Raw genomic sequence first — 71,632 nt, 5'->3', positions numbered from 1 at the left:
ACTCCCCTGTCTCACTCCAATCTCTCCCCTCGCCCCCCCCCCCCCACCCCCCCCAACGTTCAGCTATCAACTTACTCCGCAACAACCTAGACTGGGGGATCTAACCCGCCGACAAGGGAGGTGCCGTGGTAGTCTGGCACGTCGATCTCTACAAAGCTGAGGCCATGCGCCAACTCTCGGACACCTGCTCCTACCTACCCCTGGACCATGACCCCACTGACGAGCACCAGGCCACTATCTCTAACATCATCAACTCCCACGCCCTGACCCCCCGAGCCTCCAACCTCATCGTTCCACAACCCCGCATGGCCCGATTTTACCTTCTCCCCAAAATCCACAAACCTGACTGTCCCGGTAGACCCATTGTCTCTGCCTATTCGTGCCCTACCGAACTCATCTCCACATACCTTGACTCCATCCTACCCCCCTTGGTTAAATCCCTCCCCACCTATGTTCAAGACACCTCAGACACTCTCCGTCATCTCCGGGCATTCCATTCTCTAGGCCCTCACCCCCTCATCTTCACCATGGACGTCCAGTCACCACACCTCCATCCCCCACCAGGATAGTCTCAAAGCCCTCTGGTTCTTCCTCGACCAGAGAAGCAACCTATACCCGGCCACTGACACTCTCCTCCGCTTAGTGGAGTTGTTCCTTAACCTCAATAACTTCTCGTTTGACTCCTCCCGTTTCCTCCAAATACAAGGCGTAGCTATGGGCACATGCATGGGCCCCAGCTACGCATGCCTCTTTGTCGGTTACGTCGAGCAATCCTTGTTCGAGGCGTACCAGGGCCCCATCCCCGACCTCTACCTCTGTTACATCAACGACTGCTTTGGTGCCACCTCCTGCACCCACACACAACTGACTGACTTCATCCACTTCGCCACTAACTTCCATCCGGCACTCAAATACACCTGGACCATTTCCAACACTTCCCTACCATTTCTTGACCTCACTATCTCCATCGCAGGTGATAGACTTCTGATCGAGATCCACTATAAACCCACTGACTCCCATGGCTATCTACTCTTCTTCCCACCCTGCTTCCTGTAAGGACTCCATCCCCTACTCCCAATTCCTCCGTCTATGCCGCATCTGCTCCCAGGATGAGGTGTTTCACAATAGGGCATTGGAAATGTCCTTATTCTTCAAGGAACGGGGTTCCCCTCCCCTACTATAGATGAGGCTCTCACCAGGGTCTCTTCCATACCCCGTAACACTGCTCTTTCTCCCCATCCACCCACTCGTAACAAGGGCAGAGTCCCCCTAGTCCACACCTTTCACCCCACTAGCCGTCACATACAACAAATAATCCTCCGTCATTTTCGCCACCTCCAACATGACTCCACCACTCGCCACATCTTCCCATCTCCCCCCCTTCGCAATTCCCTGGTCAATTATTCCCTTCCCTCCTGCACCACCCAAAGTCCACAGGCTGAGCAGGGTGGAGATTCACGCTGGCGGCCCTCGGCAAAGGGATCCCAGGGCTCCACGTGTTTAAATCAGCACAGCCCGAGGCTGGGAGCTCCGCAAACCACAGCTCCATGATGTTGAAGCAACAGGCACAAAACTCGTGAGCTTCAAACGGTGATCCAGGTAACGCATCACCTGCTTCGCAGTGAATCCAATATGTATTTTAAAACCAACTGTTTAATGACAACATACAGTAGGATCTAAAAGTGTCACACTGTCACTGTCAGGTAGTCATGGTCCTCTAGTCGTGGGGGTGGGGATTGGGAGGGGGGAGGGGTGCTCACAAGTGAAGTAGTTTAGGGCCTCTCTTCATTTAATCCGGCCCTGTTTACAGAGAGGGGAGGTTGGGAGCCAGAGAGAGGGAGATGTTTATAATGTGTTTTAACACTGCTCCAGACGGTGAATTTATATTATTGACCCCAGACGTGTAGTTTATGTGGAGATTGACCTCAGCTCTCTCTCTCTCCCCCAGATTTACCGGGTTTATTTATTTCGCTGATTCCGCTGCTGATTTATTTATTTATTTATTTATAACCTGTTATTGACCTGAGTGAATAAAAGGGTGAGTCTGGTGTATTTATAAGGAATTTGCACCCAGTTTTATTCCACACACACACACGTGTACTTTACTGTAGATGATGTGGTCATTGACCTCATGTTGACCCCACAGATCCCGCTCAATCCGCTGCAGCTGCTGCCCATTTACATTATTTACCTCAGCTCCGTCCGCAGCGACGTCACCAACTGCCGCTTCTCCGCCGCCATCTTCATGCGGTCGACTGGGAGAGTCGGCCTGGGGAGGGCGGCCTTCTTGGTGAGGGCAGGTGAGGTCAGCGCCGCTGATTGGTCTGCAGCCGGCGGCCATCTTGTTGAGGGATTAACGGCAGCCACCTTGGTGAGGGGTTGACGGCGGACGTCTAAATATGGGGTTGACGGCGTCCATCTTGGTGAGGGTTTACAGTGCAAAATTATTATATAGTTCAAGAGATTGCTCCCTCCAGCCACTTAGGAAAAAGCATGGAGTCAGGGGAATGTCGTTTTACGCATGTTAGCTCTCCACCAGACTTGCAACGCTTCTCGAAAGATAAATGACACAGTCTTTTGATAAATAACAGTCTTTTAATTAATAGATGCGGGCCGGGGCAGGGGAGACAAGCTCAGCCTTCCAAGCCTCAATCCAAGCTCAGCCTTCCTCCCGCGCATACTAGCCCAAACGGGCCAAGTGCCACCGCCTTCCTCCCCGAACAACAACCGAGGGGAAAAACACAGACGAAACCTCTTTCAACCCCCCGAATCTCTCAGGGAATGCCCCTGTCCTGTCTTTGAAATCAAGCCATGTCGATGACGGGTCAGCTCGGACCTTGCATCCCATCCCAAGAATGGACATAGCATTCTTGACAGGGCCAAGGAGAGCTTGTAATAGGAACACTTCTCCATCCGTTTTCTCGCCGTTCTACTGGCACTTTGGAAGGGAATGGACAGGTGACGTGTCGGGTCTGGAACCTTCTTTGGACTGATGGGAATCGGGGGAGAAAGCTGGAAAAAAGAGATGGGGGTGGGACAGACTCCAGGACTTGATTAGGAGGGGGTAGTTTCCTTAATTTGCAGAATTCAATGTTCATGTCATTGGGCTGTAGGCTATGAGGTGCTGTTCCTCCAGTTTGCGTGTCACCTCACTCTGGCAATGGAGGAGGCCCAGGACAGAAACATCAGTGTGGGAGTAGGAAGGGGAGTTAAAATGGTTGGCAACCGGGAGATCCAGCAGGCCTTGGCGGACTGAGCGCACGTGCAGGGTGAAATGCACGCATAGTCCAGATACAATAGACATTAGACAAGAGACAATAGGTGCAGGAGTAGGCCATTCAGCCCTTCAAACCAGCACCACCATTCAATGTAATCATGGCTGATCATCCACAATTAGTTCCTGCCTTCTCCCCATATCCCCGACTCCGCTATCTTTAAGAGCCCTATTTAGCTCTCTCTTGAAAGTATCCAGAGAACCAGCCTCTAAGACGCCCTTAAGGTCACAAATGGCGGATACCCATCTAGAAGATCAGCTGAAACTGCGTACCTCCATGTTGCAACCAAATATATTGAAATGCTTGCCCACAAAAAGCAGTCACAACAAAGTCATTAAAAGGTTAGCTAACTTTAGAATTAACAATTTTTTTCATTTTCTTGAAGTTAGTACATAGTTAGATTTTTACAAAATAAAGTACATTTTGAACTATATCTAATTGCAGTTTTATGGATGCGGCCTTATTAGATTACAGCTAACTTAATACCGCAATCAGCGGTATACAGCAGATGCCGGTTTACAAAGAGAGACACACTCTCCTGGAGTAACATGCACCTCTGGAGAGCATGGACAGGCAACATTCTAGGTCAGGACCCTTCTTCAGACTGCTTGGTGTGGGGGGTGGAGAAAGTTGGAAAGGAAAGTGGTCGCCTTAGATTCCCTTCCCTCTACAGATGCGGCCTGACCCACTGAGTTCCTCCACCGCTTTAGAGGGAATGGACAGACAATGTTTTGAGTCAGGACCCTTCTTCAGACTGAGTTGAGTGGGTGGGGGGAGGAAGCTGGAAAAGAGAGATGGGGGCTGGACAAAGCCTGGCAAGTGATAGGTGGACACAAAATGCTGGAGTAACTCAGCGGGACAGGCAGCATCTCTAGAGAAGGAATGTGAGCGTTTCAGGTTGAGACCCTTCTTCAGAAGTGATAGGTGGATATAGGTGAGGGAGACTCACGAAACTGCAGATGCTGGAATCTTGCATGGAACACAATTTAGTTAGATGCACAGAATCTCTTGCCCAGAGTGGGGGAATCAAGGACCAGAGGACATGGGTTCAAGGTGAAGGGGAAAAGATCTAAAAGGAAACTGAGGGGTAACTTTTTCACACAGAGGATGGTGGGAGTATGGAACAAAGTGTAAGAGGAGGTAGTTGAGGCTGGTACTATCCCAAGAAATAGTAGGACAGTTGCATGGATAGGACAAGTTTGGAGGGATATGGACCAAACACAATCAGGTGGGACTAGTGTAGCTGGGACATGTTGGTCAGTGTGGGCAAGTTGGGCCGAAGGGCCTGGTTCCACACTATATCACTCTATGACTAACACAAAGTGCTGGAGTAACTCAGCGGATCAGGCAGCATGTGTGTAGAACATGGATAGGTGACATTCACAGAGTGCTGGAGTAACTCAGCAGGACAGGCAGCATCTCTGGAGACAAGGAATGGGTGACGTTTCGGGTCGACACTGAAGATGGGTCTCAACCCTGAAATGTTACCCATTCCTTCCAGCATTTTGTGCTTACCTAAACAGCGCCTATCTATCCACGTGGCAGGCTGGAGGAGCGGCCAAAGGCCTTGCCGCAGAGCGGGCAGGTGAAGGGATGCTGGCCAGTGTGGACTCGTCGGTGCTCCAGCAGGGGGTCAAGCCGGGTGAAACCCTTGCTACACTCAGCGCACACAAAGGGTCTCTCTCCGGTGTGTAGCCGCTCGTGCTCCTGCAGCTTCCATGCTCTCTTGTCACAGTGGGAGCAGCTGGTCGCCGGCGTGGGTCCGCCGGTGCTGCCGCAAACCCCGCGAGCTGTCAAACTCCTCACTACAGTACGGGCAGTCGTAGGGCTGGCCACTGGTGTGCACACGCTGGGGAGATAGGGCCTGGGAGGCCATGGCAAAGAGCTCTCCACACACCGGGCTGGGGACGGGATGGGCGCCGTTGTGCACCCGCTGGTGGGACAGCAGGTTGCTGGAGCTGGTGAAGCCCTTGCCGCACTGTGCGCAGGTGTAGGGGCGCTCACCGGTGTGGGTGCGCTGGTGCAACAGCAGGGTGCTGGAGCGGGCGAAGCTCTTGCCACAGTGGGCGCAGGTGTAGGGGCGCTCACCGGTGTGGGTGCGCTGGTGATCCAGCAGGTGCCTGTACCGGGTGAAGCAGTTGCCGCACTGGGTGCAGGTAAAGGGCCGCTCGCCGGTGTGGGTTCGCTGGTGGGACCGCAGGATGCTGGACTGGGTGAAGCCCTTGCCGCACTGGGTGCAGGTGTAGGGGCGCTCGCCGGTGTGGGTGCGCTGGTGCAACAGCAGCTTGGAGGAGCAGGAGAAGCCCTTGTTGCACTGGGCGCAGGTGTAGGGGCGCTCGCCACTGTGGGTGCGCTGGTGCTCCAGCAGCTTTGAGGAGTGAGTGAAGCCCTTGCCGCACTGGGTACAGGTGTAGGGACGCTCGCCAGTGTGTGTGCGCAGGTGGGACAGCAGGTTGCTGGAGCGGGTGAAGCCCTTGCCGCACTGTGCGCAGGTGTAGGGGCGCTCGCCGGTGTGGGTGCGCTGGTGCTTCAGCAGGATGCTGGAGCGGGTGAAGCCCTTGCCACAGTGGGCGCAGGTGTAGGGGCGCTCACCGGTGTGGGTGCGCTGGTGATCCAGCAGGTGCCTGGACCGGGTGAAGCAGTTGCCGCACTGGGTGCAGGTAAAGGGCCGCTCGCCGGTGTGGGTTCGCTGGTGGGACCGCAGGTTGCTGGGCTGGGTGAAGCCCTTGCCGCACTGGGCGCAGGTGTAGGGGCACTCGCCAGTGTGGGTGCGCTGGTGGGCCAGCAGCGTGCCGGGGCGGGTGAAACCCTTGCCACAGTGGGCGCAGGTGTAGGGGCGCTCACCGGTGTGGGTACGCTGGTGATCCAGCAGGTGCCTGGACCGGGTGAAGCAGTTGCCGCACTGGGTACAGGTAAAGGGCCGCTCGCCGGTGTGGGTTCGCTGGTGGGACCGCAGGATGCTGGACTGGGTGAAGCCCTTGCCGCACTGGGCGCAGGTGTAGGGGCGCTCGCCGGTGTGGGTGCGCTGGTGCAACAGCAACTTGGTGGAACAGGAGAAGCTCTTGCTGCACTGGGCACAGGTGTAGGGGCGCTCACTAGTGTGTGTGCGCTGGTGGGACAGCAGGTGACTGGACCGGGTGAAGCCCTTGCCGCACTGGGTGCAGGTAAAGGGCCGCTCGCCGGTGTGGGTTCGCTGGTGGGACCGCAGGATGCTGGACTGGGTGAAGCCCTTGCCGCACTGGGCGCAGGTGTAGGGCCGCTCGCCGGTGTGGGTGCGCTGGTGCAACAGCAACTTGGTGGAGCTGGAGAAGCTCTTGGTGCACTGGGCACAGGTGTAGGGGCGCTCGCCACTGTGGGTGCGCTGGTGCTCCAGCAGCTTGGAGGAGTGAGTGAAGCCCTTGCCGCACTGGGTACAGGTGTAGAGGCGCTCCCTGGCGTGCAGGCGCCCATGCCTCTTCAGGTCCGGCGACGACTTGAAGCATTTGCCGCAGTCGGAGCAGGTGAAGGGCCCCTCACTGCTGTGCACCGGCCGGTGATCCTGCAGCCCCGACAACTGGGCAAAGTTCTTGCCGCAGGTGGAGCAGCCATAGCGCTTCTTGCCCGTGTGCACCCGCTGGTGGATCTTCAGCACATCCGCCGTCTTGAAGCTCTTTCCGCACTCCGAGCAGTTGAAGGGGTGTTCTCCCGTGTGCTCCCGCCTATGGATCTCAAGATGGCTCGGGCACTGCCAGGCCTTGCCACACACGTCGCACTCATAACGCTTCTCCTTGTTGTGCCCCGTCATGTGGTCCTCCATCGAAGCTCAGCCCCATGAAGCTCAGCCCACACACCGAGCAGATGGGGGGGGGGGGGGGCTCACCCTCATGGCCGTCCTCAATGGCCGCTCACGTCCCCGTCCCTCTGTCCACAGCAACGGCTCCTAAACCCTGCAGGAGGGGAACACAGAGGTTCAACAAGCTGGCAAACAGGACATTACTAGCACATATTGGGTGCGTTTATGGCGGAGGAAACCATTATATAATTATGCGTGGCACAGTGGCGCAGAATCACTGCCAGAGACCCGGGCTCAACCCTGACTATTGGGGCTGTCCGTGTGGAGTTTGCACGTTCTCCCCTTGACCGGCGTGGGTTTTGACTCTGGGTGCTCCGGTTTCCTCCAACATTTCAAAGACGTTCAGGGTTGTAGATTAATCGGCCTCCGCTAAATTGTTAAATTGTCCCTAATGTGCGTAGGATAGTGCTAGTGTACGGGGTGATCGCTGGTCGCGCGGACTCCGCGGGCCGAAAGACCTGTTTCCGCGCTGCATCTCTAAACTAAACTAAACCAAAGAAGGGTCTCGACCCAAAATGTCACCCATTCATTCTCTCCACAGATGCTGCCTGACCCGCTGAGTTACTCCAGCACTTTGTGTCTATCTTCTCCACAGATGCTGCCTGACCCACTGAATTACTGCAGCACTCTCTCTCTCTCTCTCTCTCTCTATGTCTGCCTCTCTCTCTCATTCTCAATCAATTCAATTTAAAAACTTTATTGGCATAAAATACATCGTTATATTCCCAAATTATAAAACATGACATATATATTTAAAATATAAAGTACAAGTATACAATGCATAGATAGATATGTCCCTGTACATAAACTCGCAATAGACCTATAGCCCTTTATTGATTGCTGCACCTTCTTGCAGCTGTAAGCAGTACAACAGAATAGCAAGTTTAGCAATTCAATATTAATTTCTTAGTGTCAGTTAATGTCAATTAGTGTGTGGGTGCATAGGTGCATATTGGTCATTCACCGTCTCTCAGGTTATGGCATGCTGTTACATATTGTGCACCAAGATGTGCCGTATTTCCTTCACCAATTCTTAGTTTTGATGCATTTTAGGAGGTAGTGCACCTCTGTTTCAACGTCATCTGTCAAACAGTGGCCACATATTCTATTTTCTTTTGGTTGCCAGAATCTCTTCTGTCTTCCTTTTTCAACTTCCATAGTGGTCACTTAACCTGTATTTGGTGAGGGTCTGTCTCTGCTTTATGTCTCTAACAGTTGAGAGATAGTCTGCCAATTTATAATCCCTTTTTAGGGCACGGTAACATTCTAATCTGCTTTGGCTTTTGGTTTCTTTATCCCAATGTTCCAATTACGTTTCTTTACATTGTTTGATAATTTGGTTCACTCTAACTGGTGATTGGGGATCAGTATTGATCTGAGGCTGGTCAAGATTTAACTGGTTAGGGTTTAACTAAATAGGGGTAGTTAGTCTCAGTACCAACTGAAAGGGAACTCTTTTCTGGTCTCCCCTCTTGTGTTTTAAGGGCTTTAAACTGGAGGGTATCTGGGGGGACTATATTTAAGGTGATTCCAAAAATGTAATGCTCTTTTCTGGATATTTATTATCAGTGGGAATCTGCCTAATTCCGCCCTACATGTGTTTGTTGGTGTTTTCCTTTGGATACGCAGGATGTTCTGACAAAATTCCGCATGCAGGGCCTCCGTTGTATGTTTTTCCCATTTACTATAACTATGGTGACTGAGCGGACCCCATACTTCACTACCATAAAGTGCAATAGGCTGGATTACACTGTCAAATATTTTAAACCAGATTTTAATTGGAATCTGGTTGTTGTAGAATCTTCTTTTTATTAGAGTAGATTAGAAATACAAGTACAGGTACAACAAAATGCAGTTTAGCACCTAATCAGAGTGCAAAGTAGTAAAATGCTGATTAAAACCAATTATATACAAATGAGGATATATTGATCTAGTACATAGGTAAATAAATATATACAGATAAAACATGATGGCGGCGCGACTCGTTGCAGCGGCTCCTACAGCCTGTCTGTCTTTTTTTATTTTTTTGTCTAGTTAAATGTAGTGTTTGGTGTTTTTTAAATACTGTTTTTTAAATGTGTATATGTGGGGGGCGGGGGAAACCGTTTAAAATCTCTTCCCTGTCCGGGAGACCCGACCTTTTCCCTGTCGGGTCTCCTTTGTCATTGGGGCCTAGTACCGTGGAGCGGCCTCCAACCTGAACGACCCGGGGGCTCGGGAGACTGCCGATCTGCGGACTACTCACCATCGTGGGGCTGGCCGGCCTCGGAACGTGGGGAGCGGTGGTGACTCGCTGCTGCGACTCGACTCCTGGGGCTCGGAGGCTCCAGCAACGCAGCCGCAGGTCCGGTGGACTGGGACATCGGGAGCTCGCGGGTCCGGGTGGAGAGAGAGACCGCTTCCCGGAGCTCCCACAACGCGACTTCTCCAGCCCGTGTCGCGGGGTTTGGAACGACCCGGAGCGGGGAAGTACATCACCCGGCACGGCTTCATGGCCGTGGGACATTCCAGCGCCCGCCGGGGGCTCCAACTTCGAGACTTCTAGACCGGGAGCGGGGCCGTAAATCGCCCGGCACGGCCTAAAATGGCCGTGGGACTTATCATCACCCGCCTGGGGCTTGGACATCGGGAGAGACATGGAGAGCAGGGGAGAGAAAATACTTTTGCCTTCCATCACAGTGGGTTCACTGTGATGGATGTTTGTGTGAACTTAATTGTGTGTATGTCTGTAGGACATTGTTTTTGTTTGTATGGCTGTGGAAACAAAATTTCGTTTGAGTCTCACTGGGGCTCAAATGACAATAAATTGTATTGTATTGTATTGTATTGTAAAAGATAGCTAGCGCCGGAGCTTGTATACATTGCATACAGAGCTCTTTGAGCTTTCTCTTTTAGTTCATTCACTGCCATATTGAATCTCCCTGATGCTGCAACAGTTAAACCAAGGTAAGTATAGCTCATAATGTGTTCGATTACAATACCATTGAGAGTAAATTTGTATTTATCTTCCTGACATCTGGGTCTTTTATGAAAAATCATGATGTTGGTTTTCTTTAGATTTACTGCCAGGGCCCAATTTTGGCTGTACTCATCAAGTAGGTCCAACTGTTGCTGCAGTCCCTGTTCTGTGGGGGACAGCAGAAGCAAGTCATCCGCATAAAATAGGGATTTTACCTCTCCGTCCAGAAGTCGGAGGCCCGGCGCTGTGCTTTGGTCCAACTTTACTGCCAAATCGTTGATATATACATTAAGCAGTGTCGGGCTCAGATTGCAGCCTTGCCGGACGCCTCTTCTTTGGGTGAAGAGATCAGTGCGTTTGTCCCCAATTTTAACACCACATTTATTATTCAGGTACATTGATTTGATAAGGTCATATACCTTTCCTCCTATACCACAACAGAGGAATTTGTAATGGAGCCCTTCATGCCAAATAGAGTCAAATGCTTTCAAAAAATTCAATAAAACAGGCAAATATTTTCCCATTTTTTGCTTGGTGTACGGGTTTTTCAATGAGAGTGTGGAGGGTATAAATGTGGTCAGTGGTACGGTGTTTTGGGAGGTAGCCAATTCTCTGTCTCTGTCTCTCCCTCTCTGTAACTGTCACTCTTTCTCCCTCTCTCCATATCTCTGTCTCTCCCTCTCTCTGTCTCTCTCCCTCTGTCTCTCCTTCTGTCTCTCTCTCCATCTCTCACTCTCTGTCTCTCTCTCTCCGTCTCTCAATCTGTCACTCTCTCTCTCTGTCTCTCTCTCTGTCTCTCTCTCTGTCTCTCTCTCCAACTCTCACTCTCTGTCTCTCTCTCTCCTCTCTCTCTCTCTCTCTCAGTCTCTCTGTCTCTCTCTGTCTCTCTCTCTGCCTCCCTCTGTCTCTCTCTTTCTCTGTCTCTCTGCCTCTCTTTGTCGCTCCCTCTTAATAATAATAATAATATATTTTATTGTCATTGCACGTCAGTGCAAGAAGATTTAGTATGCCATATGTCTCTTTCTCTGTCTCTCAGTCTGTCTCTCGCTCTGTCTCTGACTGTCTGTCTCTCTCTGTCTCCCACTGTCTCTCTTTCTCTCCCTCACTCTGTCTCTCTCTCTCTGCCTGTCTCTCTCTGTCTCTCTCTCTGCCTGTCTCTCTGTCTCTCTGTCTCTCTTTCTCTGTCTCCCTCTGTCCCTCTCGGTCTGTCTCTCTTTGTCTCTGTCTGTCACTGTCTCTGTGTCCGTCTCTGTCTGTCTGTTCCCTATCTGTCGCTCTTTCTCTGTCTCTGTCTCTATCTCTGTCCCTCTCTTTCTTTCTCTCTCTCTCTCTATCTCTCCTCCTCTCTCTCTCTCTATCTCTCTCTCTGTCTCTGTCTCTCTCTCTGTGTCTGTCTCTTTCTGTCTCTGTCTCTTTCTGTCTCTCCCTCTCTCTCTCTCTCTGTCTTTCTGTCTCTCTCTCTCTGTCACTTTGCGTCTGTGTCTGTCTCTCTCCGCCTCTCTGTCTCCGTCTGTCTCCCTCCCTGTCTCTCCCTCTTTCTCTCTCTCTCTCTCTCTCTGCCTCTCTCTGTCTATGTCTCTGTCTCTGTCCCTCTCTGTCTGTCCCCCTCTGTCTCTGTCCCTCTCTCTGTTTCTCTGTCTATCTCTCTCGCTCTCTCTATCTCACTCTCTCCCTCTCTCTCTCTGCCTCTCTCTCCCTCTCCCTTTCTCTCTCTGCCCCTCTCCCTCTATCTCTGTCTCTGTGTCTCTCTCTGTCTGTCTCTGTCTCTCTGTCCCTCACTATCACTGTTCCTCTGCCTCTCTCTCCCCGTCTGTCTCTGTCTCCGACTCTCTCTCCCTGTCTCCCCCTCTCTGTCTCTCCATCTCTGTCTCTCCCTCTCTGTCTCTCCGTTTCTGTCTCTCCGTCTCTGTCCCCGTCTCTGTCCCTGTCTCTCTCTGTCTCCCTCTATCTCTCACTGTCTGTCTCTGTCTGTCTCTCTCCATCTGTCTCTCTCTCTCTCTCCCTCTCTGTCTATGTCTATCTTTGTCTGTCTGTCTGTCTCTGTCCCTCTCGCCCTTTTCTCTCTATCTCTCTCGCTGTCACTGTATCTCTCTCTATCTCTCTCTATCTCTCTCTCTGCATCTGTATCTCTCTCTCACTGTCTCTCTCTCAATGTCTCTCTCCCTCTCTGACTGTCTCCCTCTCTCTCCCTCTCTGTCTCTCTCTATGTCTGTCTCTCTCCCTGACTGTCCCTCTGTCTCTCTCTCTGTCTCTCTCTGTCTCTGCATCCCTGTCTCTGCCACTCTCCCTCTTTCTCTGTCGCTGTGTCTGTCGCTGTGTCTGTCTCTCTGTCCCTCTCCATCACTGTCCCTCCATGGCTGTCCAAAGGGGGGGGACTTCCCCCCACTCCACCCCCGCTGGGCCCACTTCGCTCCCGCTGGGCCCAGGCCGCCCCCGCTGGGCTTAACGCCACCGCCGCTGACCCCCGCTGGGCCAACGCTACCCCCGCTGGGCCCACGCCACCCCCGCTGGGCCCACGTCACCCCCGCTGGGCCCAAGCCACCCCCGTTGGGCCCAAGCCACCCCCACTGGGCCCAAGCCACCCCCGTTGGGCCTACGCCCCGGCTGGGCCAAGCCCCATGGGCCAAGCCTCCCCCTGGCCCAAGCCATCCCCGGGCCACGACCAACCCGCGGGCCACCCACACCCCGCTGACCCCCTCTGGCCCAGCCACCCACCACCCCCCCGCTGGGCCACCAACCCCTGGACCCCACTTGGCCCATGCCACCCCCGCTGACCCCCACTTGCCCATGCCTCACCCCCTGGCCCACGCCACCCCCGTGCCCACACCACCCCACTGGGCCCAAGACACCGCCGCTGGGCCCACCACCCATGCTTGTCCCCCCATACCCACTGACCCCCACTGGTGCCCACACACCTCCCTGGCCCACGACCCCCCACCCCCCTGGTGCCCTAGCCAACCCCATTGGGCCCACGTCACCCCCACTGGGCCTACGCCACCTTCATCTTTGTCCCCCCCTCCCCGCCAGAAAGAGGGGGGGATGTGGGAGCGGGAGAGAGGGGGGGAAGGGAGGGGAGAGAGAGATGGGGGAGGGAAGAGGTAAAGGGGGGTTATCTTTAGTGAGATTACAAAATTAAGGTAGGTTTTAGAGCTATTATATTTTCTCTTCCATATGAATAATTGTAAACAATATCAAATAATATCAAACAATTGGAACGGCTTTCTTTTCCTTGATAATCATACTGAAAAATATGAATTCCATAGTTTGTGACATAAATATACATTTTAATGGGATCATTATATACAGATGTAACATTTCCATTTCGAGATCGGGGGGGGGGGCAAATATGCGTCAAGCCGATAGCCTAATCGTTAAAGAGTTAAAAGATAGCTCTTATATGGATGAGCAGGGAATGGAGGGTTATGGTATGAGTGCAGGCAGGTGGGACTAAGGGAAAATAATTGTTCGGCACGGACTTGTAGGGCCGAGATGGCCTGTTTCCGTGCTGTAATTGTTATATGGTTATATGGTTATAGCCTAATCGATAAAGAGCTCAGAAGAGGAATCGGAGCTGCCAAGGAAAGGTACTCTGAGCAGTTGAGGAGTAGTTCTCAGCTAGTGACTCTTCTTCAGTTTGGAAGGGCATGCAAGAAATCACCAGCTATAAGAGGAAAGCCCCCCGCTCTTTGGACAATCGTCAGCTGACGAACAACCTGAATGAGTTTTACTGCAGGTTTGAAAATCAGAAATGTAACCCTGGTACAGCCTCCCCAACAAACACAGCCAGACCTCAGTCTGCAAAGAATGGACCCTGCACCCTCTCCTTCCCATTCACCACCTCACACCTACTTAAGGCAAGAGTCCAGTATGTAACTAGTAGAGTGGATAAGGGAGAACCAGTGGATGTGTTATATCTGGACTTTCAGAAGGCTTTCGACAAGGTCCCACATAAGAGATTAGTATACAAACTTAAAGCACATGGTATTGGGGGTTCAGTATTGATGTGGATAGAGAACTGGCTGGCAGACAGGAAGCAAAAAATGCAACGAGACCTGGGTGTCATGGTACACCAGTCATTGAAAGTAGGCATGCAGGTGCAGCAGGCAGTGAAGAAAGCAAATGGTATGTTAGCTTTCATAGCAAAAGGATTTGAGTATAGGGGCTGGGAGGTTCTACTGCAGTTGTACAGGGTCTTGGTGAGACCACACCTGGAGTATTGTGTACAATTTTGGTCTCCAAATCTGAGGAAGGACATTATTGCCATAGAGGGAGTGCAGAGAAGGTTCACCAGACTGATTCCTGGAATGTCAGGACTTTCATATGAAGAAAGACTGGATAGACTCGGCTTATACTTGCTAGAATTTAGGAAATTGAGGGGGGATCTTATAGAAACTTACAAAATTCTTAAAGGGTTGGACAGGCTAGATGCAGGAAGATTGTTCCCGATGTTGGGGAAGTCCAGGACAAGGAATCACAGCTTAAGGATAAGGGGGAAATCCTTTAAGACCGAGATGAGAAAAACATTTTTCACACAGAGAGTGGTGAATGTTTGGAACTCTCTGCCACAGAGGGTAGTTGAGGCCAGTTCATTGGCTATATTTAAGAGTGAGTTAGATGTGGCCCTTGTGGCTAAAGGGATGAGGGGGTATGGAGAGAAGGCAGGTACGGGATACTGAGTTGGATGATCAGCCATGATCATATTGAATGGCGGTGCAGGCTCGAAGAGCCGAATGGCCTACTCCTGCACCTATTTTCTATGTATTATGTATCTATAGAGACAGACAGAGAGAGAGAGGGAGAAAGAGAGACAGATAGAGGGCAGGCCCATACGAAGCTTTCTAAAAAGGGGGGTGGCATGACAGGATTACAAAACCTTTAATGTGAAATAGTGTGCGCGCTGCGCACATCATGAGCGCGAAGCGTGCAGTCCCTCGATGCCAGGGTCAAGGGTCCAGGGCCCACTTAAGGGCCCTGGAAGCTCTGGGGTTTTAGATGCTCTCTGATGCTTTCTGAGCCTTATTTTGGAGCATTTTTGACCATATTTATGACCAATATTTCAGAAATTAACAGGAATCTGAGAGGTAGCTTTTTCACACACAGCTGGGTGTATGGAACGATGTGCCAGAGGAAGTAGTTAAGGCTGGGACTATCCTAATGTTTAAGAGACATTTGGACACGTACATGGATAGGGCAGATTTAGATGGATATGGGCCAAACGCGTGTGAGTGGGACTAGTTTAGATGGGACATGTTGGTCGGTGTGGGCAAGTTGGGCTGAAGGACCTGTTTCCACACTGCATCATTCTATGACTAAAAAGTTAAGAAGAAAAATGAATGTAGATAAGTAGAGCAGATTTGAAAGAGGAGTGAAATGTAAAGGCAGAGATAGGTTTATGGGTGGAAAGGAACATAGGAAAGGAGTGGGGAGAGTGGGCTTGGGCAGATGGGTGAAGGGAAAATAGTCACAAAGTGCTGGAGTAACTCAGCGGGTCAGGCAGCATCTGCGGAGAATATGAATAGGCGACGTTTCACACAGTGCTGGAGTAACTCAGCGGATCAGGCAGTATCTCTGGAGAACATGGATAGATGACATGTCACAGAGTGCTGGAGTAACTCAGTGAGTCAGGCAGCATCTCTGGAGATTATATGTCGGGTCAAGACCGTTTTTCAGTAATATTCATGATGTGACATGCATAGACATTCCTGAATGTTACCCAAACCATCGTGAGCTACTTTGTTACGGTGCTTGCCTTCTCCTATAATGTCTCTGCTGCCTTGGGTGATGCAGGACAGGACACGAGCTTAGGGACACGGTGTGAAGCTGTTGCAGTCTGTCCTAGCCTGGTAAAAACCTGGATGGAGTGGATGTGGAGAGGATGTTTCCACTATAGGACCAGTGGCCACAGCCTCGGAATTAAAGACATTCCTTTAGGAAGGAGATGAGCAGGAATTTCTTAAGTCAGAGGGTGGGGAACTGTGGAATTCATTGCCACAAGCAGCTGGGGAGGTCAAGTGAATGGACACTTTTCAGGCGGAGATTGATAGATTCTTGATTGATACGGGTGTCAGAGGTAATGGGGAGAAGGCAGGAGAATGTGTTTGAGAGGGAAAGATAGAGTCATGGAGTGATACAGTGTGGAAACAGGCCCTTCGGCCCAGCATGTCCCATCTGCACTAGTCCCACCTGCCCACGTTTGATCCATATCTCTCCGAACCTGTCCTATCCATGTACCTGTCTAACTGTTTCTTAAATGTTGCGATAGTCCCCGCCTCAACTACCTCCTCTGGCAGCTTGTTCCATACACCTACCACCCTTTGTGTAAAAAACATACCCCCCTCAGATTCCTATTAAATCTTTTGCCGTTCACCTTAAACTTATGTCCTCTGCTCCTCGATTCAATTACTCTGGGCAAAAGACTCAACCATATCTATTCAAATCATGATTTTATACACCTCTATTAGATCATCCCTCATCCTCCTGTGCTCCATGAACTAGAGTCCCAGCCTACTCAACCTCTCCCTATAGCTCTGGCCCTCCAGTGCTGGCAACATCCTCGTAAATCTTCACTGTACCCTTTCCAGTTTGATTACATATTTCCTATAACATGGAGCCAGAGCTGAACACAATACTCTGAATGCGGCCTCATCACCTTCTTATGCAACTGCAACATGAACTCCCAATCTCCATACTCAACCTGACCCGCTGAGTTACTCCAGCACTCTGTGAAACGTCACAGAACAGGGCAAGATTAGCAATTTTGCTGATGATACAAAGGCGGGTGGTTTTGCATATAGTGAAGATGGTTGTGAAAGATTACAGCAGGATCTGGATCAATTAGCCAGGTGGGCAGAGGAATGGTTGATGGTTGCATGGTTCCTTGAAGGTCGTGTTGCAGGTATATCAGGTGGTCAAAACGTATTTTGGCACTTTGGCCTTCATCAGTCTTGAGGAATTGTTTCACCCGACGCCAGTGTTCCATCTTCACGGCAAGAGGGCCCTGAAAATCATCGGACTGGCTGCAAGGCCACAAATGGGCCCCGACCTCGGGTGTTTCAGAGGAAGAGGACTTAACTTTCTGTTGCCTTTCCCCACAGTGGACATTTTTGATTCTGTTGTGGGGGGATGTTTGTGTTGAACTCTATAATGTGTTGTGTCCATTTTCTTTCTTTATTTATTTTTAACCTTTTTCTATGGTTTGTATGTAAATTTATTATTTAATTTACGTAAAGCACTTTGGTGTCAATGCAAGTTGACTTAAAATGTGCTATATAAATAAAGCAATAATAATAATAATAATAATAATAATAATAATCAATCAGAGTATTGAGTATAGAAGTTGTGAGGTCATGTTGCAGTTGTATAAGACGTTGGTGAGACGTTGGTTTAGAATATTGTGTTCAGTTCTGGGAACCATGTTATAGGAAAGATGTCAAATTGAAAAGAATACAGAGATCCCTATCCTGGATCTGTCCAATCAGGGTTGTGTCGTCCGCAAACTTGAGAAACTTGACAGAGGTGTCTGTGGAGGTGCAGTCATTGATGTGGCGAGAGTAGAGGAGAGGGGAGAGTACGCATCTTGCGGTGCTCCTATGCTGAGCGTTTGCGGTTCCGAGATATGCTTTCCCGCCTCACATGCTGCTTCCTGTCAGTCACAAAGCTGGTGATCCAGAGGGGTTCAGGCACAGTCAACTCAGAAAGTTTGGAGCATAGTAGCTCTGGCACAATGGTGTTGAATGCAGAGCTAAAATAAACAAACAAAATCCTTGCATAGGTCCCCTGTCGGTCTAGGTGCTGGAGGATGAAGTGTAGGCCCAGATTGACTGCAGCATCCACTGTTCTATTGGCCCAATATACAAAATGCAGAGGGTCCAGCAGAGGGATTGTGATATTTTTCAGCTTGGCACGCACAAGCCTTTCAACGGTCTCCATGACTACAGAGGTCAGTACGACAAGTCTGTAGTCATTAAGAGCAGCAATCCTTACCTTTTTGGGTACAGGGACAATAGTGGAGACTTTGAAGCAGGCAGGGACAGTGCATCTTTGCAGGTACTGGTTAAAAATGAGTAATAGGGTGTGAAGTGTTGGTTGGGGTGGGAAAGGGACCACTCTTTTCAGAGAAACATAGAAACATAGAAAATAGGTGCAGGAGAAGGCCATTCGGCCCTTCAAGCCTGCACCGCCATTCGATATGATCATGGCTGATCATCCAACTCAGTATCCCATCCCTGCCTTCTCTCCATACCCCCTGATCCCTTTAGCCACAAGGGCCACATCTAACTCCCTCTTAAATATAGCCAATTAACTGGCCTCAACTACCTTCTGTGGCAGAGAATTCCACAGATTCACCACTCTCTGTGTAAAAAAATGATTTTCTCATCTCGATCCTAAAAGACTTCCCTCTTATCCTTAAACTGTGACCCCTAGTTCTGGACTTCCCCAACATTGGGAATATTGTTCCTGCATCTAGCCTGTCCAACCCCTTAAGAATTTTGTAAGTTTCTATAAGATCCCCCCTCAATCTTCTGAATTCCAGCGTGTACAAGCCGAGTCTATCCAGTCTTTCTTCATATGAAAGTCCTGCCATCCCAGGAATCAGTCTGGTGAACCTTCTCTGCACTCCCTCTATGGCAATAATGTCCTTCCTCAGATTTGGAGACCAAAATTGTACGCAATGCTCCAGGTGTGGTCTCACCAAGACCCTGTACACATGCAGTAGAACCTCCCAGCTCCTCTACTCAAATCATTTTGCTATGAATGCTAACATACCATTTGCTTTCTTCACTGCCTGCTGCACCTGCATTCCTACTTTCAATGACTGGTGTACCATGACACCCAGGTCTCGTTGCATCTCCCCTTTTCCTAATCGGCCACCATTCAGATAATAGTCTATTTTCCTGTTTTTGCCACCAAAGTGGATAACCTCACATTTATCCACATTATACTGCATCTGCCAAACATTTGCCCACTCACCCAGCCTATCCAAGTCACCTTGCAGTCTCCTAGCATCCTCCTCACAGCTAACACTGCCCCCCAGCTTAGTGTCATCCGCAAACTTGGAGATGTTGCCTTCAATTCCCTCATCCAGATCATTAATATATATTGTAAATAGCTGGGGTCCCAGCACTGAGCCTTGCGGTACCCCACTCGTCACTGCCTGCCATTGTGAAAAGGACCCGTTTACTCCTATTCTTTGCTTCCTGTTTGCCAGTCAGTTCTCTATCCACATCAATACTGAACCCCCAATACCATGTGCTTTAAGTTTGTATACTAATCTCTTATGTGGGACCTTGTCGAAAGCCTTCTGAAAGTCCAGATACAACACATCCACTGGTTCTCCCTTATCCACTCTACTGGTTACATCCTCGAAAAATTCTATAAGATTTGTCAGACATGATTTACCTTTCGTAAATCCATGCTGACTTTGTCCAATGATTTCACCACTTTCCGAATGGGCTGCTATCCCATCTTTAATAACTGACTCTAGCAGTTTCTCCACTACTGTTGTTAGACTAACTGGTCTGTAATTCCCCGTTTTCTCTCTCCCTCCCTTCTTTAAAAGTGGGGTTACGTTAGCTACCCTCCAATCCTCGGGAACTACTCCAGAATCTAAAAAGTTTTGAAAAATTATCACTAATGTATCCACTATTTCTGGAGCTACTTCCTTAAGTACTCTGGGATGAAGCCTATCTGGCCCTGGGGATTTATCGGCCTTTAATCCATTCAATTTACCCAACACCACTTCCCGACTAACCTGGATTTCACTCAGTTCCTCCATCTCCTTTGTCCCCTGCTATTTCCGGCAGATTATTTATGTCTTCCTTAGTGAAGACGGAACCAAAGTAGTCATTCAATTGGTCCGCCATATCCTTGTTCTCCATGATTAATTCACCTGTTTCTGACTGCAAAGGACCTACATTTGTTTTAACTAATCTCTTTCTCTTCACATATCTATAAAAACTTTTGCAGTCAGTTTTTATGTTCCCTGCCAGTTTCCTTTCATAATCTATGCTCCCTTTCCTAATTAAGCCCTTTATCCTCCTCTGTTGGTCTCTGAATTTCTCCCAGTCCTCTGGTATGCTGCTTTTTCTGGCTAATTTGTACACTTCATCTTTTGCTTTGATACTATCCCTGATTTTCCTTGTTATCCACAGATGCACTACTTTCCCTGATTTATTATTTTGCCAAACTGGGAAGAACAATTTTTGTAGTTCATCCAGGCAGTCTATAAATGCCTTCCATTGCATATCCACCGTCAACCCTTTTAGAATTAATTGCCAGTCAATCTTGGCCAATTCACGTCTCATACCCTCAAAGTTACCATTCTTTAAGTTCAGAACCCTTGTTTCTGAATTAACAATGTCACTCTCCATCCTAATGAAGAACTCAACCATATTATGGTCACTCTTGCCCAAGGGGGCACTCACAACAAGACTGCTAACTAACCCTTCCTCATTACTCAATACCCAGTCTAGAATAGCCTGCTCTCTCGTTGGTTCCTCTACATGTTGGTTTAGAAAACTATCCCGCATACATTCCAAGAAATCCTCTTCCTCAGCACCCCTGCCAATTTGATTTACCCAATCTATATGTAGATTGAAGGCACCCATTATAACTGTTTTACCTTTGTTGCACACATTTCTAATTTGCTGTTTGATGCCATCCCCAACTTCACCACTACTGTTAGGTGGCCTGTACACAACACCCACTAGCGTTTTCTGCCCCTTAGTGTTTCGCAGCTCTACCCATATCGATTCCACATCCTCCAAGCTAATGTCCTTCCTTTCCATTGCGTTAATCTCCTCTCTAACCAGCAACGCTACCACACCTCCTTTTCCTTTCTGTCTATCCCTCCTGAATATTGAATATCCCTGGATGTTCAGCTCCCAGCCTTGGTCACCCTGGAGCCATGTCTCCGTGATCCCAACTATATAATAATCATTAATAGCTATCTGCATTCAACTCATCCACCTTATTATGAATGCTCCTTGCATTGAGACACAGAGCCTTCAGGCTTGTTTTTTACAACGCTCTTACCCCTTTTAAATGATGTTGAAAAGTGGCCCTTTTTGATTTTGGCCCTGGATTTGTCTGCCTAACACTTTTACTTTTCACCTTGCTACCTATTGCTTCTACCCCCATTTTACACCCCTCTGTCTCTCTGCTCACCCATTTAAGAACCCCACCACCTCTTATTATCTGTATATTATTGTTTTCTTCTATCCCCCCTTCATGTTGGGTCTGAGTGCTTTCCTTCTCTGCCTCCTGCCTCACACACTGTCTACTAGCTTTCTCTATTTGAGTCACTCCCCCCAACCGTTCTAGTTTAAAGTCTTCCCAGTAGCCTTTACAAATTTCCCCGCCAGGATATTGGTCCCCCTCGGGTTCAAGTGCAACCATCCCTTTTGTAGAGGTCGCACCTTCCACAAAAGAGGTCCCAATGATCCAGAAATTTTAATCCCTGCCCTCTGCACCAGTCCTTCAGCCACGCATTTATCCTCCACCCCGCTCCATTCCTACTCTCATTGTCACGTGGCACAGGCAGTAATCCCGAGAATGTTACCTTTGCGGTCCTTCTCTTTAACTCCCCTCCTAACTCCCTAAATTCTCCTTTCAGGACCTCTTCTCTTTTTCTACCTATGTCATTGGTACCTATATGCACCACGACCTCGGGCTCCTGTCCCTCCCATTTCAGGATATCTTGGACACGTTCAGACACATCCCAGACCCTGGCACCAGGGAGGCAAACTACCATCCGGGTCTCCCGACTGCATCCACAGAATCGCCTGTCTGACCCCCTAAATATAGAGTCCCCTATTACTAATGCCCTCCTCTTTTCCTTACCCTTCTGAGCAACAGGACCAGTCTCTGTACCGGAGGCCCGGCCACTGTTGCTACCCCCAGGTAGGCTGTCCCCCTCAACAGTACTCAAACAGGAGTACTTATTGTCAAGGTGTACAGCCACCGGGGTACTCTCTAGTCCCTGCCTGTGCCCCTTGTCCCTCCTAACCGTGACCCACTTGCCTGCCTCCTGTGGTCTTGGAGTGACCACTTCTCTGTAACTCCTCTCAATGACTTCCTCGCTCTCCCTGACCAGACGGAGGTCATCGATCTGCTGCTCCAGGTTCCTAATACGGTCCCATAGGAGCCCCATCTCGACGCACCTGGCACAGATGTGGACGTCTGGAAGGCTATCAGATTCCTTGATCTCCCACATCCAGAACAGTAAACTGCGCTGGCCCTCATACTCCCCTCTTACCCTGGATACATTACAAAACAAACTGCTACAATACAATCAGCAGGGATCTGTCTCCCAATCAGCTGCTCCCTCTTGTCAGCTTCCACCAATCAGCGGCTTCCTCAAGCCCACTTGTTTTTGAAGTGCGAGTGGAATTTGGAACGTTGCAGATTTGGGTTCCGCTTCTCCCTCGGCGACCTCTCCAACGTCTACCTGTCTCTGTCTCTGTCTCTCTCCATTTCTGTCCCTCCCTCCCTGTCTCTCTCTCTGTCTCCCTCTCTGTCTCCCTCTCTCTATCTCCCTCTCTGTGTCTCTGTCTGTCTGTCTCTCTCCATCTCTCTCTCTCTCTATCTGTCTGTCTCTCTCTCTCTCTCTGTCTCAATTTAAATTTAAATTTAAAAACTTTATTGGCATGATAAAAAAAACATTGTTATATTGCCAAAGTATAAAACATGACATACATGTTTAAAATGCATAAGTATAAATACAAGTATACAGTGCATGGATAGATATGTCCCTGTACATAAACTCGCAATAGGCCTATAGCCCTTTATTGATGCTACACGTTCTTGCAGCTGTAAGCAGTACAACACAATAGCAAGTTTAGCAATTCAATATTAATTTCTTAGTGTTAGTTAATGTCAATTAGTGTGTGCGTACATGTGTGCATGTTGGTCATTCACCGTCTCTCAGGTTATGGCATGCTGTTACGTATTGTGCACCAAGATGTGCCGTATTTCCTTCGCCAAGGATTATTCTTAGTTTTGATGTATCATCTAGTTCTTTAAAATCAGGGGATGTCACACTGAGTCTGTCAAAGTATGCTTTCCTTGTTTTGTCAATTTTTTTGCATTTTAGGAGGAAGTGCGCCTCTGTTTCAACCTCATCTGTCAAACGGTGGCCACATATTCTGTTTTCTCTTGGTTGCCAGAATCTCTTCTGTCTTCCTTTTTCAACTGCCAAATATTGGTCACTTAGTCTGTATTTGGTGAGGGTCTGTCTCTGCTTTATGTCTCTAACAGTTGAGAGATAGTCTGCCAATTTATAATCTCTTTTTAGGGCACGGTAACATTCTAATCTGCTTTGGCTTTTGGATTCTTTATCCCAATGTTCCAAATACGTTTCTTTACAGTGTTTGATAATTTGGTTCACTCTAACTGGTGATTGGGGGTCAGTATTGATCTGGGGCCAGTCAGGGTTTAACTGAATAGGTGTAGTTAGTCTCAGTACCAACTGACACAGGGAACTCTTTTCTGGGCTCCCCTCTTGTGTTTGAAGGGCTGGATTTAAGCTGTTACGTATTGTGCACAAGTCTATCCCTCCTGAATATTGAAGATCCAATGTGTTTAAACTGGAGGGTATCTGGGGGGCTGGATTTAAGGTGATTCCAAAAATTTAGTGCTCTGTCTCTCTCAGCCTGTCTCTGCCTCTCTATATCTTTGTCTCTGTCCCTCTCTCTCTTTATCTCTGTCTCTCTCTGTCTTTCTCGCTGCCTCTCTCTGCCTCGCACCCTGTCTCTCTCTCTTTCTCTCCCTCTCTGTGTCTCTGTCTCTCTCTTTATCTATCTGTCTCTCTCTCTTTGTCTGTCTCTCTCTCTGTCTGTCCCTCTCTCTCTCTCTGTTTCTCTCTCTCTCTGTGTCTCTGTGTGTCACACTGTCGCTCCCTCTTTCTATCTCTCCGTCTGTCTCTCTCTCTGTCTGTCTCTCTCTCTCTGTCTCTCTCTCTCTGTCTCTCTCTGCCTCTCTCCCTCTCTCTCTCCCTGTCTCTCCCTCTTTCTCTCTCTGTGTCTGTCTCTTTATCTCTCTGTCTCTCCCTCTATCTCTCTCTCTCTATCTCTCTCTCCCTCTCTGACCCTCCCTCTCTGTGTCTGTCTCTCTCTGTCTCTCTCTCTGTGTCTCTGTCTCTCTCTCTGTGTCTCTGACTCACTCTCTCTTTGTCTCTCTGTCCCTGTGTGTCTCTCTCGCTGTCTCTCACTGTGTGTGTCTCTCTCTCTGTCTCTCTCCCACTTTCTATCTCTCCCTCTCCGTCTCTCTCTCTGTCTCCATCTGTATCTCCCTCGGTCTCCCCCTCTCTATCTGTCTCTCTCTCTCTCTCTGTCTGTCTCTCCCTCTCTGTCTCTAAGTCTCTCCCTCTCTCTGTTTCTCTATCTCTATCTCCTTCTCTCTCTCTGCATCTGTCTCTCTCTCACTCTCTGTTTCTCTCTCTGTCTCCCTGTCTGTCTCTCTCTCTCTGTCCCTCTCTCTGTCCCTGTGTGTGTCTCTCTCTGTCCCTCTCTGCCACTTTGTCCCTGTCTGTGTGTGTCTCTCTCTCTGTCCCTCTCTCTGCCACTCTCTCTGTCCCTGTCTGTGTATGTCTCTCTCTCTGTCCCTCTCTCTGCCACTCTCCCTGTCCCTGTCTCTGTGTGTGTCTTTCTCTCTGCCACTCTCTCTGTCCCTGTCTTTGTGTGTGTCTCTCTGTCCCTCTCTGCCACTCTCTCTGTCCCTGTCTCTGTGTGTGTCTCTCTCTCTGTCCCTCTCTCTGCCACTCTCTCTGTCCCTCTCTCTGTCCCTGTGTGTGTGTCTCTCTCTGCCTCTCTCTGCCACTCTCTCTGTCCCTGTCTGTGTGTGTGTCTCTCTCTCTGTCCCTCTCTGCCACTCTCCCTGTCCCTGTCTCTGTGTGTTTCTCTCTCTGTCCCTCTCTGCCACTCTCTGTCCCTGTCCCTGTGTGTGTCTCTCTCTCTGTCCCTCTCTCTGCCACTCTCCCTGTCCCTGTCTCTGTGTGTGTCTCTCCCTCTGTCCCTCTCTCTGCCACTCTCTCTGTCCCTGTCTCTGTGTGTGTCTCTCGCTCTGCCTCTGCCTCTGACTGTCCGTCTCCGTCTCTCTCCCTCTCTCTCCCTCTCTCTCTGTATTGAGTCTAGAAGTTGGGAGGTCACGTTGCAGTTGTACAAGACGTTGGTGAGGCCACATTTAGAGTATTGTGTTCAGTTCTGGGCACCGTGTTACAGGAAAGATGTCGTCGAGCTTGGAAAGGGCGCGGAGAAGATTTACGAGGATGTTGCTGGGACTCGAGGGACTTGAGCTACAGGGAGAGGTTGGGGCAGGCTGGGACTCTATTCCTTGGAGCACAGGAGGATGAGGGGTGACCTTATAAAGGTGTACAAAATCACCAGAGGAATAGATCGGGTAGACGCATAGAGTCTCTTGCCCAGAGTAGGGGAATCGAGGACCAGAGGACAAGGGTTTAAGGTGAGAGACGAGGGGGTGGGAAAAATTGAATAGGAACCTGAGGGGCAACTTTTTCACACAGAGGGTGGTGGGTGTATGGAACGAGCTGCTAGAGGAGGGAGTTGAGGCTGGGACTATCCCAACACTTGGACAGGTATATGGATAGGACAGGTTTGGAGGGATATGGGCAAAACGCGGGCAGCAGGTGGGACTAGTGTAGATGAGGCATGATGGCCGGTGTGGGCGTTGGGCCGAAGGGCCCGTTTCCGCCCTGTATCACTCCCCCTCTCTCTCTGTCTTTGTGTGTGTGTCTCTCTCTCTGTTTCTCTCTGTTTCTCTCTCTCTCTCTCTCTCTATCTCAGTCTGAAGAAAGGTCTCGACCCGAAATGTCACCCATTCCTTCTCTCCAGAGATGCTACCTGACCCGCTGAGTTACTCCTGCACTTTGTGTCTATCTTCGGTGTAATCCAACATCTGCAGTTCCTTATCACACTCTCTCTCTCTGTCACTCTCTCTGTTTTTCTCTCTCTGTCTCTCTCTCCCTCGTTCTCTCTCTCTCCCTATTCAGTCTAGAAGTTGGGAGGTCACGTTGCATTTGTACAAGACTAGTGTAGATGGGGCATGTTGGTCGGGGTGGGACTAGTGTAGTTGGGGCATGTTGGTCGAGGTGGGCCCAGTGTAGATGGGGCATGTTGGTCGGGGTGGGACTAGTGTAGATGGGGTACGTTGGTCAGGGTGGGACTATTGTAGAAGGGGAATGTTGGTCGGGGTGGGACTAGTGTAGATGGGGCATGTTGGTCGGGGTGGGACTAGTGTAGATGGGGCATGTTGGTCGGGGTGGGACTAGTGTAGATGGGGTACGTTGGTCAGGGTGGGACTATTGTAGAAGGGGAATGTTGGTCGGGGTGGGACTAGTGTAGATGGGGCATGTTGGTCGGGGTGGGACTAGTGTAGATGGGGCATGTTTGTCGGAGTGGGACTAGTGTGGATGGGGCATGTTGGTCGGGGTGGGACTAGTGTAGATGGGGTACGTTGGTCAGGGTGGGACTATTGTAGAAGGGGAATGTTGGTCGGGGTGGGACTAGTGTAGATGGGGCATGTTGGCCGGTGTGGGTAAGTTGGGCTGAAGGGCCTGTTTCCGCGCTGTATCTCTCTCTCTCAGTCTGTCTGTCTGTGTGTGTGTGTGTCCCTCTCTTTCTCTCTCTTTCTGTCTGTCTCTCTCTCCCCCCCACACTGAGGTCACACCGGCTTCTCATTTTCAGCCGGTTTCCTTTACTGTGTGTGTGTCTCTCTCTCTCTCTCTCTCTCTCTCTCTCTCTGTTTCTCTGTCTCTCTCTCTCTCTCTGTCACTCACTCTCTCTGTCTCTCCCTCTATCTCTCTCTCTATATCTATATATCTCTCTGTCTGTCTCTCTCTCTCTTTCTGTCTCTCTCTTTCTGTCTCTCTTTCCCTGTCTCTCTCTCCCTCTTCTGTGTGTCTCTCTCGCTCCCTCTCTGTCTGTCTCTCTCTCCCCCTCTCATCCTCTCTCCCTTCCACTCTCTCTCTCTCTCTCATAGAAACATAGAAAATATGTGCAGTAGCAGGCCATTCAGCCCTTCGAGCCTGCACCGGCATTCAATATGATCATGGCAGATCATCCAACTCAGTATCCTGTACCTGCCTTCTCTCCATACCCCCTGATCCCTTTCGCCATAAGGGCCACATCTAGCTTCCTCTTAAATATAGCATTACATTACAAACATTACATAGACTATACTATTCAAAAACTAAATTAAATAAAATCTTTCCCAATGTTTCACCAATCTGTGATAAATGTCTGTGTCAAGAAGCTACCATAGCGCATTCTTTTATTTTTTGTACAAAAATCCAAAAATTCTGGCATGGAATATTTGATATTTTTTCAAAATTAATTAAAATAAAACTGGTACCAAAACCAGAATGGATCATTTTTGGGATATCGGAAGATATCCCTGAATTAAACGTGTATCAGAAGAATTTACTCAATTACGGGCTAATAATGGGAAAAAAGCTCATACTTAAATTCTGGAAAAATGCGCCCACACCAACAATAAAATGTGGATATCAAATATGTTTGAAACATTACATCTGGAAGAGATGAGATTCCTCTTAGCAGATAAAGCAAACCAATTCCAAAAGACGTGGTCTACGTTTATGGACCTATTACAAGCATGAGGTGCAATAGTAATTTTAAATAAATAAATAAATAAATAAATGGTATCAGGACCTGGCATTGGGTGATAAAACAACAAAAACAGACTTGGTTGGTAGTCTTTCTGCGGAGTTTAATGTTATAATAGAGCGATTGTCCTTACTTTCTTTTTCTTTCTTTTCTAGGGTCTACTTTCTTACTTTACTTCCTTCTCTAACTTCTTTTCTAAGGGGCTTTCTTTTCCCAACACTCTTCTGCACTTCACAACTCTTGCGCACCTTCTTTACTTTCCTTACTTCTATCTTTTTCTTAAAGCTTTAAAAAAAAAAAAAATGAAGCGGTACAAAAAATGTATTAAGATATATGTGTTGTGTATTATTGTAATTTACCGTACTTCTAATAAAAAAAAAAAAAAAAAAAAAAAAAAAAAAAAAAAAAATATAGCCAATGATCTGGCCTCAACTACCTTCTGTGGCAGAGAATTCCAGAGATTCAGCACTCTCTGTGTGAAAAATGTTTTTCTCATCTCGGTCCTAAATGATTTCACCCTTATCCTTAAACTGTGACCCCTTGTTCTGGACTTCCCCAACATCGGGAACAATCTTCCTGGATCTAGCCTGTCCAACCCCTTAAGAATTTTGTACGTTTCTATAAGATACCCCTCAATCTTCTAAATTCTAGCGAGTACAAACCGAGTCTATCCAGTCTTTCTTCATATGAAAGTCCTGACATCCCAGGAATCAGTCTGGTGAACCTTCTCTGTACTCCCTCTATGGCAAGAATGTCTTTCCTCAGATTAGGAGACCAAAACTGTACGCAATACTCCAGGTGAGGTCTCACCAAGACCCGGTACAACTGCAGTAGAACCTCCCTGCTCCTATACTCAAATCCTTTTTCTATGAATGCTAACATACCATTCGCTTTCTTCACTGCTTGCTGCACCTGCATCTGCCTCTCTCCGTCTCTCTCTCCATCTCTCTCTCTCACTCTCTGGAACAGAGGATTTGGGTGAACATAGACCCATTCCTGCCAACCGTGGGCCTAATTGCAGATAGATACATAACGTACTCAACACATAGGACAGGAAATGGAAATGATCTGCAAATAGAAACGCCATTGGCCAGGACAGATATTTATAAGGACTCGTTCTTTGTAAGAACCGCAATGGAATGGAATAAACATGACAACAATATTGTCTAAATGTTTAAGAAGGAACTGCAGATGCTGGAAAATCGAAGGTAGACACAAAATGCTGGAGTAACTCAGCGGGTGAGGCAGCATCTACGGAGCGAAGGAATAAGTGACGATTCGGGTCGAGACCCTTCTTCAGACTCAAGAACCATTTCCTTCGCTCCATAGATGCTGCCTCACACGCTGAGTTTCTCCAGCATTTTTGTCTAACAACAAGTCAAATCAGCTTCACTGGATAATAGACAACAGGTGCAGGAGGAAGCCATTCGGCCCTTCGAGCCAGCACCGCCATTCAATGTGATCATGGCTGGTCATCCCTAACCTCCGTGGAAATGAAAAGTCATGGATGACTGCAGAGGAGCGCTCGCTGCTGAGGGCCCGTGATGCAGCCTATGGAGCCGGTAACACAGCTGCTCTTCCATTTACCAGGACTGCACTGGACAAAGGACACAAGGCAGCGAAACGTGCCTATGCAGAAAAAATCCAGGGACACCTCTGTGACACAGGAGACACCAGGAGGATGTGGAAGGGAATCCAAACACTGATGGGGTACAAGGCAAGGCAGCAGGTAACTGACACCGACACTTCTCTTCCAGATAAACTGAACAACTTATTTGCTCGTTTTGATGGAGCAAATACCAGCCCCTGCTTACAAACCGACCAGCCAGGCCTGACCATAGACTCAATGGACACATGGAGAATCCTGTCTAAGGTCAACCCGTGGAAAGCAGTTGGACCCGACAACATCCCAGGACGTGTGCTCAAGGAATGTGCGGATGAGTTAGCAGAAGTGCTAACAGACATCTTCAACATCTCCCTTAGTCAAGCCATTGTCCCCATATGCCTCAAAACTTCCACAATAATCCCAATAGCAAAGAAATCAGTTGTGGCCTGCCTAAATGATTACCGCCTGTCGCCCTAACCCCCATAGTAATGGAGTGCTTTGAACGCCTGGTGAAACCTCACATTACTGCCAGCCTCTCCTCATCGTTAGACCCCGTCCAGTTCGCCTATCGCCCCAACCGTTCTACAGAAGATGCCATCTCCCTGGGAAACGTCTTCTCATTTTGCACTGTACAACTGTTGCTTTGCAAGATGACAATAAAGGATGATAATGATAATAATAATAATAGTGATAATAATAATCAGTTCCTGCCTTCTCCCCTTATCCCCTGACTCCGCTATCATTAACAGCCCTATCTAGCTCTCTCTTGAAAAAAACATCGAGAGAACCGGCCTCCACCCAGATTCACAACTCTCTGGGTGGAAACGTTTCTCCTCATCTCCGTTCTAAATGGCCGACGCCTTATTCTTAAACTGTGGCCCCTGGTTCTGGTCTCCCCCAACATCGGGAACATGTTTCCTGCCTCTAGCGTGTCCAAGCCCTTAATAATTTTATTTGTTTCAATAATATTCCCTCTCATCCATCTAAACTCCAGAGTACACAAGCCCAGCCACTCCATTCTCTCAGCATATGACAGTCCCGCCATCCTGGGAATTAACCTTGTAAACCTACGCTGCACTCACTCAATAGCAAGAATGTCCTTCCTCAAATTAGGGGACCAAAACTGCACATAATACTCCAGGTGTGGTCTCACTAGGGATGGCGGGAAGGAGAGAGGGAGAGAGGGAGAGAGGGAGAGAGGGAGAGAGGGAGAGAGGGAGAGAGGGAGAGAGGGAGAGAGGGAGAGAGGGGGGGGGGGGGGGAGAGGGCAGAGGGTAGAGGGTAGAGGGTAGAGGGGAGAGGAGGAGAGGAAGAGAGGAAGAGAGGAAGAGAGGAAGAGAGAGAGTCAGGGGGGGAGAGAGTAGGGGGAACCGCCTGCAAATGCTCCCCCTGCTGTATTAAAGGGAATGCATGCTCCCCCTGCTGCATTAAAGGTAATGCATGCATCACTGGCTGCATTGCTGCCTCCCCCGCAGCGCTTCACCCTTACCTGCTTTTTTTTGTAGCTGGATACCCGCACCACTTCCGGTTGAATGGCGAACCTCTTGTCCACAAACTGCACATAATACTCCAGGTGTGGTCTCACTAGGGATGGCGGGAAGGAGAGAGGGAGAGAGGGAGAGAGGGAGAGAGGGAGTGAGAGATGGAGAGATAGAGGGAGAGGGAGAGAGGGAGGGCGAGAGGGAGAGAGGGAGAGAGAGAGGGAGAAAGAGGGAGAGAGAGGGAGGGGGGGAGAGAGAGGGGGGGAACCGCCTGCAAGCGCCTGTGCATGCTCCCCCTGCTGCATTAAAGGGAATACATGCTCCCCTGCTGCATTAAAGGGAATGCATGCATCACTGGCTGCATTAAAGGGAATGCATGCATCACTGGCTGCATTGCTGCCTCCCCCGCAGCGCTTCACCCTTACCTGCTTTTTTTTTGCAGCTGGATTCCCGCACCACTTCCGGTTGAATGGCGACTCTCTTGTCCACAAAGGCGCTTCCGGCGGGGGGGGACGCTTTAGGGCGGCGCACCGGTGCTGGCAAAGCGGGACGGTGGGTCTCAGCCATCCGGGTGGAGCGCAAACAACCGAATATAGATTCCGGGATGTTTTTTTTATTTTTTTTGATGCATTAAGGATGGGATGGAGAGAAAAAAGGAGGGAGGAAGGAAGAGTTGTAGTGAGGGAGAGAATGAGTGCGAGATAAAGTTTAGGAGACTTTGAAAAGTTTTGAAAAACGTTTGAGAAAGTTTTTAGGAGGTTTTGGAGAGATTGAGAGACAGAGAGGGAGAGAGAAGTATTCACCTCTCTCTCCCTCTCTGGTCATCACGGTGGCCCAGCAGTAGAGTTGCCACCTCACGGCGCCAGAGACCCCGGTTCGATCCTGACCACGGGCGCTGTCTGTGCGGAGTTTGCACGTTATCTCCCCGTGACCAGTGTGGGTTTTCACCGGGCGTTCTGGTTTCCTCCCACACTCCAAAGATGTAGGTTAATTGGCTTCTGGTAAATATTGTAAATTGTCCCCGAGTGTGTGTGTGTGTGTAGAATAGTATTAGTGTGCAGGGATCGCGGGTCAGCACGGACTCGGTGGGCCGAAGGGCCTGTTTCCGCGCTGTATCTCCAAACTAAACAAGACTAAACTGGTTGAAGAACATAATTCAAACATCGAGTTGTCCACAAAGTGTAAAAGATGTTTTCATTTTATTTGGAAAGGCCACTAAAGGAAACAGAGAAAAAGAGTTGAGTCTAGGAGCAAAGAGACCCTTCTGAACTTGTACCGGGCCCAGGTGAGACCACTCCTGGAGTATTGTGTGCAGTTTTGTCATGTTGGCCTTCATAACAAGAGTAGTTGAATATAGGAGCAAAGAGGTCCTTCTGCAGTTGTACAGGGCCCTGGTGAGACCACACCTGGAGTATTGTGTACAGTTTTGGCCTGTTGCCCTTCATAAAAAGAGAAGTTGAGTATAGGAGTACATCCTCCCTGCAGGGTGAGACCACACAATACTCCAGGTGTGGTCTCACTAGGGCCCTGTAGAACTGCAGAAGGACCTCTTTGGCTACCGGCTGGAAGGCGCTCCCGTGTGAGCAGCCTGGTGCGGGGCTGAGACGCTGCCTTGTGGGCGGCCCGGTGCGGAGCGGAGACGGTGCTACGGCGGCTGAGGCGGCGTTCTGGCGGCGGCGACCTGGATCCGGGGCTCGGCCGCGGGCCAGTGGAGGACAATGTCGGGAGCTCGCAGGTCACAGGCTGGTGCCTGTTTTCCGGAGCACCCGTTGCAACAGCTGCGGGCAGCTTCGACCACCCCCGGGCCGCCATCGCCCGGTGGGGTAACGCCTCGGCGCAGAGGGAGAAGAGGAGGGAAGAGACAGTAACTCTAAGACTTTTGCCTCCATCACAGTGAGGAGGTGTTTGGTGAACTCACTGTGGTGGATGTTAATTTGTGTTTATTGTGTTTTGTTATTATTACATGTATGGCTGCAGGCAACAGCATTTCGTTCAGACCGAAAGGTCTGAATGACAAATAAAGGATTCAATTCAATTCAATTCAATTCAGCCTGTCTGTCTTTTTTTAAATTTTTGTCTAGTTAAATGTAGTTGTTCGTGTTTTTTATACTGTTGTTTAACTGTGTTTATGTGGGGGGCGGGGGAAGGGGGAAACTTGAAAAAATCTCTTCCCTGCACGGAAGACCCGACCTTTTCCCTGTCGGGTCTCCGTTGTCGTTGAGGCCTAGCACCGTGGAACGGCCTCCAGCGGAACTACCTGTGGGCTCCAGTCGCGGGGCCTGCGGAACTGCGGACTACTAACCATCGTGGGGCTGGCCGGCCTTGGAGAGTGGGGAGCGGAGGTGGCTCGCTGCTGCGGCCCGACCCCGGAGCTCGGAAGCTCCAGCTGCAGCCGCAGGTCCAGTGGACTATGATATCGGGAGCTCGCGGGTCCGGGTGGGAGACCGCGTTTCGGAGCTCCCGCAACGCAACTTCTCCCGACTGTGTCGCGGTGTTGAAACGACCCAGAGCGGGGCCGTATATCGCCCAGCGCAGCTTTAATGGCCACGGGACTCATCATCGCCCGCCAGGGGCTTCAACATCGGGAGAAAAATGGTGCAGGGGAGAGAAAAGAATTTGCTTTCCATCACAGTGAGGAGGAGATTCACTGTGATGGATGTTTGTGTAACTTGAATTGTGTGTGTGTGTCTTGTAGGAATTGTCTCTGTTTGTATGGCTGTGGAAACTAAGTTTCGTTTGAGCCTCACTGAGGTTCAAATGACATGTAATAAATATTCATTCATATTCATTTTAAAAAGTGGGATAACATTAGCTACCCTCTAATCCGCAGGAACTGATCCTGGGTCTATAGAATATTGGAAAATTATCACCAATGCATCCACGATTTCTAGAGCCACTTCCTTAAGTAGCCTGGAATGCAGACCATCAGGCCCTGGGGATATATCAGCCTTCAGTCCCATCAGTCTATCCAACACCATTTACTGCCTAATGTGGATTTCCTTCAGTTCCTCCGTCACCCCAGATCCTCTGGCCACGGCTATATCAGGAAGATTGTTTGTGTCCTCCTTTGTGAAGACGGATCCAAAGTACCTGTTCAACTCATCTGCCATTTCCTTGTTCCCCATAATAAATTCCCCTTCTTCGGTCTTTAAGGGTCCAACTTTGGTCTTAACTAATTTTTTTCACAAGCAGAGTTGAGCAAAGAGGTCCTTCTGCAGTTGTACAGAGCCCTAGTGAGACGACACCTCGTCAAGTCAAGTTTATTTGTCACATACACATACGAGATGTGCAGTGAAATGAAAGTGGCAATGCTTGCGGACTTTTGTGCAAAAGACAAACAACCAAACAAATTATAAACACAATCATAATACACATATTCTTTTACATAATAAATAATGGAAGGAAAAACGTTCAGTAGAGTTAGTCCCTGGTGAGATAAGCGTTTACAGTCCGAATGGCCTCCGGGAAGAAACTGCTTCTCAACCTCTCCGTTCTCACCGCATGGCAACAGACGCGTTTGCAGCTGGAACAGTCCGTTGCAGGGGTGGAAGGGGTCTCCCATGATTTTATTTGCTCTGGAGTTGCACCTCCTGTTCCTGCAGGAAGGCGAGTGAAGTTCTCATAGTGCATTCGGCCGAACGCACTACTATCTGCCGAGCCTTCTTGTCCTTGGCAGAGCAATTCCCAAACCAGATGGTAATATTTCCGGACAAGATGCTTTCCACAGCCGCTGCATAGAAGCACTGGAGCATCCTCGGAGACACTCTGAATTTCCTCAATTGCCTGAGGTGGTAAAGGCGCTGCCTTGCCTTACTCACGAGTGCTGAGGCGTGTGATGCCCATGTCATATCCTCGGAGATGTGGACTCCCAGATATTTAAAACAGTTCACCCTATCCACAGGATCCCCATTTATCCTCAATGGAGTGTACGTCCTCGGATGATGTGCCCTCCTAAAGTCCATGATCAGCTCCTTCATTTTTTTGATGTTCAAGAGGAGGCTGTTATGCTGGCATCAGAGTGCTAGATCAGCCACCTCCTCCCGGTAGGCCTTCTCGTCGTTGTCTGAGATCAGGCCCACCACCACAGTGTCATCAGCAAACTTAATTATTGAGTTGGAGCTGAACCTAGCCACACAGTCATGTGTGTACAGGGAGTACAATAGGGGGCTGAGGACGCAACACCTAGAGTATTATGTGCAGTTTTGGTCTTCAGACTTGAGGAAGGACATTCTTGCTATTGAGGGAGCCCACAAAGAGTTGTGAGTGTGTGGAATTCTCTGCCTCAGAGGGCGGTGGAGGCTGGTTCTCTGGATGCTTTCAAGAAAGAGCTCAATACGGCTCTTAAAGATAGTGGAGTCAGTCTTCCCGCTGACTGGAGATCCCGCAACAAGAAAGCTTTTCACTGTACCTCGCTACACGGGACAATAAACTACACTCAACTCAAATGCTCTATTTTGATTTAGGAAATGTCAACAGAGTGGAACAAACGTACACGTGTGAAGATCCAGTCGTTCGAACTCTAGCGATAAACGTGACTTTAAAACATTGTGGAAAACATTCTCATGTGTCTGTTAATGTAAGTGTTTTCAGAGAGAGAAGGGGAAAGAGGGGGAGAGAGAGAGAGAGGGGGAGTGAGAGAGGGAGTGAGAGAGAGGGGGGGGGGAGAGAGAGACGGGGAGAGTTTGATTTAGTGTTTTGTTTAGTTTATTATAGTTTAGCTGATTTAAATTTAGTTTATAAAGAGAGGGAGAGAGAGAGAGGGGGAGAGAGAGCTACAGAGTGAGGGGGAGAGAGAGAGGGGGAGAGATTGTCAGTTTTTAGTTTAGTTTATTATAGTTTAGCTGACTTAAGTTTTGTTTATAAAGAGAGGGGGAGCGAGGGGGAGGGAGAGAGGGGAGAGAGGGGGAGAGAGAGGGGGAGAGAGAAAGGGGAGAGAGAGAGGGGAGATAGAGAGTGGAGAGAGAGAGGGGAGAGAGGGGGAGAGAGAGGGGGAAGGGAAAGGGGGAGAGAGAAAGGGGGAGAGAGAGAAAGGGGGGGAGAGAGAGGGGAGAGATAGGGAGAGGGGTAGAAAGAGTTTGATTTAGGTTTTTGTTTAGTTTAATATAGTTTAGCTGACTTAAATTTAGTTTATAGAGAGGGAGAGAGAGGGGGAGAAATTTTGACTTCGTTTTTAGTTTAGTTTATTATAAGCTAATATATTTAGCAGACTTATGTTTAGTTTATAAAGGGAGAGAGAGAGGGAGGAGAGAGGGAGAGGGGGGGAAGACGTAGAGAGAGAGGGGAAAGAGAAGAGAGAGGGGGGGAGAGAGAGAGAAAAGGATAGAATGAAGGTGATGAGATTTAAACAACTCCAGGGTGAAATTAAGGAGGGACTAAAGATTGGGCAACAATGGAGGTCGACAACAAAATGGCCGCCGTTAGGTTAATTGTCTCTTTGAATCACTTCCCTCTGGAAGGCGACTCCGGACTGTCATGGCCTCCACAGCCAGACACAAAAATCTGTCGCCTCATTTTGCTCTGGTATTTTATTTAATTCACATGTTTAATCGCTAATGTGTTATTATTAATGTTTAATGTTTTATATGTAATTCCTAACTGTCACTGTATGTCATGTTGTCACTTGCGGGCGGAGCACCAAGTACAATACAATACAATACAATACAATATTTATTGTCATTTGAACCTCAGTGAGGCTCAAACGAAATTCCGTATCCACAGCCATACAAACAGACAATTTCCTACAGACATACACACAATTTAATTCACACAAACATCCATCACAGTGAACCCACTGTGATGGAAGGCAAAGTCTTTTCTCTCCCCTGTTCTCCATTTCTCTCCCGATGTCCAAGCCCCAGGCGGGCGATGCTAAGTCCCACGGCCATTTTAGGCCGTGCCGGGCGATTCACGGCCCCGCTCCCAGTCTAAAAGTCACAATGTTGGAGCCCCCGGTGGGCGCTGTAATGTCCCACGGCCATGAAGCCGTGCTGGGCGATGTACGTCCCCGCTCCAGGTCATTCCAACGGGCTGGAGAAGTCGCATTGCTGGAGCTCCGGGAAGCGGTCTCTCCCCCCGGACCCGTGAGCTCCCGATGTCCCAGTCCACCGGACCTGCGGCTGCGTTGCTGGAGCCTCCGAGCCCCAGGAGGCGAGTTGCAGCAGCGAGTCACAACCGCTCCCCACGCTCCGAGGCTGGACAGCCCCACGATGGTGAGTAGTCCGCAGCTCCGCAGTCTCCCGAGCCCCCGGGTCGTTCAGGCTGGAGGTCGCTCCACGGTACTAGGCCCCAATGACAAAGGAGACCCGACAGGGAAAAGGTCGGGTCTCATGGACAAGGAAGAGATTTTAAACAGTTTCCCTTCCCCTCGCCCCCAACATATACACATTTAAAACCAGTATTTAAAAAAACACCTACACTACATTTAACTAGACAAAAAATTTAAAAAAGACAGACAGGCTGTAGGGGCCACTGCAAAGGGTGAGTGGCGCCGCTAAAGTCAAATTCCTTGTATTACTTGGCCAATAAACTTATTAATTCATTCATCATTTCCGCCTCTGTGCCCTCTTTTCCACTGAATCCCTCCGTCCCTCCCAACGGGGCACTCTCTTGGGGAAGAACCCGGGGTCAGCAGGGCTCCAGCGGTGAGATTAAGGAGGGATGGAAGATTGGCCAACTATGGAGGTTGACAACAAAATAGCCGCCGTCAGGGTAAGTGTCTTCTCCAGCATGTCCGCCTCCGTGCCCCTCCCTTCCTCTCAATCCCTCCCTCCCTCCCAACGGGGTGGTCTCTCGGAGAAGAACCCGGGGTCAGCAGGGCTCCAGGGGTGAGATTAAGTAGGTGACTGCCAATCACCCCACCCCCCCGGACACTTATTATTATTTATTCAAATCATTTGCTATGTCGCTCTTCCAGGGAGATGCTAAATGCATTTCGTTATCTCTGTACTGTACACTGACAATGACAATTAAAATTGAATCTGAATCTGAATCGGTATTGAAGATTGGCCAATTATGGAGGTTGACAACAAAATGGCCGCCGGGGAAAGAGGAGCGAGAGATGGAGAGAGAGGGAGATGGGGAGAGGGAGATGGAGAGAGAGAGCGAGAGGGTGGGAGGAAACAATGGGAGGAGAGGAGGGAGAGGGGTTGGTGAGGAGGCAATAATCCCCAGACACGCACGCATACACCCCCTCTCTCTCTCTCTACCCCTTCTCTCTCTCTCTCCCACGTTCACCGTTTATTCTTCTCTCATTTTCCCAAATAGGCACGTTCCCTCCTTCCCCCTCTCTCTCCCCCCCACCCCCTGCCATTTTAGCTATTGGCAGCCAGCCAGAGAAGTCAATGAGAGTGAAGCCGAGGCGGCCATTTTGGATGCAGGCATTTCCCAGTGGAACTGCAGGCGGCCATCTTGTCTACAGGCAGTCTGCTTTTGCAGTCCATTGGGAGTGAAGCCCCAAGTGGCCATCTTAGCTACTGGCAGTCTTCCATTGAAGTCAATGGGAGTGAAGCTCAGACGGCGGCCATCTTTGGTCAAGGCACTTCCATTGAAGTCGAAAGGACGCAAAGTTCAGGGCAGCCATCTTAGTTACTGGCAGCCTTCCATTGAAGTCAATGGGAGTGTAGCCCTGGACGGCCATCTTGGTTACTGGCAGCCTTCCATTGAAGTCAATGGGAGTGAAGCCCTGGACGGCCATCTTAGCTATTGGCAGCCTTCATTTTTTTTCTCTGTCTCGCTCCCTCTTTCTTTCTCTTTCTCTCTCTCCCCTCCTCTTCTCCTTCCCTTTTCTCTCTCCTTCTCTATCTCTTTTCCCTCAAAGAGTGGGAGAGAGAAAGGGCGAGAGAGAAGGGGGAGGGGGGAGAGGAGAGAGTGTGTGACAAAGAGAGTGTGCATGAAGAGAGAGTGTGTGTGAGAGAGAGAGAGAGTGTGTGTAAGACAGAGAGTGTGAGCATGAGGGAGAGAGAGGGAGTGTGTGAGAGAAAGAGAGTGTGCATGAAGAGAGAGTGTGTGTGAGAGAGAGAGAGAGTGTGTGTAAGACAGAGAGTGTGTGCATGAGGGAGAGAGAGGGAGTGTGTGAGAGAAAGAGAGTGTGCATGAGAGGGAGGGAGTGTGTGCATGAGAGAGAGAGAGGGAGTGTGTGCATGAGAGAGAGAGAGGGAGTGTATGCATGAGCGAGAGAGAGTGTGTATGAGACAAAGAGAGAGTGTGGGCATGAGAGAGAGAGGGAGCGTGCATGTGAGACAAAGAGAGTGTGTGTGTGTGAGAGTTGGATATCAATAAATATACTGTGAATTTACAAGAAATCTTTTAGTCTGGGCTCATGTTTTAATGTCTGGTTTAGTTTGGAGATACAGCGCGCTGTGATTGGATGTTGATCTGGAGGCGAGACGGATTGTGATTGGTCAGATTCCCTGATAGGTCAGAGGCGCACTTCCGCTGCGAGTCGGGGGAGGGACTTCTGGTGATTTCCGGGGCCAGGATTGGTCCGGCCACTTGTCAGTCAGCGACACGTCAGCGATTGGTCCAGACAAAGCCTGCGTCACATCACAATGGCCGCTCTCACTCACACGCACACACAGACTGCGTTTCCACTTTGAAGGAAATTACCAGAAATTCGGCAAATTCTGGTTGTCCGGGTAATTTTAGGGCAATTAAATAATTTCGGGGAGATTTCCCAGCCCGGATGCTGGGTAAGCTTTCTCCAACAGTACACGCGTTGATACGGGGCCCACTGCACACGCACGGGGAGACGCAAATAGACAATAGGTGCAGGAGGAGGCCATTTGGCCCTTCCAGCCAGCACCGCCATTCAATGTGATCATGGCTGATCATCCGCAAAGGGATCCAATCCGGCCCGCGGGATGATTTGGGAATTATAAGTAAGTATATTTACGACCATCCGCGCCTGCGCTGTTGGGGGAGGCCCGTCAGCCGCATCACAATTCAAAATGGCACCGGTGACACGGAAAGGACGCTGTTTCCCCGTGCATGTGCAGTGGGCCCGGTATCCACGCATGTGCAGTGGGCTCTGTATCCACGCGTGTGCAATGGGCCCGGTATCCACGCGTGTGCAGTGGGCCCGGTATCGACGCGTGTGCAGTGGGCTCTGTATCCACGCGTGTGCAGTGGGCCCAGTATCCACACGTGTGCAGTGGGCCCGGTATCCACGCGTGTGCAGTGGGCCCGGTATCCACGCGTGTGCAGTGGGCCCGGTATCCACGCATGTGCAGTGGGCTCTGTATCCACGCGTGTGCAGTGGGCCCGGTATCCACGCGTGTGCAGTGGGCCCGGTATCCACGCCTGTGCAGTGGGCCCGGTATCGACGCCTGTGCAGTGGGCCCGGTATCCATGCGTGTGCAGTGGGCCCGGTATCCACGCGTGTGCAGTGGGCCCGGTATCCACGCGTGTGCAGTGGGCCCTGTATCGACGCGTGTGCAGTGGGCCCGGTATCCGCGCGTGTGCAGCTGGGGAAACCCTATCTGGCCTGGAAATACCATCAAATTCCCGGACATTTGGGATTCTAGTTTAGGACAAAGATCCTATAGTGAGCAAGATAGATCACTCGATTAAAAATACGTAGTACGTTCATGGCAAGGCAAGGCAAGGCAAGGCAACTTTATTTATATAGCACATTTCATACACGAGGCAGACTCAAAGTGCTTCACATAAAAACATGTCATACAATAAAATGAAATAATAAAATGAAATAAAATAGAAGAACTGAAAGAAATGAAAAGCAAAAATTAAAAATGCATTATAAAAAGTGCAAAAGTTAAAAGTGCAATGTAGTTAAGATTTAGCTGAAAGCTAAAGTAAACATAAAAGTTTTTTAAGTTACTTTAAGTTACAGAGATAGGTTGAATAAGTTAGGTCTTTATTCTCTGGAGCGCAGAAGGTTAAGGGGGGACTTGATAGAGGTCTTTAAAATGATGAGAGGGATAGACAGAGTTGATGTGATCAAGCTTTTCCCTTTGAGAATAGGGAAGATTCAAACAAGAGGACATGACTTCAGAATTAAGGGACAGAAGTTTAGGGGTAACATGAGGGGGAACTTCTTTACTCAGAGAGTGGTAGCGGTGTGGAATGAGCTTCCAGTGGAAGTGGTGGCGGCAGGTTCGTTGGTATCATTTAAGAATAAATTGGATAGGCATATGGATGAGAAGGGAATGGAGGGTTATGGTATGAGTGCAGGCAGGTGGGACTAAGGGGAAAAAATTGTTCGGCGCGGACTTGTAGGGCCGAGATGGCCTGTTTCCGTGCTGTAATTGTTATATGGTTATATGGTTATATGGTTTTCAGTCTTGTTTTAAAAGTGGTCAAAGTTGAGGCAAGTCTTAAATCTTCAGGAAGTTTATTCCAGCTATTTGTTGCATAGTAACTAAATCCTGCTTTCCCATGTTTTGTATTTACTCTGGGAATCACTAACAGATTGGTTTCAGAAGATCTTAGCGGTCGAGAAGGCTTATATAGTGGACGCATATCAGTGATATACTTTGGTCCTAAACCATGTAGTGATTTATAGGTGAGCAGCAGGATTTTAAAATCAATTCTCTGACATACAGGGACAGATTCATTCATGGGCAGATTCATGGGTAATTTAAGGCCCCATTTCCGTAACCGGCTTCCGTCTCCGCACCAAAGATCCCATAGGATGAAAGTGTGGAGACGGAAGCCGGTTATGGAAACATCCTCGTAAAAATAAAAGTTATTTGGTAAAAATCTTCTCCTCATTTTCAGAATTTTATTTATTAACACAAACTGTTCCCCCGGAACGTTGATTACACTGCGAGTCGGGTCGGGTCAGGTCCGGTTACAGAAATGGATGAAAAAAAGTCCCACGTTCCGTTCCATTGTGTACTACACGTCAGCCCATTGCATTTAGCAGGAGTGATCTATCTTGCTCCGCAATAGGATCTTTGCGGGAAATACCATAAAATTCCCGGAAATTTGGGATTCTAGTTTAGGAATTTTATTTTGAGCTCACAGGAGCGCTCACTCACTATAGCCCTAATAAATGGATCTTTTCACCACTCACTGCTTCTCACAATGTATGTTATGGGAACCAGAATATCATATATGTAGTTATGGGAACCAGAATATCATACCACATCTTTCGTACAGCTCTCTCTAACATGATGTCCCAACTAACTCGTGTACTCAATGGTCTGACTGTTGATGAAGGCAGGCAAACTTGACAAACTGCTGCTGCTGCTGCTGCTTCTTCATCACCCTGCTGTCTGTTATCACTTTCAGAGAATTATACACTCATACTATTTTCTTCCCTCCTCCTCTCTCTCTCTCTCTCTCTCAGTAAGTTTGTAGACAGCAGCAGCAGCAGCAGCAGCAGCAGCAGCAAAATTGGTGATGTACAGGACTTTAAAAGCAAGCAACTGACTTACTCTGAAATTGCAGCAGGGTCTAGATCAACTCGAAATGTGGGCCAAGGAATAATGACAGATTGAATTTAACTTGGCCAAGTGCAAAGTGAGATGTTAAATCCGTGCAGCGGCAGCGGGACTTACACTGTATATGGCAGCAGAGCCCCAGAGAATGTTGTAGGAGGATACAGAGACTGCCGAATAGTACAGTAGGTAGTGAAGAAAGCGAATGGCATGTTGCCCTTTATAACAAGAGGAATCGAATATAGGCGCAAAGAGGTCCTTCTGCAGTTGTGCAGCGCCCTAGTGATACAATACTTGGGAGTATTGTGTGCAGTTTTGGTCCCCTAATTTGAGGAAGGACATTCTTGCTATTGAGGGAGCCCAGCATTGGTTCACCAGGTTAATTCCCGGGATGGCGGGACTGTCATATGCTGAGAGAATGGAGCGACTGGGCTTGTACACTCTGGAGTTTAGAAAGATGAGAGGGGATCTGATTGAAACATATAAGATTGTTAAGGGCTTGGACACGATAGAGGCAGAAAACATGTTCCCGATGTTGGGGGAGTGCAGAACCAGGGGCCACAGTTTAAGAATAATGGGTAAGCCATTTAGAACGGAGACGAGGAAACACATTTTTTCATAGAGAGTTGTGAGTCTGTGGAATTCTCTGGATGCTTTCAAGAGAGAGCTAGATAGGGCTCTTAAAAATATCAGAGTCAGGGGGGATATGGGGAGAAGGCAGGAACGGGGTACTGATTGGGGATGATCAGCCATGATCACATTGAATTGTAGACAGCACCCGGGTGGATAAAGGGGAACCGGTGGATGTGGTATACTTGGACTTCCAAAAGGCTTTTGACAAGGTGCCACATAAGAGACTATTGCTAAAAATAAAAAATTATGGGATTGGGGGTAATATATTAGCATGGGTAGAGGATTGGCTAACAAATAGGAAGCAGAGAGTGGGGATAAATGGTTCATACTCGGGATGGCAACCGGTAACTAGCGGGGTTCCGCAAGGGTCGGTGCTGGGACCCCAGTTGTTCACAATTTATATAAATGATTTGGAGGAGGGAACCAAGTGTAATATATCAAAATTTGCGGACGATACAAAAATGGGAGGAAAAGTAGGGGATGAGGAGGATAGGAAGAGTCTGCAAAAGGATATAGATAAGCTAGGTGAGTGGGCAACAACTTGGCAGATGAAATTTAATACTAATAAATGTGAAGTCATTCACTTTGGGAAAAAAAATGATAGGGCAAGTTATTTTCTAAATGAGGAGGAGCTGCGTTGTAATGCAACGCAAAGGGATCTAGGGGTATTAGTACATGAATCACTAAAAGTTAGTATGCAGGTGCAGCAAGCAATCAGGAAGGCCAATGGAGTTTTGGCCTTTATTGCTAGGGGGATTGAGTATAAAAACACGGAGGTCTTGCTGCAGCTGTACACAGTATTAGTGAGACCACATTTGGAATACTGTGTACAGTTCTGGGGTCCATACTTAAGAAAGGATGTACTAGCCCTGGAGGCAGTGCAGCGAAGGTTTACAAGATTAATTCCTGCAATGAGGGGATTGACATATGAGGAAAGGTTAAGTAGGCTGGAACTCTACTCTTTGGAGTTTAGAAGAATGAGAGGCGATCTCATTGAAACATATAAGATCGTGAGGGGCCTTGATCGGGTGGATGCACCGAGGATGTTCCCAATGATCGGGGAAACTAGAACTAGGGGACATAGTTGCAGAATAAGGGGGGGCTCTTTTAAAACTGAGATGAGGAAGAACTTCTTCACCCAGAGGGTGGTTAATTTATGGAATTCACTGCCCCAGGGAGCAGTGGAAGCAGAAACGTTAAATATATTTAAGTCTAAAATAGATGTTTTTTTAGCTGCCAAGGGGATAAGGGGCTACGGGGAGAGGGCAGGGATATGGACCTAGGTATGGTTAGTATAGTAAGACCTGAGTGATCTCCTGGACAAGTGTCGATCGCCTGGATTGGGGTCGGAGAGGAATTTCCCGGATTTTTTTCCCGAATTGGACCTGGGTTTTTATCCGTTTTTTTGCCTCCCCCAGGAGATCACGAGGTTCTTGGGGTGGAGAGGGGTGATAGCGGTATAAAGGGGAGGGTAGTGTCTTGTGTTCTGTGTCTTGTGTCTACTGTTTGTGGGTAAGTGTGTCTGTTTAGTGTTCAGCCATGAGCGAATGGCGGTGCGGGCTCGACGGACCTGGTGGTCTACTCTCGCACCTACTTTCTATGTTTCTATGTTTCTATGAATGGCGGTGCTGGCTGGAAGGGCCGAATGACCTATTCCTGTACCTATTGTCTATTGTCTATTGCATGATTCTGTGAAAGCGATAACACAGATAGACAGACAGGGTGATAAAGAAGCAGTTTGTCAACAAAAGGATTTATGCAAATCTAAAGAAGTTGGGGGTTTATCATTACCTAACTTTATGTATTACTACTGGGAAGTGCATATTAAGAACATAATGTACTGGCTGGATAGTTCCACTCAGCAGTTGGAGTGGATAAGAATGGAGAAAGAGGAGTGCTATCCGCACGATATAGGAACGATCCTGCTCTCACCGATAGAATTGAATAGTATAATATATAAGAAGAACCCAATTATTCACAATATAATAAGAATTTGGAAACAAATAAAAGTATCATTGAAATTAAATAATTTATCAGTACTAACCCCACTATTGAACAATCCCGCATTCAAACCTTCTCTCATCGACAACACATATCAACAATGGGATAGACTGGGGATTAGGAAAGTAGGGGATATGTATGAATTGGGTAAACTGTTATCATTTCAACAATTAAAATTTAAATTTAAATTGAAGGATAATCAATATTTTAAATATATACAGGTATGTGACTTTATGAAGAAATATACACATAGATTTCAAACTATATTTTTAGACCCTTTAGAGGGTTATTAGAGACCCTTTTAAGGCTGATTCACAAAAATTAATATCATACTTTTATAATATATTATATAGAGAATCACCCTCAACAGAAGCACTAAGGGAAGATTGGGAACATGAGCTAATGATAAAGATCTCGAAGGATAGATGGGAAAAGTATTTGATGAATACACATAACTGTTCTATTAATGCAAGACATAATTTAATTCAATTCAAATTATTACATAGACTATATTATTCAAAAACGAGGTTGAATAAATTTTATCCAAACGTCTCTCCCAGATGCGATAAATGTTTGTTTCAAAACGCTAATATAACACATTCATTTGTAGGATGTACAAAGTTGAATAAATTTTGGAGTGATATATTTGATATATTTACAAAGCTCTTCAAGTCAAGAATAGAACCCAAAATGGAATGGATTATATTTGGAATAATAGGAGAAGATACCAATTTAAATAAAGACCAAAATATTTTTTTAAATTATAGGTTAATAATTGGAAAGAAATTGATACTTAAATTTTGGAAAAATACAACCATACCAACTGTTAAAATGTGGATTAGGAATATGATGGACATAGCACGCCTTGAAGAAATGAGACTCCGACTAATAGATAAATATGACCAATTCTTAATAGTTGGTCTCCTTTCATTAACTTTTTGGAATCATGAGATGCAGCGGTACCATAAGGATTGCTGATTTCAGTTCATGACGTGGATAGATCTACACCTCCGAATAAAGATTTGAAAAATTCTCTTTTAAGGGGCCTTCTCTTCTATTTCTACTTTCCACTTTTTCTTTTTTCTTTTTTTCTTTTTTTTATATACACACTTCACGTTTTTCTACTCTCTACCATCTATTTTGCCACTTTTTCCCCTTTCTATTGTTTTCTTTTCCTTGTCTTACTTACTTCCTTCTCATAACATAAAACTAGAGGTTCTACATAGAATGGATTACGGTATGACATAGTTGGCACCTAAAATTAGGCTCCACTGTACTGTTTTGTACTGTATTAACTTCTAATAAAATAAACAAATAAATAAAAATAAAAACAATCCACTGGGACACGCAGCATTTGCGCTCCCAGGGAGGAAGGACAGGCACCTCCTCCACAGTGTCTTGTGCACTGCCCTCTGCTCCCTCATTACTGGAGGCTAGCATTGGTGACCAGGGCTGGGCTGGTCTGGAACAAGGGCAGGCGGACGAATTCGGGAGTATGCCAGGGGTGCAGGAACAGGAAGAGCTGTTGGGTGTGGTGGACCGCTTTGTAGCAACCCCACGGGCTGGAGCACCGCTGGAACCAAGAATGGCGGCCAGCATCAACCATCTATCCAATAAACCATTACTGGAAAAGGTGCTCGCTGAGGTGCTGGAACAACACACAGCACCAGAAAACTGTGAGGCCCTCAAAGTAAAAAGTGTCAACAGCCAAATCTGGGGGCATGTGGGGTCACACATCCGGTCCCAAGAACTCAAGCTACAGCGGATCCTAAGGCTCCTGACGTCGGCCATCACAGCCTTTGCTCGTTCCGTGGAGACCACGGAGATGGATACCTGCCAGCAGGATGTGCTGGCATTAATGTGTACCACACAATTTGAGATCAATAATCTCCGGAGGGAAATCATAAGACCTGCCCTCAATCCCAAATTTGCTGGCTTGTGTAAAGCCCCAGCTGCGGAGACGGATGCGCTGCTATTTGGGAAAGATCTCAATAAAAAACTGAAGGAGATGGAGGAAGCATCAAAAACCTTTGGCCTAATGAGGGCAGGCCCCGGGACGAGCAAACCAAGACCACCGATACCCAAGCGGCAGCACCCCATGGCATCCACCAGTCGACGTCCGCAATATGGGACTGGTGAACGCTTGGGGTCCGCACATTATCCCCAAAGATCTTTTTTAGATCAGGGCCCGCAGCGGACCCCCTGGAAAATGCGCCTCCCCCCAACATCGCCAGCACGTCAGAACAGAACCTTCAGGAAAATGAAGAAACAGAATCGCCAATAACCATGGAGGTAGGTGGGTCTGGTTCCTACCAGCATATAGAGAATAAGGGTGCTTTACTAACAGGGGGGAGATTACACTTGTTTAAAGAAGCATGGGGTATGGTCACGAGTGACAAGTATATACTCAACAGCATTAGTGGATATAAAATTCAGTTTATATCAGAAAAAACGCCGCCAGTTCAACATTGGCCCCAAAGGGTATTTTCTCCCTCCGTCAAAGAGCAACGGGAGGGACAAGCTGAACTGAAAAAGACCAAACATGAACCCTTGGAATTTGTATCCAATATATTCACCAAAACCAAAAAAGATGGTGGTTGTCGCATCATCATTGACTTAACATCACTAAACAAGTTTGTTAAGTATATACATTTCAAAATGGAAACATTTGTCACTGCTAGGCAACTGATTTCCAAAGGATACTGCATGGAAAGCATTCATCTCAAAGATGCTTACTATCTAATACCCATACACAAGGATCATAGCAGATACCTAAAATTTATCTGGATGGGGCAGCTGTGGCAGTACAAAGCATTGCCTAATGGGCAGCTTGGAGGACTGGGTGAAGCCCTCGTCGCACTGGGCGCATGTGTAGGGTCTCTCACCAGTGTGGGTGCGCTGGTGCTCCAGCAGTCTGTTGTAGCGGGTAAAGTCCTTGCTGCTCTGGGTGCAGGTGTAGGGACGCTTGCCGGTGTGCACCCACTGGTGGGACAGCAGGTGGTCGGAGCAGGTGAAGCCCTTGCCGCACTGGGCGCAGGTGTAGAGACGCTCGCCGGTGTGGGTGTATTGGTGCACCAGCAGGTGATTGGACAGAGTGAAGCCTTTGCCGCAGTCGCTGCAGGTGTAGGGCCACTCCCCGGTGTGCAGGCGCCTGTGCCTCTTCAGGTCCGTGGACGACTTGAAGCCTTTGCCACATTTGGAGCAGGTGAAGTGCTGTTCACTGCTGTGCACCCGCAGGTGGATCCTCAGGTGATTCGCCATCTTGAAGCTCTGGCTGCAGTCGGAGCAGTCGAAGGGGCGTTCTCCCGTGTGCACCAGCCGATGGGTCTCCAGCTCGCTGGGGCGCCGCCAGGCCTTGCCACACACGTCGCAATCATAACGCTGCTCCTTGTTGTGCCCCGTCATGTGGTCCTCCATTGATGCTCAGCCCCTCGAAGCACAGACTGCACACCGAGCAGATGGGGGGGGGGGGTGGGGCGAGGGGGCTCACCGGCACCCTGGCTGCCGTCAATGGCCACTCGCGTCCTCGTCTCTCCGTCCACAACAACAGCTCCTAAACCCTGCAGGAGGGTCAACAAGCTGGCAAACAGGACATTACTAGCACATATTAGGTGAGTTTATGGCGGAGGAAACCAGTATATAATTCTGCGCGGCCCAGTGGTGCAGCAGTACCATTGCTGCCTCACTGCCAGAGACCTGGGTTCGATCCTGACTACGGGTGCTGTCTGTGTGGAGTTAATACGTTCTCCCCTTGACCGGCGTGGGATTTTACTCTGGGTGCTCCGGGTTCCTCCAATATTTCAAAGACGTTCAGGGTCGTAAATTAATCAGCCTCCGCAAAATAGTTAAATTGTCCCTAATGTGCGTAGGATAGTGCTAGTGTACGGGGTGATCGCTGGTCCCGCGGACTCAGCGGGCAGAAAGACCTGTTTCCGCGCTGCATCTCTAAATTAAATTAAACCAAAGAAGGGTCTCGACCCAAAATGTCACCCATTCATTCTCTCCACATATGCTTTCTGACCTGCTGAATTACTCCATCACTTTGTGTCTATCTTCTCCACAGATGCTGCCTGACCCGCTGAGTCACTCTCTCTGTCTTTCTCCCTCTCTCCCTCTCTCTGTCTCCCTCTCTCTCTGTCTCTCTCGCTCTGTCTCTCCCTCAGTCTCTCTCTCTCCCTCTCTCTGTCTCTCTTCTGTCTCTCTCTCTCTCTCCCTCTCTCTCTCTTGCCCTCTCTCTCTCTCTCTCACTCTCTCTCTCTCTCTCTCTCTCTCTCTCTCTCTCTCTCTCTCTCTCTCTCTCTCTCTCTGTCTCTGTCTCTGTCTGTCTCTGTCTCTGTCTCTCTCTCTCTCTGTCTCTGTCTCTGTCTCTGTCTCTGTCTCTGTCTCTGTTTCTGTCTCTGTCTGTCTGTCTGTCTGTCTGTCTGTCTGTCTGTCTGTCTGTCTGTCTGTCTCTCTCTCTCTCTCTCTCTCTCTCTCTCTCTCTCTCTCTCTCTCTCTCTCTATCTCTCACTGTCTCTCTCTGTGTCTCTCTGTCTGTCTCTGTCTCCCTCTCTCTCTGTCTCTCTCACTCTGCAGTTTTGGTCTCTAAACTTGAGGAAGGACATTCTTGCTATTGAGGGAGTGCAGCGTAGGTTCGCGAGGTTAATTCCCTGGGTGGCGGGACTGTCATATGTTGATAGAATGGAGCGGCTGGGCTTGTATACTCTGGAATTTAGAAGGATGAGAGGGCATCTTACTGAAACATACAATATTATTAACGGTTTGGACACGCTTGAGGCAGCAAACATCTTCCCGATGTTGGGGAAGTCCAGACCAGGGGGCATAGTTTAAGAATAAGGTGTAAGCCATTTAGAACGGAGATGAGGAAACACTTTTTCACACAGAGAGTTGTGAGTGTGTGGAATTATCTGCCTCAGAGGGCGGAAGTGGCCGGTTCTCTGGATGCTTTCAAGAGAGATTTAGATAGAGCTCTTCAGGATAGCAGAGTTAAGGGATATGAAGAGAATGCAGGAACGGGCACTGAGTGTGGATGATCAGCCATGATCACGTTGAATGACGGTGCTGGCTCATAGGGCCGAATGGCCTACTCCTCCACCTATTGTCTATTGTCTATAGCCTCAGAATTAAAGGACGTTCTTTAAGGAAAGAGATGAGGTGGAATTTCTTTAGTCAGATTGTGGTGAATCAGGTATTTATGAGAAGAAGATTGCCACAGAAGGCTGGCGGAGGCCAAGTCAGTGGATATTTTTAAGGTGAAGATAGATTCTTGATTAGTACGGGGGTCATGGGTTATGGGGAGAAGGCAGGAGAATTGGGTTAGCAGGGAGAGAGATCAGCCACGATTGAATGGTGGAGTAGCATGATGAGCCTATTTTTATTCCGATCACTTATGACATATATAAGAATATAAATATCAGTTATTATAGAAGAGAATATAGCATACTAGACCAAGTGCAGACCCGTTGGGTCTGTTTCCCTAACGGCGTTTGCGGGGGGGGGGCTGCGGCATCACTCACATTAACCACCCCCAAACACACAGGTGGGGGGAGGGGAGGTGAGAAGAGGGTAGGGAGGGGAGAGGAGGAGGAGGAGGAAACGGGACAGATTTGGGAGGGAAAGGAGAGCGGGGTAGGAGGTGAGAGAGGGGGATGGGGAGCGTGGGGGAGTGGGGGGGTGGGGAGGGAGGGGAGGAAGGAGGGAGGGGGAGAGGGGTGGGGGGAGAGAGGGGAAGGAGTGGGGAGAGTGGAGGGGGAAGGGGGGAGAGAAGAGGAAGAGTGGGAAGGGAGGAGTAGAGGGGTAGGGGGAGTGATGGAAGAGGGACAGAGGAGTAGGGGGAAGGGGGCGGGGGGAGAGAGGGAAGGGGGGTGGGGGAGAGAGGGAAGGGGGGTGGGGGAGGGATGAGAGGGAGAGGGGGTGAGGAGTGGGGAGGGAGGGATGGATAGCGGGAGTGGTGGAAGAGGGACGGGGAGTGGTGGAAGAGGAACAGAGGGGAAGGAGTGGGGGAGAGAGGGAAAGGGAGGGGAAGAGAGAGGGGTGGGGGAGGAAGAGGGGTGGGGTAAGGGGAGAGAAGTGGAAGAGTGGGGAGGGAGGGGTAGGGGGAGTGGTGGAAGAGGGACAGAGCGGTATGGGGGAAGGGGGCGGGGGGAGAGGGAAGGGGGTGGGGTAGAGAGGGAAGGGGGGTAGGGGAGAGAGGGATGGGTGGGAGAGGGAGAGGGGTGATGAGACGGAAACAAAGAAATTAAGTGCAGGAGTAGGCCATTCGGCCCTACGAGCCTGCACCACCATTCAATATGATCATGGCTGATCATCCAACTCAGTATCCTGTACCTGCCTTCTCTCCATACCCCATGATCCCTTTAGCCATAAGGGCCAGATCTAACTCCCTCTTAAATATAGCCAATGAACTGGCCTCAACTACCTTCTGTGCCAGTGAATTCCAGAGATTCACCACTCTCTGTGTGAAGAATGTTTTTCTCATCTCGGTCCTAAAAGATTTACCCCTTATCCTTAAACTGTGGCCCCTTGTTCTGGACTTCCCCAACATCTGGAACAATCTTCCTGCATCTAGCCTGTCCAACCCCTTAAGAATTTTGTAAGTTTCTATAAGATCCCCCCCCAATCTTCTAAAATCTAGCGAGTACAAGCCGAGTCTATCCAGTCTTTCTTCATATGAAAGTCCTGACATCCCAGGAATCAGTCTGGTGAACCTTCTCTGTACTCCCTCTATGGCAAGAATGTCTTTCCTCAGATTAGGAGACCAAAACTGTACGCAATACTCCAGGTGAGGTCTCACCAAGACCCGGTACAACTGCAGTAGAACCTCCCTGCTCCTATACTCAAATCCTTTTTCTATGAATGCTAACATACCATTCGCTTTCTTCACTGCCTGCTGCACCTGCATCTGCCTCTCTCCGTCCCTCTCTCCATCTCTCTCTCTCACTCTCTGGAACAGAGGATTTGGGTGAACATAGACCCATTCCTGCCAACCGTGGGCCTAATTGCAGATAGATACATAACGTACTCAACACATAGGACAGGAAATGGAAATGATCTGCAAATAGAAACGCCATTGGCCAGGACAGATATTTATAAGGACTCGTTCTTTGTAAGAACCGCAATGGAATGGAATAAACTGGACAACAATATTGTCTAAATGAGATTCACCACTCTCTGTGTGAAGAATGTTTTTCTCATCTCGGTCCTAAAAGATTTACCCCTTATCCTTAAACTGTGGCCCCTTGTTCTGGACTTCCCCAACATCTGGAACAATCTTCCTGCATCTAGCCTGTCCAACCCCTTAAGAATTTTGTAAGTTTCTATAAGATCCCCCCCCAATCTTCTAAAATCTAGCGAGTACAAGCCGAGTCTATCCAGTCTTTCTTCATATGAAAGTCCTGACATCCCAGGAATCAGTCTGGTGAACCTTCTCTGTACTCCCTCTATGGCAACAATGTCTTTGAGCATTGGGCATTGTGACATCACACGAGGAAACGTTCACCAGGTGCTGGTGCTCCTGCAAAGGCATATGTAAATGAATCCATTCCGATTGGACATCTGTGAGCATCGGGCATTGTGACATCACGCGATGGAACGTTCACCAGGGGCTGGGGCTGGGGCTGGGGCTGCTTCTATGGGTGAGAAGCCAGTTTATTTTTGAAATATTGGGGGTGGGGGGAGGGGGGGGGAGAAGGATTTGATTAAAAATGTGTACAACCGGTCAGTTGAGGATGCTATCAACTTAGCTCTTCACTACTCCCTACATCATCTGGAATCACCGAACACTTATGCACGCATCCTGTTTATAGACTTTAGCTCGGCCTTTAACACTATACACCCAATTTTACTTCGGAGTCACGTGAGTGACTATGTGAAGAACCCGCTCAGTGCGTAGGCGCGACATTACGCCAGCAGTGCAACAGCGGCGGCAGCTGTAGTCAGGCTCTCCAGCTGCACTTTAAAACGGACCATCAGGTAAGTATACGGTGCGTGTGGAATAACGGAGGAGAGTTGGAGTTGTGTTTGCCTTTCAGAATGTCGACACAACACAGAAAACTCTCAAAGAGAACTGCCCCCGCTTCAACTCCACCAGAGGAGCGTTCCATTCCAGCGAGGCAGCAACTGGCGGCAGCGTCGCTCTCAGAGCGTTTCGCTATCCCCGAGACCGAGCCAAGCCCAGTCTCGCCAAAGCCTGCACGGCGGACTGGGAAAGCGGCCAGGAAGTCCAACCGGCCGGTCATCTCCGATTCGTCGGAGGGGGACATGTCTCCACCAAAGCGGAGGAGAGACAGCCACCTGAGCTGCATTCAGCAGCTCCTGGAGCAGATGCTCCACCGGGACACGCAGCAAGAGCACTCCCAGGGAGGAAGGACAGGTACCTCCTCCACAGTGTCTTGTGCACTGCCCTCTGCTCCCTCATTACTGGAGGCTAGCATTGGTGACCAGGGCTGGGCTGGTCTGGAACAGGGGCAGGCGGACGAATTCGGGAGTATGCCAGGGGTGCAGGAACAGGAAGAGCTGTTGGGTGTGGTGGACCGCTTTGTAGCAACCCCACGGGCTGGAGCACCGCTGGAACCAAGAATGGCGGCCAGCATCAACCATCTATCCAATAAACCATTACTGGAAAAGATGCTCGCTGAGGTGCTGGAACAACACACAGCACCAGAAAACTGTGAGGCCCTCAAAGTAAAAAGTGTCAACAGCCAAATCTGGGGGCATGTGGGGTCACACATCCGGTCCCAAGAACTCAAGCTACAGCGGATCCTAAGGCTCCTGACGTCGGCCATCACAGCCTTTGCTCGTTCCGTGGAGACCACGGAGATGGATACCTGCCAGCAGGATGTGCTGGCATTAATGTGTACCACACAATTTGAGATCAACAATCTCCGGAGGGAAATCATAAGACCTGCCCTCAATCCCAAATTTGCTGGCTTGTGTAAAGCCCCAGCTGCGGAGACGGAAGCGCTGCTATTTGGGAAAGATCTCAATTAAAAACTGAAGGAGATGGAGGAAGCATCAAAAACCTTCGGCCTAATGAGGGCAGGCCCCGGGACGAGCAAACCAAGACCTCCGATACCCAAGCGGCAGCACCCCATGGCATCCACCAGTCAACGTCCGCAATATGGGACTGGTGAACGCTTGGGGTCCGCACATTATCCCCAAAGATCTTTTTTAGATCAGGGCCCGCAGCAGACCCCCTGGAAAATGCGCCACCCCCCAACATCGCCAGCACGTCAGAACAGAACCTTCAGGAAAATTAAGAAACAGAATCGCCAATAACCATGGAGGTAGGTGGGTCTGGTTCCTACCAGCATATAGAGAATAAGGGTGCTTTACTAACAGGGGGGAGATTACACTTGTTTAAAGAAGCATGGGGTATGGTCACGAGTGACAAGTATATACTCAACAGCATTAGTGGATGTAAAATTCAGTTTATATCAGAAAAAACGCCGCCAGTTCAACATTGGCCCCAAAGGGTATTTTCTCCCTCCGTCAAAGAGCAACGGGAGGGAAAAGCTGAACTGAAAAAGACCAAACATGAACCCTTGGAAGTTGTATCCAATATATTCACCAAAACCAAAAAAGATGGTGGATGTCGCATCATCATTGACTTAACATCACTAAACAAGTTTGTTAAGTATATACATTTCAAAATGGAAACATTTGTCACTGCTAGACAACTGATTTCCAAAGGATGCTACATGGCAAGCATTGATCTCAAAGATGCTTACTATCTAATACCCATACACAAGGATCATAGCAGATACCTAAAATTTATCTGGATGGGGCAGCTGTGGCAGTACAAAGCATTGCCTAATGAACTCACTTCAGCCCCAAGATTATTCACAAAAATATTGAAGCCAGCCATGGCAATACTAAGGAAACAAAAACATATTGTCATGGCATATTTGGATGATATCCTCATAGTGGGGAAAACAATGGAACTGGCTGTGGCAGCAGTCTCAGCTACAAAACAGCACCTTGAAACTCTGGGGTTCGTCCTGCATCCAGATAAATCTAAGTTAAATCCATCCACTATCATGGACTACCTGAGTTTCACAATTAACTCAGTCCATATGATTGTTACCCTGCCAAGGGAGAAAATGATTGGATTAGCACAATCATGCAATAATTTAATGGTCAACAAAAGACCAACTATTCGACAAGTAGCAACAGTGATTGGTAAAATGGTAGCAGCATTTCTGGCTACACAATTTGGACCTTTGCACTATCAAAATTTACAAAGAGCAAAGGTACAGGCACTAAAACGACATAGAGATCGCTATGATCGTGTCATGATATTACCCACGGAAGCAATATCAGAGCTACAGTGGTGGACACAAAATGTTTGGCATAGTTTTAGTCCTATTATCATCACTAACCCTACTTTAGTTCTTCAGACAGATGCCAGTGCTCAAGGCTGGGGAGCAATTAACTCCATATCCAGCACAGGTGGTAGATGGACTAACCCAGAGTCATCATTACTATCTACACTGGGCATTAACTATTTAGAAATGTTGGGCGCCTTTTATGGTTTAAAAGCATATGCATCCAATATGCAGCACTTGCATGTTCGGTTACAAATTGATAATACTACGGAGGTGGCTTACATTAACCATATGGGCGGCATAAAATCTTTATCATGCGACAAATTGGTCAATATGATTTGGCAATGGTGTGTCGAAAGACATATTTGGCTTTCAGCTACCTATCTACCAGGTAAGCTAAACACAGTGGCAGACACCAGGTCACGCAAATTCAATGACAACATCGAATGGATGTTAAACCCTAAAGTATTTGCTAAAGTTATCAAGCAATATGGAACGCCAGATATCGATTTATTTGCATCAAGACTAAATCACCAGTTACCTATGTATGTCGCTTGGGAACGAGACCCAGAGGCAGCAGCAGTAGATGCCTTCACGCTGGATTGGGGAAAGTTCTTTTTCTATGCCTTTCCCCCCTTCTGCCTCATCAGTCGGGTACTTCGCAAAATACAGATAGACTCTGCTTCTGGTATTTTGATGGTGCCCGACTGGCCTACGCAGCCATGATTCCCAGTACTACATGACATGGTGGTAGAATCACCTATGGTGTTTCCCAGTGATCCAGGACTATTAACTCACCCAGTATCAGGCATAAGCCACCCATGCCATGAAGACATTAAACTCCTGGGTTGCAGGTTCTGAACAGACATTACCTGGACCTGGGATTGTCCGAACAAACCATCACCACCATGTCAGCATCCCTTTGAACATCCACCAAAAGGCAGTACTTAACCAGCATCAAAAAATGGGAAAAGTACTGCCAGGAAACAGGGGCAACATATGAAACAGCCACAGTAACCAATGTATTGGAGTTCCTAGCCTAACTACACCATCATGAAGGGATCAGCTACAGTGCCATCAACACAGCACGTAGTGCTCTTTCTGCTTACCTCAAACCAGCAGGACATCAGGCAATGGGATCCCATCCACTGGTGGTAAAACTTATGAGGGGCATTTATAATATTAAGCCCCCCAAGCCCAGGTATACCAATATTTGGGACATCAGTGTCGTCCTGACATACCTCAGGGAATGGCCACCAGCTAGATCCCTCAGCCTCGAGCAATCAACACTGAAGACGCTCATGCTGATGGCACTCGTATCCGCTCAGAGGGTCCAGTCACTACACAAATTGAGACTGGACAACATGGTGACAACCCCAGATCAGATCACATTCATTCTACAAGGTCTGGTGAAACAAAGCAGGCCAGGAACATCCAATCCAAGTTCAAGTTCAAGTTCAAGTTAGTTTATTGTCATGTGTCCCTGTATAGGACAATGAAATTCTTGTTTTGCTTAAGCACACAGAAAATAGTAGGCATTTACTACAAAACAGATAAATGTGTCCATATACCATGATATAAATATATACACACATGAATAAATAAACTGATAGTGCAAATAACAGAAAGTGGTTGGTAATAATCAGAGTTTTGTCCGAGCCAGGTTTAATAGCCTGATGGCTGTGGGGAAGTAACTATTCCTGAACCTGGTTGTTGCAGTCTTCAGGCTCCTGTACCTTCTACCTGAAGGTAGCAGGGAGATGAGTGTGTGGCCCGGATGGTGTGGGTCTTTCATGATACTGCCAGCCTTTTTGAGGCAGCGACTGCGATAGATCCCCTCGATGGAAGGAAGGTCAGAGCCGATGATGGACTGGGCAGTGTTTACTACTTTTTGTAGTCTTTTCCTTTCCAGGGCGCTCAAATTGCCGAACCAAGCCACGATGCAACCGGTCAGCATGCTCTCGACTGTGCACCTGTAGAAATTAGAGAGAGTCTTCCTTGACAATCCGACTCTCCGTAATCTTCTCAGGAAGTAGAGGCGCTGATGTGCTTTTTTGATGATTGCATTAGTGTTCTCGGACCAGGAAAGATCTTCAGAGATGTGCACGCCCAGGAATTTGAAGCTCTTGACCCTTTCAACCATCGACCCGTTGATATAAATGGGGCTGTGGGTCCCCCTCCTACTCCTTCCAAAGTCCACAATCAGTTCCTTGGTTTTGCTGGTGTTGAGGGCCAGGTTATTGCGCTGGCACCATATGGACAGTTGCTCGATCTCTCTTCTGTACTCTGACTCATCCCCATCAGTGATACGCCCCACAATAGTGGTGTCGTCAGCGAACTTGATGATGGAGTTCGCACTGTGGTTCGCTACGCAGTCATGGGTATAGAGTGAGTACAGCAGGGGGCTGAGCACGCAGCCTTGAGGTGCTCCCGTGCTGATTGTTATTGAGGCTGACACATTTCCACCAATACGAACAGACTGTGGTCTGTGGACGAGGAAGTCGAGGATCCAGTTGCAGAGGGATGCGCAGAGACCCAGTTCTGCGAGTTTGGTAACCAGTTTGGAGGGGATGATTGTGTTAAATGCCGAGCTGTAATCAATGAATAACAGCCTGACATATGAGTTTTTGTTGTCCAAGTGGTCCAGTGCGGAGTGGAGGGCCAGCGAGATCGCATCCACCGTTGATCTGTTGTGGCGGTACGCGAACTGCAGTGGGTCCAGGTTTTTGTCGATGTAGGAGTTGATTTGCTCCATGATCAACCTCTCAAAGCACTTCATCACCACCGCCGTTAGTGCCACTGGTCGATAGTCATTGAGGCATGTCACCTTACTCTTCTTGGGCACCGGTATAATTGATGCCCTTTTAAAGCAGGTGGGGACCTCAGACCTCAGAAGTGAGAGATTGAAAATGTCCGTAAAAACTCCCGCCAGTTGGTCCGCACAGGTTTTTAGAACACGGCCGGGTATACCATCAGGACCAGGTGCTTTTCGGGGGTTCACCCCTCTGAAGGATTTCCTGACATCGGCCTCTGTGACTGAGACTGAAATGCCATCGCAGCGAATGGGGGATCGGGAAGGCACATCAGTATTCTCCCTGTCAAAGCGTGCGTAAAATGCATTGAGCTCGTCAGGGAGTGATGTTACACCGGCATTCGAGCTGCCTCCTGGTTTTGCCTTGTAGGAGGTGATTGCATTCAGACCCTGCCACAGCTGCCGAACATCTGTCTCGTCCTCCAGTTTGGAGCAGAAGTCCCTTTTGGCCTTTCTGATGGCCTTACCAAGGTCGTATCTGGTCTTCATGTAGGCCACTGTATCATCGGAGGTGAATGCCCTGTGTCTGGACTTCAGGAGAGTGCGGATCTCAAAGTTCATCCAAGGTTTCTGATTGGGAAACACTCGGAAGGTTTTTGTAGGGATGCAGTCCTCCACACATTTCTTTATGAAGTCTGTAACGACTGTGGCGTATTCGTTCAAGTCCGTTGCCGAGTCCTTGAACATTGCCCAGTCTACAGACTCCAAACAGTCCTGGAGTTGTTCTTCTGCCCCCCCCGACCAGCTCTGTGCTGTCCTCACTTCTGGGGGTGCGCTCTTTAATTGCTGCTTGTAGGCAGGAAGAAGCAGCACCGCGGTATTACTAGTGGTATTCCGGGCCTACCCACCAGAGCCAAGATTGTGTGTGGTGACCCATCTACTACAGTATATAGACACAACCCACAACATCAGAGGGAGTGAGGAAGCCTTATGGTTCAGCCACAAAAAACCTCATGGCCGGGTAACAAGCCAAACCATCTCAAGATGGCTAAAACAGGTACTGAAAGCTGCTGGGATAGATATTAATACCTTTAAATCTCATTCCACTAGGGCAGCGTCCACATCAACGGCAGCAAGAATGGATGTACCTATTGACCTCATTCTGAATACAGCAGGATGGTCGAGGGAATCAACATTCAGAACATTTTAAAATAAGCCGTTGATGAAACCTGATTTATTTGCAGCAAAGATATTAGAAGCTGCAAATATTTAATTTAAGCCCGGGGGAGCAATTTATTTTTGTTATTGTTAATAAATACCTTTTTGTTTCTTGAAAAACAGATTCATTGGGTAATTACGATAACACTTCCTCCCTCAAGAACTTCGGCAGTGAGTGAATAAAACTGTTACACGTTTTGAAATCACAGAGCTTTGAAATCTTCACGTAGTCACTCACGTGACTCCGAAGCAAAATAGTAAGATTAAACGAGAACATCCGCACTGAGCTGGTTCTTCACGTAATCCCTCATCGTAACTCCTCATAAAATACAGATCAAACTTCAAACTGGTAAGTTCTCGTTTAATCTTACTATTAAACTCTACAATAAAATGTTGGACATGAGCATTCACCCAGCCATGTGCCATTGGATTATACACTTTCTGACAAACAGGCAGCAAAGAGTCAAGGTGGGTGAAAAACTCTCCAGCCCTCTGACTCTCAACACAGGAGCCCCTCAAGGGTGCGTTCTGTCACCCTAGCTCTTCTCACTTTACACCAACAACCTCACATCCCAATGCAGCTCAGTCAAAAATTTCAAATATGCAGACGACACAACAATAATTGGCCTCATCTCAGACAACAACGAATCACAATACCATCAAACAGTCGACAGCTCAGTCAAATGGTGCGCAGACAACAACCTCCAGCTTAATACTTCAAAAACCTTAGAAATCATCATAGATTTCAGACGCAAACAAAACCCCAAACCCCCGGTCCATGTCAACTCCCATTCCATAACCTCCACGAACTCATTTAAGTTTCTGGGCACCTATATCTGCAATAATCTAAAATGGCACATCAACGCAGACCACGTCATCAAGAAAGGACAACAACGCCTATATTTCCTCAGACAACTCAAAAGGTTCAGAGTCCACAAACACCTCCTGGTCCGTTTCTGTCAATCCATCATTGAAAGCATCATCACCTCCTCAATCAGTCTGGTACGGAAACACGGACTCACTACACTCACTACACAGAATATACTACACTCACTCGGGTCCGTCTGTGTTTTATTATTTTTTGTCTCGTTTTTATGTAGTTTTTGTTATTTTTTTTGTTGGGGTATGTGTGTGGGGGGGGGGGGTGGGGGGGGTGTGGGGGGGAGGGGGTAACTTTAAAATCTTTCCCCTGCACGAGAGACCCGACCTTTTCTTTGTCGGGTCTCCGTTGTCGTTGGGGCTGCAACGTGGAGCGGCCTCCAACAGGAACGACCTGGGGTTCCAGCTGCGGAGCTGCCGACTACTCACCGTCGCGGGGCTGGCCGAGTCCGGAGCGGGTGGAGCTGTGGTGGAGCGCTGCTGCCACCCGACCACCGGAGTTTCGGAGGCTGCAACTGCGGGTTTGGCGGACGGCGGCACCGGGAGCCCGCGGGTCCCTGCTGGGTGACCGCTTTTCGGGGCTTCCGCAATGGCGACTTCTCCCGCCCGAGTTGCGGGGTTGAAGATTACCTGAGCGGGGCCTTACACCATCGCCCCGCGCGGCTTGGAATGGCCGCGGGACAATCGCCATCGCCAGCCGGGGGCTTTGACTTTGACTCTGACTCTGACATGGGGGGGAGAGTGCAGTGAAGAGATAAGTTTTTTTTGCCTTCCATCACAACGATGTGATGGATGTTTGTGTAAACTGTGTTGTGTCTTGGGTCTTTTTGTTTTGTAATGTATGGCTGCAGAAACGACATTTCGTTTGGACCTCAAGGGGTCCAAATGACAATAAATTGAATTGTATTGTATTGTATTGTATTGTACACAGAATACACGCATTGTCTCCAAGGCCTCCAGGATCATCAACTCCCCCCTCCCCTCAATCCATTCCATTTATCTCCAACGTACCTCAAAACGGGCAATAAAGGTCATCTCGGACCCCTCCCATCCAGCAAATCACCTTTTTCAGTCTCTCCCTTCAGTGAGGCGCCTCAGGTCACTTGCTACAAAAACCACCCGCTTTAAAAAGTTTCTACCCCAGCAATAAGAACACTCAATTCCCTCCAATAATCAGACAATACTAAGACTTCTGATGTATACAATGTCTTGTCTATGGTCTTTGTTTGTTCTTTTGCACTATGTATTGTTGGTGAGATTTGTGATTTGTGATGTGGTATGGATGCACTTTATTACTGTGATCTGTGTTGTTATTAGTGTTATTGCGACTAAAGCAGTGTACCATCATGTACCGAACCCAAATACCACCAACCCTGGTTGCGTGGCAAATAAAGATTCTATCTATCTATCTACACGATGGAACGAATCAAAAGGCAGAAAGGCAGCCGGACGGCAGGCGGCAGCCACAGACTTTTATATATTAACTAGACCAAGTGCAGACCCGTTGGGTCTGTTTCCCCAACGGCATTTGCGGGGGGGGGGGGGTGTTGAGAAGAGGGGAGGGAGGGGAGAGGAGAAGGAGGAAACGGGATAGATTTGGGAGGGAAAGGAGAGCGGGGGAGGGGGTGAGAGATGGGGAGACAGATGTGGGGGAGGGGGGAAGGGGAGGGAGGGGAGGAGGGAGGGATGGGGAGAGGGGTGGGGGGGGAGAGGGGAAAGAGTGGGGAGGGAGAGTGGAGGGGAAGGGGGAGAGAAGTGGAAGAGTGGGGAGAGAGGAGGAGAGGGGTAGCGGGATTGATGGAAGAGGGACAGAGGGATAGGGGGAAGGAGGTGGGGGGAGAGAGGGAAGGGGGTGGGGTAGAGAGGGAAGGGGGGTGGGGGAGAGAGGGATGGGAGAGGGGTGAGGAGAGGTGGGGGAGGGAGGGGCGTCGGGTAAGGGGATAGAAGTGGAAGAGTGGGGAGGGAGGGGTAGGGGGAGTGGTGAAAGAGGGACAGAGGGGAAGGGGTAAGGTGATGGTGGTAGAGAGGGAAGGGGGTGGGGGAGAGAGGGATGGGTGGGAGAGGGAGAGGGAAACATAGAAACATAGAAATTAAGTGCAGGAATAGGCCATTCGGCCCTTCTAGCCTGCACCACCATTCAATATGATCATGGCTGATCATCCAACTCAGTATCCTGTACCTGCCTTCTCTCCATACCCCCTGATCCCTTTAGCCACAAGGGCCACATCTAACTCCCTCTTAAATATAGCCAATGAACTGGCCTCAACTACCTTCTGTGGCAGAGAATTCCAGAGATTCACCACTCTCTGTGTGAAAAATGTTTTTCTCATCTCTGTCCTAAAGCATTTCCCCCTTATCCTTAAACTGTGACCCCTTGTTCTGGTCTTGCCCAACATCCGGAACAATCTTCCTGCATCTAGCCTGTCCAACCCCTTAAGAATTTTACACGTTTCTATAAGATACCCCCTCAATCTTCTAAAATCTAGCGAGTACAAGGCGAGTCTATCCAGTCTTTCTTCATTTGAAACTCCTGACATTCCAGGAATCAGTCTGGTGAACCTTCTCTGTACTCCCTCTATGGCAACAATGTATTTGAGCATTGGGCATTGTGACATCACACGATGGAACGTTCACCATGGGCTGGGGCTCCTGCATAGGCATATGTAAATGAATCCATTCCGATTGGACATCTGTGAGCATCGGGCATTGTGACATCACACGATGGAACGTTCATCAGGGGCTGGGGCTGCTTCTATGGGTGCGAAGCCAGTTTATTTTTGAAATATTGGGGGGGGGGGGGGAAGGATTTGATTAAAAACGTGTACTTAAACACGACGAAATGTAATGAGTGGCGGATACTTAGAAAGAAAAGTGAAATCTCTACCAAAATGGAAAAGACGTCGGCGAATCTGCGTCTGGTTTCGGAGTTGCAGGGAATCAAAGGAAGAAATGCGGTCGGAAGCCGTACATGTAAATGGATCCATTCCGATTGGACGTCTGCGAGCGTCGGGCATTGCGATTGGACGTCTGCGAGCATCGGGCATTGTGACATCGCACGGCGGGAACGAATCGAAAGGCAGAAAGGCAGCCGGACGGATGTCGGACGGATGGGGCGAGAGTTTTATAGAATAATAGATAGAAGATAGATAGATAGATAGATAGAGATATAGATAGATAGATAGATAGATAGATAGATAGATAGATAGATAGATAGATAGATAGATAGATAGATAGATAGATAGATAGATAGATAGATAGATAGATAGATAGATAGATTGTTGTAGAATATAGCCTTTGAACATATTGTTGTAGAATATAGCCTATGGAATAGAATAGAGCATAGAATAGTCCAGCACAGGAACGGGCCCTTCAGCCCACAATGTCCGTGGTGATCAAGATGCAAATAACATCCAATTTCTTCATTTTATTCTTTGTTTATGTTTTTTCTTATTTCAATTATTCTGTATTCTTCATTCTTCAACTGCCGCCGGTGACATTTTCTAACATGGATGTCTCGAGCCTACTTGGGAGAATGGAGCAGCTGTACGCTGAGGTCTGTTCTATGAAGCACGTCATGCAGCTACAGGCTGATGTAAGCGAAGATTTTCATGCCATCACAGTAGAAATTGATCGCCGAGTGGGTACATTGGAGCGCACCTTGATCACTACTCCAGTGTGTGCATTGGAGAGCATCACTGACCTGGCTCGGGGTGGTGGTTCGGATGCGTCGGTGGCATTGGTAGGAGCCATTGGCATGGCAGATACAGCACTGGGAGCTGCACTGGCAGGAGCCTCTGGCTTAGTTGTCGGAGTGAGGGCTGCGGCAGAGGGCCTTGCATTAAACGGGGAGAATAGTCCCAGTGGTCTAACGTTGCAAGACTCTTCAAAGTGGAGTCATGTTGTGAAAAAGGTCGACGTCATGCTCCAGACAACACTGTTGGTAAGCCAAAATTGTGCACTATTACCACCGGGCAGATAAAGAAATCCAGTAACGCTGTGCCTATTATTGGTACCGGTGCTGCGGGCAACATCAAAATGATTAAGACTAAGCTGGTGAGTGTTTTTGCCTCCAAGATTTCACCGGATCTAGACGTCAGAACTTTATCTATCTATCTTAATGAAAAACTTGGCCGTGAGGTTACCTGTCAAAAGATTGACATTGTACACAGTAGATACAGTTAAAGTATCTGCGGAATGCAATGAGGTTGGTGAAATGTACAATCTGGCTCTGGCCAGAAGGGGCATTTGTCCGGCGCTATTACAAGCTATTACAGGGTTGGAATCATTGGATCAAGCACCGCGCCTGCCGTGGGGGGAATGAGTGTGCCTGGTGCTAGGGGCATTCACTAGTCTCGCTAAATGAACATTCGTGTACTATCGTACAACTGTCGTGGCCTGCGTTTGGGCCAGAGCGCAGGGGATAAAGCTCGCCGCTCAGTTGTTGACAACCTCCTGGAGAACTGTGACATACTATGTATGCAAGAGACATTCTTAGCGAAGCAAGACTTGGACAAACTCAATTATCTCAATGACAACTTTCATGGGGCTGGGGAGTCTACAACTGACATTGGCATGGGAATAGTCAGAGGTAGGATACCAGGTGGTGTGGCTATTCTATGGAACAAGAAGCTTGACTCATCAGTAAATGTGATTCGGCTTGATGTTGACTGGTGCATTGCCATACACTTTACTCACAACGACAAGGAATTTGTTTTCCTGAATGTATATACACCCTATGAATGCCATCAGAATGAGGATGAATATTTAAATAGACTTGCTTTCATCTATTCTTTCATTCAAAACAATAATTATTGTAGTGCATATGTCATTGGGGATATGAATGCAGATATCTCAGATAGGAATTCATTATTTGCCAATCATATGGCCCAGTCTGTCAAGATAATAATTTATTATTGTCAAGCAAAGGGCTTTTACCTACAGATAGTTATACTTATATTAGTGAGGCCTGGCACACTACATCATGGCTGGACCACTGTATTAGTACAGCTGATGCACATGCCTCATTGGGGTGTATGAGCATTCTGTACGGGGCAGCAATGACTGATCATATACCTGTTGCTGTGACAATAAATGTTGAACATAAATCTCCAGGTGTCAGCTGCTCTACGTCGGTGAGACCAAGCGTTGGATTGGCGATCGCTTCGACCAACATCTCCACTCGGTCCGCAGTAACCAAACTGATCTCCCGGTGGCTCAGCACTTCAACTCCCCCTCCCATTCAGAATCCGACCTTTGTGTCCTGGACCTCTTCCTTGGCCAGAGTGAGGCCCACTGTAAAGTGTAGGAGCAGCATGTTATATTTTGCTTGGGCAGTTTACACCCTAGCGGTATGAACATTCACTTTTTCAATTTCAGGTAGTACCTGCTTTCTCCTCCCCTTCCCAGCTCTCCCTCAGCCCACTCTCCGCCTATTCCTTTCTTCTTCCCGCCCCACCCCCAACCTCACATCAGTCTGAAGAAGGGTCTCGACCCGAAACGTCGCCTATTTCCTTCACTCCATAGATGCTGCCTCACCCGCTGAGTTTCTCCAGCATTTTTGTCTACCCAGTCACACCAGTTCTGTTATCCCACTTCCCTCACCCACTCCCTACACATTAGGGGACATTTTACAGAGACAAGTTAACCCACAAAGCCAATACATCTTTGGGATGTGGGAGGAAACCCACACGCTTGCAGGGAGAATGTGCAAATTCAACACAGACAGTGCCCGAGAACAGGATCGAAAACAGATCTCTGGCGTGTGAGGCAGCAAGTCCACCAGCTGTGCCCCTATATTTTGTTTTCCAACACACAAAAAATTATACGTTGATAACTTTAGTTACTAAAAAAATGAAAATATCAATTTTCTGTTTTAAAGATCCATGTGACGCTATGTTCCCCTTTACAGCTACTGTATGTTTTAATTGTTCAAGACTATGGGGCAGTACATTGGCCATAAAGGTGCTGCCTAAAAGTGCCAGAGACCCGGAATATGGGTGCTGTCTGCATAGAGTTTGCTCATTTTCCCATTGATCGCATGGGTTCACTCCGGGTGCTCTTGTTTTCTTCCACATTCCAAAGGTGTGCAGGAACCTATTTCAGACTCAACCCAAAATGTAAAATTTTCCTTTTGTCCAGAGATTCAGTCTGACCTGTTGAGTTACTCCAGTTTTATGTGTCTATAACCATATAACAATTACAGCACGGAAACGGGCCATCTCGACCCTTCTAGTCCGTGCCGAACACGTATTCTCCCCTAGTCCCATATACCTGCGCTCAGACCATAACCCTCCATTCCTTTCCCGTCCATATAACTATCCAATTTATTTTTAAATAATAAAAACGAACCTGCCTCCACCACCTTCACTGGAGGCTCATTCCACACAGCTACCACTCTCTGAGTAAAGATGTTCCCCCTAAACTTCTGTCCCTTAATTCTCAAGTCATGTCCCCTTGTTTGAATCTTCCCTACTCTCAGTGGGAAAAGCTTATCCACCACGTCAACTCTCTCTATCCCTCTCATCATTTTAAAGACCTCTATCAAGATTTGTGCCTGGAAGGTCATGTTTGACTAACCTTCTTGAATTTTTTGAAGAGGTTACTCGGGAAATTGATGAGGGTAAAGCAGTGGATGTTGTATATATGGACTTCAGTAAGGCCTTTGACAAGGTTCCTCACGGAAGGTTGGTTAAGAAGGTTCAATTGTTGGGTAATAATGGTGGAGTAGCAAGATGGATACAACAGTGGCTGAATGGGAGATGCCAGAGACTAATGGTGGATGGTTGTTTGTCAGGTTGGAGGCCAGTGACTAGTGGGGTGTCACATGGATCTTTGTTGCATCCACTGTTGTTTGTCATGTACATCAATAATCTGGATGATGGTGTGGTAAATTGGATTAGTAAGTATGCAGATGATACTAAGATAGGTGGGGTTGTGAATAATGAAGTAGATTTTCAAAGATTACAGAGAGATTTATGCCAGTTGGAAGAGTGGACTGAAAGATGGCAGATGGAGTTTAATGCTGATAAGTGTAAGGTGCTACATCTTGGCAGGACAAATCAAAATAGGACGTACATGGTAAATGGTAGGGAATTGAAGAATGCAGGTGAACAGAGGGATCTGGGAATAACTGTGCACAGTTCCCTGAAAGTGGAATCTCATGTAGATAGGGTGGTAAAGAAAGCTTTTGGTGTGCTGGCCTTTATAAATCAGAGCATTGAGTATAGAAGTTGGGATGTAATGTTAAAATTGTACAAGGCATTGGTGAGGCCAATTCTGGAGTATGGGGTACAATTTTGGTCGCCTAATTATAGGAAGGATGTCAACAAAATAGAGAGAGTGCAGAGGAGATTTACTAGAATGTTGCCAGGGTTTCAGCAACTAAGTTACAGAGAAAGGTTGAACAAGTTAGGGCTTTATTCTTTGGAGCGCAGAAGGTTAAGGGGGGACTTGATAGAGGTCTTTAAAATGATGAGAGGGATAGACAGAGTTGACATAGAAACATAGAAACATAGAAATTAGGTGCAGGAGTAGGCCATTCGGCCCTTCGAGCCTGCACCGCCATTCAATATGATCATGGCTGATCATCCAACTCAGTATCCCGTACCTGCCTTCTCTCCATACCCTCTGATCCCCTTAGCCACAAGGGCCACATCTAACTCCCTCTTAAATATAGCCAATGAACTGGCATCGACTACCCTCTGTGGCAGAGAGTTCCAGAGATTCACCACTCTCTGTGTGAAAAAAGTTATTCTCATCTCGGTTTTAAAGGATTTCCCCCTTATCCTTAAGCTGTGACCCCTTGTCCTGGACTTCCTCAACATCGGGAGCAATCTTCCTGCATCTAGCCTGTCCAACCCCTTAAGAATTTTATAAGTTTCTATAAGATCCCCTCTCAATCTCCTAAATTCTAGAGAGTATAAACCAAGTCTATCCAGTCTTGACGTGGATAAGCTTTTCCCACTGAGAGTAGGGAAGATTCAAACAAGGGGACATGACTTGAGAATTAAGGGACAGAAGTTTAGGGGTAACATGAGGGGGAACTTCTTTACTCAGAGAGTGGTGGCTGTGTGGAATGAGCTTCCAGTGAAGGTGGTGGAGGCAGGTTCGTTTTTATCATTTAAAAATAAATTGGATAGCTATATGGACGGGAAAGGAATGGAGGGTTATGGTCTGAGCGCAGGTATATGGGACTAGGGGAGAATATGTGTTCGGCACGGACTAGAAGGGTCGAGATGGCCTGTTTCCGTGCTGTAATTGTTATATGGTTATATGGTTATACCATAGACAATATATATACACAATAAATAAACAGATAAAATGCAATAGGCTGTTATTGTTCAGCCCTCCATCACCTCCAGTTTAAATTCTATTATATCCCTGTTTTTGAAAAAAAAAAAGCTAGCATTGAGGTTGCTTGTATAGACCTATCTGATTATATAGCATGCAAAGCAAAGCTTGACACTGTACCTCGGTACAAGGGCAGAGCATTAAATAGGAAAGTTGCATTCATTCTGATGGGATTCTGTATGTTTCCCAAAAGCCAGCTGAGGAACAGCAGAGGAACTGTGACAAGTCTCAGGTGATGCTTTGCGATGTCATGAGCTCAGTAAATGATGGAGTCTAAATGATAGACTATTTTACATCGGTGAGACTAAACGTTGACTGGGCGATTGTTTTGCTGAACACCTTCGCTCAGTCTGCCTGGACCTACGTGCTCTCATGGTTGCAAAACAATTTAATTCTCCTTCCAAATTCCCACACAGACCTTTCTGTCCAAGGTCTCCTTCACTGTCAGAGTGAGGTTAAACGCAAATTTGAGGAACCCAGTGGTATGAACATTGATTTCTCTAACTTCAAGTAACCCTTGCTTTCCCCGCAAACTCCCGCAATGCTTTCGCATCTCCTGGCTGGATAGCTGTCCAAGGGTAGGCCTTCTTCATGAGGATGTCCTTGGATCATGGAAGTTTAAAGGGACTTTTATGTAGTGTGTCGGCAGCGAGCGGTGACTGCGAAGGGTTCAACAGCCCCGACCACAGGTGAACAAAAGGGGAAGATGATTGAACTTTATTGCCTTCCATCACAGTGAGGAATTTGGATTCCGCTGTGGTGGATGTTTATAACCATATAACCATATAACAATTACAGCACGGAAACAGGCCATCTCGGCCCTACAAGTCCGTGCCGAACAACTTTTTTCCCTTAGTCCCACCTGCCTGCACTCATACCATAACCCTCCATTCCCTTCTCATCCATATGCCTATCCAATTTATTTTTAAATGATACCAACGAACCTGCCGCCACCACTTCCACTGGAAGCTCATTCCACACCGCTACCACTCTCTGAGTAAAGAGGTTCCCCCTCATGTTAACCTTAAACTTCTGTCCCTTAATTCTGAAGTCATGTCCTCTTGTTTGAATCTTCCCTATTCTCAAAGGGAAAAGCTTGATCACATCAACTCTGTCTATCCCTCTCATCATTTTAAAGACCTCTATCAAGTCCCCCCTTAACCTTCTGCGCTCCAGAGAATAAAGACCTAACTTATTCAACCTATCTCTGTAACTTAGTTGTTGAAACCCAGGCAACATTCTAGTAAATCTCCTCTGTACTCTCTCTATTTTGTTGACATCCTTCCTATAATTGGGCGACCAAAATTGTACACCATACTCCAGATTTAGTCTCACCAATGCCTTGTACAATTTTAACATTACATCCCAGCTTCTATACTCAATGCTCTGATTTAGAAAGGCTAGCATACCAAAAGCTTTCTTTACCACCCTATCTATATGAGATTCCACCTTCAAGGAACTATGCACGGTTATTCCCAGATCCCTCTGTTAGAATAGAATAGAATAGAATAGAATAATTTAATTGCCACACAACCAAGGTCGGTGGTATTTGGGTTGCCAGTAGCGCTACAATAATAAAGAACACAACAACAATAAAATTTTTACACAAACATCCACCACAGCATTCATCACTGTGGTGGAAGGCACAGAGCTTTGCCAGTCCTCCTCCATTTCCCCCCGTGGTCGGGACCACCACCCTCCACAGCCGTTGCTGCGGGCGTCCAGATGGTAAGGGACAAAGATAAGTCAAGGTGAGTCCAGGATCGGCTCTTCCCAACCAGAGACCGCGGCTTCAGGTTGGTGAAGGCCGCAGGCCGGCGGTCAAAGTTTTAAAGCACCTGCCGTGCCGCAGCCGGAAGCACCGCAGACTGCAGGGCCGGCGGTCGAAGCTCCCCTCCTGGGGTGATGTTAAGTCCATGCCGCACCCGCGGTAGAAGTTGGCCGCGGGCCGGCGGTGGAAGCTTCTTCTTCCACCCGGGTCCTCCACGAGGGATCCCGGGCTGTAGACGCCGCACCAGCTGGAGTTCTGCAAACCGCGGCTTCAGGCTGCCGGCTGCCGCGGGCCAGCGTAATGGAGCGCTCCCCTCTAGCGAGCCCCAGCGAGGTCTCACCCGCTCCGCGCCGAGAGTCCACGCTGCGCCCGCCGCTGTAGCTCCGGACGCGTCTCCGGGAAAGTCCGCGCCGATCCTTGCTGTTAGGCCAGGGGGATGCGACCTGAAAAAATCGCCTCTCCATCGAAGAGGCGGCCGAAACGGTATCCCCCTTACCCCCCCACACCACCCCCCACACATAACACACAAAGAAACATTAAAAACAGACTTTTAAACATACTAAAAAATAAAAAAAAGTTGGGAAAAAACGGACACGCTGCCGACAGGCTGCTGCCAGTGCAGCGCCCCATGTTCAACTGTATTCTTCAATTCCCTACCATTTATCATGTACGTCCTATTTTGATTTGTCCTGCCAAGGTGTAACACCTCAGATTTATCAGCATTAAACTCCATCTGCCATCTTTCAGACCATTTTTCCAAATGGCCTAAATCACTCTGTAGACTTTGGAAATCCTCTTCATTATCCACAACACCCCCTATCTTGGTATCATCTGCATACTTACTAATCCAATTTACCACCCCTTCATCCAGATCATTGATGTACATGACAAACAACAAAGGACCCAACACAGATCCCTGAGGCACCCCACTAGTCACCTGCCTCCAACCCGGCAAACAGCCATCCACCATTACCCTCTGGCTTCTCCCATTCAGCCACTGCTGAATCCATCTTGCTATTCCTGCATTTATACCCAACAGTTTAACCTTCTTAACCAACCTTCCATGAGGAACCTTGTCAAAGGCCTTACTAAAGTCCATATAGACAACATCCACTGCTTTACCCTCTTCAATTTCCCTAGTAACCTCTTCAAAAAATTCAAGAAGATTAGTCAAACATGACCTTCCAGGCACAAATCCATGTTGACTGTTCCTAATAAGACCCTGTTTATCCAGATGCTTATATATATTATCTCTAAGTATCTTTTCCATTAATTTGCCCACCACTGAAGTCAAACTAACAGGTCTATAATTGCTAGGTTTACTCTTAGAACCCTTTTTAAACAATGGAACAACATGCGCAGTACGCCAATCCTCGGGGACTATGCCCGTTTCTAATGACATTTGAAATATTTCTGTCATAGCCCCGGCTATTTCTACACTAACTTCTCTCAATGTCCTAGGGAATATCCTGTCAGGACCTGGAGACTTATCCACTTTTATATTTTTCAAAAG

General features: G+C 48.2%; 2 protein-coding genes across 2 annotated transcripts in view; both read right to left on the bottom strand.

Moving 5' to 3' along the window:
• Nucleotides 1–7,107, bottom strand: part of LOC116981641 (oocyte zinc finger protein XlCOF6-like) — a 15,963-nt gene extending 8,856 nt beyond the window's left edge. The window contains exons 1-2 of the mRNA XM_033034727.1: nt 5,775–7,107; nt 2,192–2,393 (exon numbers count right to left, since the gene is read on the bottom strand). Of these exons, the coding sequence (XP_032890618.1) occupies nt 2,192–2,393; nt 5,775–7,071 (1,499 nt within the window). The 5' untranslated portion in view covers nt 7,072–7,107. The remainder of the gene's footprint in view (nt 1–2,191; nt 2,394–5,774) is intronic.
• Nucleotides 7,108–39,191: 32,084 nt separating this feature from the next.
• Nucleotides 39,192–48,381, bottom strand: LOC116981640 (zinc finger protein 239-like). The gene is made up of 2 exons (XM_033034726.1): nt 47,656–48,381; nt 39,192–39,369 (listed from the first exon to the last, which is right to left on the bottom strand). The coding sequence occupies exons 1-2, from the start codon at nt 48,240–48,242 to the stop codon at nt 39,192–39,194; spliced, it is 765 nt and encodes a 254-aa protein (XP_032890617.1). The 5' UTR covers nt 48,243–48,381.
• Nucleotides 48,382–71,632: the final 23,251 nt, after the last annotated feature.

This window comes from Amblyraja radiata, chromosome 15 (genome assembly GCF_010909765.2).
Source record: "Amblyraja radiata isolate CabotCenter1 chromosome 15, sAmbRad1.1.pri, whole genome shotgun sequence".
Lineage (NCBI taxonomy): Eukaryota > Metazoa > Chordata > Chondrichthyes > Rajiformes > Rajidae > Amblyraja > Amblyraja radiata.
The sequence above is the reverse complement of the archived record's forward strand: the minus strand, read 5'-3'. Positions and strand labels throughout refer to the sequence as shown.

What these genes read in the sequence shown, in the direction of transcription:
- LOC116981640 (XM_033034726.1), bottom strand. Translation starts at nt 48,242, where the DNA reads ATGGAGGACCACATGACGGGGCACAACAAGGAGCAGCGTTATGATTGC. An exon ending in GGCTTCACCCAGTCCTCCAA is followed by an intron (nt 39,370 to 47,655) that starts GCTGCCCATTAG and finishes GTGGAAACGCAG; the next exon opens with TCTGTGTGTGCGTGTGAGTG.